The sequence below is a fragment of the Eleginops maclovinus genome, chromosome 5, assembly GCF_036324505.1.
Source record: "Eleginops maclovinus isolate JMC-PN-2008 ecotype Puerto Natales chromosome 5, JC_Emac_rtc_rv5, whole genome shotgun sequence".
Lineage (NCBI taxonomy): Eukaryota > Metazoa > Chordata > Actinopteri > Perciformes > Eleginopidae > Eleginops > Eleginops maclovinus.
The window spans coordinates 9,213,231-9,281,503 of NC_086353.1; the positions used below are offsets into that span (position 1 = coordinate 9,213,231).

General features: G+C 41.5%; 4 protein-coding genes across 4 annotated transcripts; 1 reads left to right on the plus strand and 3 right to left on the minus strand.

Annotated features, from left to right (window-relative positions):
* Positions 1-460: 460 nt before the first annotated feature.
* Positions 461-4,498, minus strand: actb1 (actin, beta 1). The gene is made up of 7 exons (XM_063883850.1): positions 4,385-4,498; positions 2,994-3,119; positions 2,649-2,888; positions 1,870-2,116; positions 1,575-1,766; positions 1,262-1,443; positions 461-1,120 (listed from the first exon to the last, which is right to left on the minus strand). The coding sequence occupies exons 2-7, from the start codon at positions 3,114-3,116 to the stop codon at positions 977-979; spliced, it is 1,128 nt and encodes a 375-aa protein (XP_063739920.1). The 5' UTR covers positions 3,117-3,119; positions 4,385-4,498; the 3' UTR covers positions 461-976.
* A 4,002-nt stretch (positions 4,499-8,500) lies between these two features.
* On the minus strand, positions 8,501-18,783 carry si:ch211-14k19.8 (uncharacterized). The gene is made up of 11 exons (XM_063883849.1): positions 18,562-18,783; positions 17,591-17,953; positions 15,256-17,200; positions 14,583-14,671; positions 14,404-14,462; positions 13,728-13,891; positions 12,591-12,756; positions 12,304-12,495; positions 10,146-10,367; positions 9,103-9,262; positions 8,501-9,010 (listed from the first exon to the last, which is right to left on the minus strand). The coding sequence occupies exons 3-11, from the start codon at positions 16,226-16,228 to the stop codon at positions 8,936-8,938; spliced, it is 2,100 nt and encodes a 699-aa protein (XP_063739919.1). The 5' UTR covers positions 16,229-17,200; positions 17,591-17,953; positions 18,562-18,783; the 3' UTR covers positions 8,501-8,935.
* A 1,090-nt stretch (positions 18,784-19,873) lies between these two features.
* LOC134864062 (PRELI domain-containing protein 1, mitochondrial-like) lies at positions 19,874-31,263 on the plus strand. The gene is made up of 6 exons (XM_063882806.1): positions 19,874-20,069; positions 21,347-21,545; positions 22,605-22,830; positions 24,266-24,379; positions 24,906-24,984; positions 29,910-31,263. The coding sequence occupies exons 2-6, from the start codon at positions 21,454-21,456 to the stop codon at positions 30,029-30,031; spliced, it is 633 nt and encodes a 210-aa protein (XP_063738876.1). The 5' UTR covers positions 19,874-20,069; positions 21,347-21,453; the 3' UTR covers positions 30,032-31,263.
* A 193-nt stretch (positions 31,264-31,456) lies between these two features.
* Positions 31,457-54,716, minus strand: mxd4 (MAX dimerization protein 4). The gene is made up of 6 exons (XM_063882805.1): positions 54,433-54,716; positions 53,696-53,795; positions 50,127-50,156; positions 38,987-39,101; positions 37,545-37,707; positions 31,457-35,844 (listed from the first exon to the last, which is right to left on the minus strand). The coding sequence occupies exons 1-6, from the start codon at positions 54,494-54,496 to the stop codon at positions 35,657-35,659; spliced, it is 660 nt and encodes a 219-aa protein (XP_063738875.1). The 5' UTR covers positions 54,497-54,716; the 3' UTR covers positions 31,457-35,656.
* Between the last annotated feature and the right edge of the window lie 13,557 nt (positions 54,717-68,273).

Genomic DNA, 68,273 nt, shown 5'->3' on the forward strand with positions numbered 1-68,273 from the left:
TTGGAAAATCCACAAATAGGCAAGAATCAAAGTCCTTCTAAAACTACTATTTTCTAGTCAAGTTTGGAAAGACAGTTGCCCTTGTGATAAACAACATTAAGGCATGATTTTCTCTAATACACGATTGAAGTATATATTTTTTGCTTTAATTACTGTTTTTAATTGATAAAAAAAAGGATGCATTGATAAAATGCATCCTTTTGTTGTCATGTTTTTCCGTGTGTAACTCAAGACTGTTACTGCAGTCCTGTGTTGCTAGGAAGAGTAAATTATCCTTGAAGCTACGGTTTTACACACTGGAAACTTTAATAGTGCAAGACAAATACCGTTTGAAGTTTAACGAAACAAAAAAGTAATACAAGAGTGATTGGTTGAAGCAAAAAAATAAATCCTGGCATGATAAAAATGCATTTTCTTCAGCATTTGTGAACCAAGCTGAATAAAAACCAGGTAGACGGACCAGAATTTCAGACATGTGCGCTTTATTTGGTTGTTGTGTACACCAGGGGCTTGAAACCCCATGCACAAACCTTCATACAAGGTAGAAGCTTTGTCTTTTGCATAATGACAAAAACAAACTGGACCAAGTATTGTTTAAGGCTGAAAGTACAAAAACAAAAGATTACATAATTTACATAAGCAATACTACAGGTCTGTTGGGCCGTGAGCCCCACCAGAGAATAAACCTTCATAGAGGCAAATAAGGTGGTGAACAAAGACATCTGGAATGACGTACACAAACACGACAATGGAAATCATGTTCCTCACACAGTCACACCGCCTGGGACGCTCTGTACTTCCTGCAGAGTTTCTCCCCATCAGGGGGCATGGTGCCATAGCCAAAGTGATGAGGGAAAAACTGGAAGAGAGTGTTGTGGGCTCGGCAAACACCAGTGTGTTGGTGCAGAAGTGTATGCAGAGCCAGTAGTTTGGGTTTGTAGCAGTGTGTGTTTTGGGAGGTGACTGACAAGTCTCTTTAGAAGCACTTCCTGTGGACAATGCTGGGGCCGGACTCGTCGTACTCCTGCTTGCTGATCCACATCTGCTGGAAGGTGGACAGGGAGGCCAGGATGGAGCCACCGATCCATACAGAGTACTTCCTCTCTGGGGGAGCAATGATCTGTAGAAAACATGGTGGAAATGTGTTAAAGTATCTATTTTCAAACACTTGAAGTCTACAGTTAAAGACAATTGAGGTTGTTATTTTGTGTGTATTACTTGTGAGAGGATAAGAGGCAAGGGAATTGAGGATGAGTTATACCTTGATCTTCATGGTGGTGGGTGCCAGGGCAGTGATTTCCTTCTGCATACGGTCAGCGATGCCAGGGTACATGGTGGTACCTCCAGACAGCACAGTGTTGGCGTACAGGTCCTTACGGATGTCGACGTCACACTTCATGATGCTGTTGAAGGTAGTTTCGTGGATACCGCAAGACTCCATACCTGTGAGAAGGTGTGAAAGAAGAAAAGTAAGTTTGTGTTCAACATACTTCAACTTAAAGTCAAATTCTTGCTTCTACAAACTGAAGCTCCAAGTATATTTTTTGCAGATTTTTTTATTAAATGCATCTTACCAAGGAAAGAGGGCTGGAAGAGGGCCTCAGGGCAACGGAACCTCTCATTTCCGATGGTGATGACCTGTCCGTCGGGCAGCTCGTAGCTCTTCTCCAGGGAAGAGGAGGAGGCAGCAGTGCCCATTTCTTGCTCAAAGTCCAGTGCAACATAACACAGCTTCTCCTTGATGTCACGCACAATTTCACGTTCAGCTATAAGACAAGAAAAGTAGAACCGCAACATTAGTCAACTAATTTCACAAATAATTGTTTCAGGAAAATGCCTATAATATAAACTTAGTGTTTGTGGTCTAACCTGTGGTGGTGAAGCTGTAGCCCCTCTCAGTCAGGATCTTCATGAGGTAGTCTGTGAGGTCTCTGCCAGCCAGATCCAACCTGAGGATGGCATGGGGCAGGGCGTAGCCTTCATAGATGGGCACTGTGTGGGTCACACCATCACCAGAGTCCATGACGATACCAGTGGTACGACCAGAGGCATACAGGGACAGCACAGCCTGGATGGCCACATACATGGCAGGGGTGTTGAAGGTCTCAAACATGATCTGAAAAAGCAGAGACGAGAGATGAGTCATTGAACCAGTGAGTCATAATAAGTGAATATAAGTAAGCTAGTATGGGTTAGTACAAAGAGGCACTGCACACAGGCCTAGTTTGGTTTTGAGTAGAAACACCATTTTAAAACCAGTCACTTCAATAACCTGTACTTAAGTTTAATCACATTTACTCTTAAAGATGAGTGCAGCAATCTGCGCAAACATAATCTGTTGAATCATGCAGACACCCGTGTAGTTAAAGGCTTGCCATCTACTTTAGAAAGTGTAAAACTAGCCTAACTTAAAAGACCATGCTGCAAAAGAAACATTCCTGAAGCATTACATTGCCAAAGATGAAAACCTGAAGCTTCCACAGAGATGAAAATATCAGCACAGGATAGAAGAAACCTGGAGAATGAAGGAGCAGGAGGAAATTGACAGATTGAGCAGCGGACGGAAACATGTCCCTAATGCAGGGCCCTGTAGGTGAGCAGAGTTTCCCTGAAAGGATTTGTCAGTGTGTGTTCATCCTCCTTCTTACCTGGGTCATCTTTTCCCTGTTGGCCTTGGGGTTCAGGGGAGCCTCTGTGAGCAGGACTGGGTGCTCCTCTGGGGCAACTCTCAGCTCATTGTAGAAGGTGTGATGCCAGATCTTCTCCATGTCATCCCAGTTGGTCACAATACCGTGCTCAATGGGGTACTTCAGGGTCAGGATACCCCTTTTGCTCTGGGCTTCATCACCAACATAGCTGTCTTTCTGGCCCATACCAACCATCACACCCTGGTAAAGAGAACCAAAAAACAAGTTACAAACAGCACAATGAAAGGCACTATTGACAAGATTTCAGAGCTCTTTATGATTAACAAGATTACTCAGAAACTGTACCTGATGTCTGGGACGCCCAACAATAGAGGGGAACACAGCACGGGGAGCATCATCTCCTGCAAAGCCAGCTTTGCACATACCGGAGCCGTTATCAACAACGAGGGCAGCGATTTCGTCTTCCATTTTCTGGAGAGAGGAGGGATGTAAAGGGGAAGAATATTTAATCAATATGGAAACTGCTACTGCATTTAGTATGAAAAGGAATCTTGAATTATAAACAGACATGTGGGATAGTATGTATCCAACAGCAGTCTATTTCTTCCATATAATCACTGAGATTTAATTTGATACATCAAAATTGTGTTTTTTCAAACAGTTGTCCCATGAAAAGGAGCTTTCCTGACTTTGAAATGTCTTCATACGTTTGTCTAACTAACAATAAATTTTAAAAAATCGAAATCGCAATAGCTGGCATTTGGGTTTTAACTGATCATGTGTGAACGACATCTGGCAAACATCAAGGCTGTTTAAAGCCTCGTCATTATGGAGACTGGACACTGGATGTCGCAGTGGCGCACGTCCGAGTCCAGAACCAGGGCTGAGAAACAAAAGGCTGTTTCTCCCTGGGTCTGGCTATGGCCATATAAGGGAAAAGTGAGGACAGTTTAGAGACAGCGGTGGCAGCCTGGTCCGTGAAGTCGACGCCCAGTGTGTGTCGTTAAACCCCAGATGAAACCGACCACTCCCTTACACCGGGATCACAATAGCTAAATTAAACATCCCCACATGTTTTAACTCTAATACATCCGTTTAACTGTCGACGTGAATGAACTTCCGTGTTGTCGGTCATCAGGTTCACCTTTGTGTCGTGACCATCAAAAGATAGTGACAAAAAAAAACTACTGACATACTAGATGTAACGTGATCTTTAACGAAATGTCAAAGCAAAATGGTACCATTCCTACACGCCCATGTGCGATTTCAACTAAATATTTGAGGTTTAATCCGTCTAATCTGCAACCAGACTGTCTGTGTTTGAAATCGGACACGCCAGACGTCGTGCCAAGGCGTGCAGGTAACCGAGGCGATGAAGGCAGCTTGATTTGTTAAACTGATGGCAGTGATGACAGCACGTAGTAACCGGGTAATTTCACATCTTCTGCTGAAGATAAACGACAGCATTGCTAACACATTTCTACAGTTACTGGTGATACCTCCTCTAACTGAACCCGTGTGTAATCAGAAACACAATGAATGAATGGCACCGTGATGCAGCGAATGTCAATTAGAAGCTTCAACGATTGATATTGCTTTAAATTGAGGAAAGTCACACAGATAACCCACACATCATAACTTAACCAGTTACCTAAATTACGTTTGCTGGCTAAAACAAAACGTGAACATAGGTAAAACGCACTCATAATAAGAGAGAAACTTGCATATTGACATACCTGTTTGAGGGAGGGTTATCGGCTTGAGGAAGGCTGTGACTGAGCGCTACACTCCAGTAGGACGTCTGAATTTGACTGCAATAGGGGCCAATGGTGTGCAGGGTTTTATCAGAGCTGGCGCTGCAGCCCCTTTCCATATAAGGACAACTTTCCGCACAGCGCCATCTGATTGGTCTGGCCGCATCCACTGGGTGTGGCGCATGCAGATATCGCTCCTGCGCTTTGACAAGAGAAGATGGGACAAGCAACAGGAACACGAACCTAAATCCTACTATCAATACTATCAATCTGGGGTCGGGCAGTACAGAAAATACGTCTGTATTTCCCCCTGTCATTAAAATGATAACAACAAATGGTATGATGATGAGGCTATGCAATGAAATCACTGCTGTAAACCACAGCAGAGTCCTTGAGTATGAAACAATTGGCTGTAATGTTATTTTCTATTGAACTAATTAGAACACCTTTATATTATTAAGCCTACCCTTTTATAGTTGTAATTCCTGATACATTATCCACATTGGGAACAAGGGGAGATTAATAGACATATCTGAGCCCCTGGGCAGATGACATGCTAAAAGGGCCCACCACCTCTCCTAAAAAGGAGCAATACAGTTAGACTTAGACAAAGTTATTTACCCCTCTTATTGGTCATAACAAATCTCTCCCTAGCCTTTTTTGTCTCATTTTAGTCATTTTGTTTCTCTTTCTGGCAGCATTGTACGTGCCTTATGGAGTAACAATTTGTAGGTGTTGGCCAAGGGAGCCCTGATTTTTGACTTGCAAATGCTCAATACCCTCCACCCAAGCCCAAAGACTAAATGAAACTTAATGTTTGAGGGACTTGCAAAACAATGTCTTGGACCTGTTTTCCTGGTAATTCACCCATGATAGGGAGGGTGCCTAAATATCCTGATTACACAAACTCTCCACCAAATTTTGTATGTACCCATCTCATTGTCTTCTGTTTTAGCACCTTGTGCATTGGAGAAAAAATGCAAATCATCAATGATTCATCTAATTTAATTGAAGCACATAAGGGAATGCAACAGAACGAGACTGCAGCATTTGCATATTCATGGGAGACACTGTGGATAGCAGTGCCAGGACATTACAATCTCAGGGTCACTGACAGCACTGTCAACACCCTGATTAACAAGTCCGCCCTGGCATACCATTGTGTCACACCACACAAAACACACACACACACACACACACACACACACACACACACACACACACACACACACACACACACACACACACACACACACACACACACACACACACACACACACATACACACACACACAGCATAGTGATAGTGATAGTGATACATGTGGTCAAGCACAGCTGAGGCATGTTTACAGCTAACACTCAAAGGCTGTAAATCTCTTATCGCTCATCACTTGTAATGTTAAGTGAGTGGTCGGGGGCAGATTAACCGTGCTTGCATCAATGAGTTGTCATATACAGGTGTGTAATCCCTGTAATTCCTGTACTGGTAAAATTGTTACTAAGGAATGGGACCTACTCTGATATGCATGTTCATATGCACACATCCAAATATGTCCCCAAAGACTTGTGTGTTTCCAACCTGCAATACTTTTTTATATTTATTTTTTGATAACACACTCAAGTTGTCGTGCAAAGAACATTTCATAGATTGACCAGAGACTCAAAGTGGGTGGGTCAGGGTGCTACTTTAACTCAATAAGGGCACCGGACAAGACCCATAAACTTACAAGTAGTAACTTCTCACTGGCTCTATGTGTTCCTAATAAGGATATATAGGAGCCAGTACACCAAAGGAGACAGGAAATAGTTTTCATAGTGTTTTACTTCATGCACATGAGTGCAGGAAGTGACCACACAGACCTACACACACACACAACTGACCTTGTGTAAGATCATCCAAGGATAAGATAGCAGGGCATTGAATGAGCTAATCAGGGAATTGGCTTTATCCTGCTTCAGACAGACAGACACAACACACACGCACGCGCGCACGCACACACACACACACACACACACACACACACACACACACACACACACACACACACACACACACACACACACACACACACACACACACACACACACACACACACACACACACACACACACACACACACACACACACACACACACACACACACACACACACACATTGGGCAGGACAACCATCCCTTTAAGAGTTCCTTTGGATGACATCCATATAAGGAGATATTGGAGATGGTCACATGGGAGGAAGAATGCACTGCTCAGGTCATGTGACCAGGCTGAGGAAATGAATGAAACTCCCTTTTTAAGGATGTATGTGTGAGTGTGTCTGAGTAAATGTTGCTTTAGGTTTAATTTTTGCATCCTTAACTAATTCCCAGAGATTTACATATATGTACAGGTGAATGGTTAATACATTCTTGGTCAGCACTACAAATCATTTGCTGCTGCTGTATATGTTCAGCTTTTTTGTAACATCTTTCTTTATGTCTATATTTTACTTCTGCTTTCTTCTTCGAACAACTGTGTGTCCTTTCTAACTTTCTGCAGTACCTGTTTTTGGATTTTCTTCTGATATGTTTTACAAAGCCTTTTTCCACATCTTGGCCACAGACTAAAGATAAAAAATAGACTCATGGATAATCCTGATTTTAATAGTGTACAATTGCTATAACAAACTCATTTAAAACAACATAAAATGGGAGGTATAACCAACATTTTTTACCTTGTTTTTTGTTTAAATTTTTAAATAAGTGACTTCTCCCTGACAATTATTTGCCAATGTTTCCTCTTATGTCAGTCCTAAAGCAATTTCATAATGATGTGGCGTGCGTGAATCATGCATGCATTATTACAAAACACACACACACACACACACACACACACACACACACACACACACACACACACACACACACACACACACACACACACACACACACACACACACACACACACACTTATGTACACACTCCCTGCATTGCTCACTCACACAGTCAGGGAAATTCACAGGCCTGGCTCTTGACTCTGATTAAGACCGTATATGGAAGAAGCTAGCAGGTAGCTTTTGTCCACTTCTCACTCATCCCTATCTCTGGCGCCCTCTCTCTCCTTTAAACACACATTCACTCTCTTCCTTTATTCACCACATTTGCCCCCTACCCGTTTCAAACATTTCCTTATTTATTTCCCAAGACAAAGCCAATTATAGGAGTGCAATGCAGTGTACATATTTGCCTGTTTCACTCTCTACCAGTATGTCCCGGTCATTTATGGAATCACATTCCAGCTGAGGTTCACACACAGCATCAAGAGGTGTGGCTTGTGTGAGTGTGTGTGTGTGTGTGTGTGTGTGTGTGTGTGTGTGTGTGTGTGTGTGTGTGTGTGTGTGTGTGTGTGTGTGTGTGTGTGTGTGTGTGTGTGTGTGTGTGTGTGCTCAAGTGAGTCAGAGAGAGGAACAAAGGTATGTGTAATATTTTGTCAAGAAGTATAAGAAGATACCAGTGTCTAGGCAGAAATCCCCAAAACTCCAGACAGACAAAGACAAGTGGACACATCACACTAATTCCCCGTTTCTTCATTAGCAGTGTGTCATAAATTGAGTTGAACTTACTACTTCTTTACAGTGGTTTATGCCCACATATACCCCTTAATATCTTTAAACATATAAGATCCTCTTAGGTTTTCTCTTCACCCTTTAGTCCAAACTAATCATGGAGTATCATCATTTATTTATTATGTGCAACATGAAAGTTGAGCCACACTTAGGGCATAAAAACTGGCCATTATGGGCAAAATCTTCTTTCCCATGGGTCATCTATAAAATACAGTATATAAAATAAACATTTTTTTCCATACTCGTTTAAGAATAGATGAAATTAAAATAGTGTCATTTTTTAATTTGTATTTACTCGATCAGAATATTATTCAATTAGCACAATAAATTATCACACTGACTGTGCGCCACACCTTAGTTTCCAGTGTACTTTCACTTTAAAACTTAGTTGTGTATATAAAATGATGTATAAACAACAACCTGGGTTAATAGTAATAGATTAATCCAGTGTTGCCGAGAACCAACTTCTATATATTTTGGAAGGAGTGAAAAGATTTAATTTAAATATTTGTGTCTTTATTTCTGGTTGAATGGTTTATACTTTACTATCTGTAATACCCTCAGAGTAGAAAACTCAGTATGTTTAAATGCAAAATGTAACTGCCAAAAAACAAGCAACACATTTGTTATTGCCCTGAGTAAGATTTTTGTTTATTAAAGCATTGTATAAGACTCTGCACCATAGACATTTAGACGGCCTCTTTGTTTTTCTATCTTTCAGAGCGTGCATATAGGAAACCGCTTGCAGCTTCAAACTGGTAGTAAACATTTAGTAGGGAACAATCTGACAAAAATATACACTTATATACACATATACATTTGTTCTTTTTTCTTAACACAACAACAACCTTTACAACATTTTAGGCATAATATGTAAGAATGAGCTGCAAAATACCAGCCAACATTTGAGTTGTTTCTTCTTTATGCAGTCAAGCAGTCCAGCTCTTCCCCAGGTCCACCAGCTCCATGCCCTCACAGTAGGACCGCGGCCTCGATACTCTCATCTGGCGCACAGGGAAACATCACATACTGAAATATATTGAATATATATATAAATCCTTATCTCTATGTCTCACAAACAACGTGAAACACTCACTGCGGGCGTCCTGTGGGAGGCCAGTTGCTGCAGAAGTGGGAAGGGAGTCCACTGGATGGGCTCAACTGGCCAGCTACAGACAGACAGGTCACTGGCCTTACCCGAGTCCAACACACCATCTCCCATGCTCATCTCACTTCCCCTCCAACCATACTGAGAGCTACAGGGAATACACAGACAAAAATCCTCTGCATGTTGTATGTGTCAATATTTACATCATTGTATTTTATTTTACAATAAGTATTTTTAACTTTAGATGATTGTTTCATATTATCCCTGTGTCCTTGGGCAAGATTGCTGAACAACAAATTGTGTCAAAAGGTGTGTGAGTGTGTGTCAATGTGCATCAGATTAGAGGACGAGCGGTTTGGCATCTGTGGCAGCCCTGCCATCAGTGTATGAATGGGAAAATGTTGGCGTGTAGTGTAAAAACACTTCGGGACGACTAGATAGGTGCAATATAAATAATTCCATTAAAATGGTATCAAAGCTAAATCAATTACTTGTGACTACAACTGTTGTAGGGGTGAAATGCTGCCCTCTATGTCCCTGACTTCCTGATCAGTTTTTCTTTATGTCTAATTTGGGTTTGTAGAAATATATTCTGCATGGTTTCACTAAACACCACAAACTTAACAGACAGATAGGCAGAAACAATTAGGATATATAAAGTGTATTGCAGAAATGTGATTTTACACATGCTTAAAGGGGCAACATCCCATGACAGGCAGTGAAATCAAATGTACCATTACCTTGATTCAAATAACAGGTTTTTAGATATATCATTGAGATCAATTTGAGGAGGACAGACAGACATTTTCTTCCTGCATAATCAATACCTTTGTGATACTGTTAAAGTATATAAACCATTCAAGTGTGATATTTGACTTTGAACGTACGTGTGTGTGTATGTGTGTGTGTGTGTGTGTGTGTGTGTGTGTGTGTGTGTGTGTGTGTGTGTGTGTGTGTGTGTGTGTGTGTGTGTGTGTGTGTGTGTGTGTGTGTGTGTGTGTGTGTATGAATGTGTGTGTATGTGTGTGTACCTGTGCGGGTAAATTGTATTGATGCGCGTCCCGTGGCTGGCAGAGGTGGAGGCCAGGGACAGCGTGTCGTCGTGGTAACAACAGGGGCGGTCGAGCGCCCGCAGGTGCAGCAGCTCATTGGAGCGTGTGAAAGCAGGATTATCCAGTGAGTCTGCTGAACCTGCCCACGAACGCAACCAGAACCGCCCTGACAGTTCGTCAAAATGGTTGAACCTGCGATAGCTGCACACAAAATAAATCATAACGTGAGGACAAATATTTACAGGGTTCACTTACTGTATATATTGTATTCATTTATTGTTTCTGCTTCAATTTGATCTGGGTTTAATTGGTGATGGGGGGGGTGCAAAACCAAATTCTGCTTAGGGCCCCCTAAACGCTCGGCCGGCACTGGCAGTTGAGTACAATTACTCAAGAACTGTACTCAAGTACAATTTTGCTACTTTATACATTTACTCCTTCTGAGGAAATCAAGTTATTTTTCACTCAATTACATTTACTTGATAATAAGATTAAAATAAAGTACATTGAACCCTTTTTAGAATTTAAAAGATACCCAACAGTATATATGTCAAGAATCATCTGTAACATTAAAATGATGAACACATCAATATCATAATTTACCCTGAAACGGTTGTTGTGTGCAGAAAAAATAACTTTTACTACTTTATGTATATTTTAATACCAATACGTTCAATACATTCAATTTGGCGGTTGAATTTTCAAAATGTTAGCCATTTTCCATACGTCTCCATGTGCCGCCCAGTGACACGCATCTAGTTAGAGACAATTGAGGGTCAACAGTCAAGTTAAAGCTCTCTGACTTCAGCTGCTGGATTATGTAAAGCTCTGATCGAAGGGTCACACTTTTTCTGAACAGAAAGCTCTCTCCCTACTGTTAATGAGCTACTCTTGATTTAAGGCTTAACCTCACAGAGTCGAAACCTTCTCCGTCGGTGTCTGTACCCACTATTAGACATTAATCTCAGCAATAGGATTTAGTAAAGTATCACAGTTCAGGTAATCAAATATTTTCTCCCATGCAGCCCCACTATGTTTTATGTTCAAATGTCAACATAAGTGTCTTTACACAAAACAAGGCTGAATCCCTGAAGTCAACTCTTCAAAATGCTTTTAAAGCCTTTCAATACCTACATTTATGAAGTACATACAGGGCTATCAAGCGAAGGGAATCACAATAATGGCCAATTCAGTCAACTACATACAATTTATAAGCCATCATTTTTACATTTTATTTAAATATATTTGATGTAGGCCTTAACAGTTATCAAAACATGATCTAATTGAAATTATCTTTTGCAAATTAATTTATGATACTTGAGGAAACAATTGTTTTTTTCCCCATTATTAGTATTTATTTGCGACTAGGATCTGAACATAACAACGTGGCCCTGCAGCCATCACTTGACGTGATGACAGTGAACGCATCATGGTACTAAGTGAGGGCTGATAGCAGCATTTGGATTAGGTCTGGATGTCTCAACATTTTCCAAAGTCTTCAGCACAGTCTTCATCACAGTTTGTGGTTCTGCAGCCAGACTATGACACCTAGTGGACATTACTGTAGTTACAATTTATGTTGGCGCAGTTATGGCCATAAGTGTCACAACACATGATCTCTCTCCAAAGTGTCTATTGTGGTATCGCAGTCTATGTTTAACCAATGTGTGCGTGTTGTGTTAATTATGTGCTTCCCATATTTATAGACTTGCTTTTATGAATGTGGTGTTTTTATTGCTTTTATTCTTTCTCTTTTTATAGACATGTTTTTTTTGTATTTGTTTTCTTTATACTACGCCTCATTTTGTCTTGTTTTTGTCTGTCCTTACATTGAAAACACATCACAGCATCGGGAAAGTTAAGTTCTGTGGCGGAGCTTCCATAAGATGCCATTGGATGTCTATGGAAAGCTTCAAAGGCTGTCAAGGTGCTTTCCAAACTCTGTTTTTAAAAAGGTGCTTTCCAAATAAATAAAGTAAATATTACCAATAACATTGTTATTGGTAATAATATTATTCTCATCATATATTTATTGATTATTTCCTTTGGTAATTTAAGGACTGTTCACTACACAATGTAACCTCAATAAATGTAAATCTTATCCTAACACAAACAAAGTTGTTTTGTGTGGGCATACCTGCTCCGAGTCTGATCCACTTTGGCCTGGATCAGAATGGCTCTGTAGCGGCGCACTGCAACAAGAGCCAGAATACCAATCACTGTCACCATGATGAGTAAGATGGCAAGACATGCGCCCACGAGACGCGCTCGAGTCATCCTCAGGTCACACCTCTGACCCATGTACCAGAAGTCCACTCCTACAAGGCAGCTGACACAAGGAAAAGGATGATTAAATGCACAATCCTGCTATGGGTGGAAAGATGCAACATGAGTGAGGGTATTAGTGCCTCTGTGTGCTCCTACCGGCAAACTGGAAGTTGTCCTGGGTGGTGAGTACAGATGCCGTGGTGATGGCAGTAGTCAAAGTGGCAGACTGAAGAACAGCTATAGTTTGAGGTGCCAGGCTGAATCACACACTTGTAGCCTGCAGGACACTGCAGTAACCAGTCACACACATCCCCCTGCAGACCTGGAGGGAAGACGTGTTAAAGGCTGGTGTTATAACATTTCCATTATATCTACATCCCTACCCTGTCTGTGGCAGTGTTGATTTCATTAACAAAAAAGGACGATGAAATATATTTACTGACCCCAAATTCCTCCATTAGTTTCAGGTGTTTATTCTTGTGCAATCTCGTGTACATTTTTTCAAAGAAAAGCAATGTCCAAACAGCTTGGCACTCTTGTGAGTTTTTGGTACCTTTTTTGGCCAATGAGCACATTTGCACACATAAAAATAAATGTAAAATGAGTACAGTAAGATGATTACATGCCAAAATAACAAGTTAAATACCAATGAGCCAGACATCTTAATCAGATTTTTGAGAACTGGACTGCAAGCCTAACCAAGTTATGATGTTTACATGTGTCAATAATCAGTAACTGGGGTAATTAAGTAAGTATGTTAAGGATGGCATTTCTTCTCAAATAAATGAAGACACTGTGACCAACAGCTAACCTGGCATTTTAAGCTTCATTAACAGAGCAAAATTATCAAACTTTTTCAAATTTAAAAGGAAACAATTGCTAGTGATGCACAAGGGTACATTTGGGATGTTTATATTTGTATTTTTTGCCTCTACTGTGACATCTGCGAGCTTCAATGTTCAAATAGTGTTCAAAAACTGCAGCACCTCTTATCACCTGTCTGGTCTGAAACCAGAGCCCAGTCTGTGCTGATTGATTAGCTTAGAGATGTCCCGCCCCTTAGCCTATCAGGTACAATGTGTGTGAGGGCCAGCCAATAGTTGTGCGTAAGTTACGTAATTATGCCACTATGTTACAGAAGTAAAACAAAGGAGTCCAATCATGGTGTTTCACACAAGGGGGGAGTGTGTGGGAGAGAAACTCCCTTCACACAACAAGAAAAGGAAAACCCCCCAAAAGCATAAACGTGCCTCTTTCAAGTGTATATATGTAGGCATCTCAACCCAGTTTTACCTCCCAGTGTGATGTTGGTAATCTTGGATGATCTGAAGCTCCTCCCCTCGCTCACAGCTTCAGCTAGTCCTGTTCGTTCTAACATTGATGAGGGTCCTGTCATGCCGAGCCACTGCAGAGCTCCGCTGGTTTCAAACTCCACCACACTCTGCACTGCATGGCCACTAAGACAACAACACACGCATCTTCAGCACCTCTATTTACACAACCTCCTACAACGTCACCACAGTTTGTGCCTCTCACTCGTTTCCACTGTTTCCACTTGGAGTCATCCAATTTTCTCAAAATTAAAAACCTTGCAATATTTGAGAAACCCTGAAGGTTGTTTTTCAACACTAACTGCTGCTCTGAATGTACAGTATGTCTAAACATCAAATAGTTGCCACCTAGCTGATGGACATAGCAACACATTCAGCAGCTAAATATTTCCCTCATTAGGAGTTCACAAGAGAGCTAAAAGAGGAATGAATTTGATTTACAGGAACAAGATAATAAATTAATGAAGTTCCATGTATTCTGGATGTGTAAATAAGCAGCTGGTTTCCATTAACATCTTTAGAGGGTGATAAAATGTCAATGTGTTTCAAACTTGTGACTTAAATACATGTGAGGCACACACTAGGCCTACATTACATGCAGTTCAGTTTAAGTACATCTGCCCTCTATAAATCCTCACCTGCTCCAGACTCCCAGCAGCCTGCTGAACCCCGGGGCTTTCCGTAGGTACAGATCCAACTGAACAAAACAGGGAGAGATAACTTTGTAAAAGCTACTAAAAACAACTCTAAAGCTGTCTTATAGATTGATTTGGTTGTATGCCTGCCGGTGTGTGTGTGTGTGTGAATAATGTCTTACCCAGGCAGCCGTGTCTTCCTCCAAACCAGAAGTAAAATCCGATCTGGAATCTTCTACAAGGATCTGAAGCAGCAGCTCAATTGACTTGACTGGACATAATAAGCAAACAATTAATTACAACAAATATACACACCAAAATGTATCATTTAAAGAGATAGTTTGGATGTTTTGAAGTGGGATTGTATGTGGTATTTACTGATGGTCATTGTATTATCTACAGTTGATGTGGCTTTGGTTAATCTGAACTACAAGGGTTTTGTTTTTTAAATATTTTATATATTTTTTGCCTTCAATGATAATACAGACAGGAAAGGGGGAGAGAGAGGATAACATGCAGCTAAGGGGTAGTTTTCCAACAATAGACACAGTGATAAATTCCCACCCTCATCACTGCTGTTTTTTCAATATCAAAGGTGACATTGAATACTTTGCTCTTGCAACACAAGAGGAGCTTTTTGCTATAGTTTCAAGACATAATCAAAACTCTCATCAAGAAATCCTTCAAAATGTAATAACAATCCATTTCCCGTCTTCTCAAATGTAATCTTTGCTGATAAAAAATTACTTTTTTAATCCATTACTAAACAACATCCACCATGAATTAGTAACTCATTATTCCCCACTTCAAAACATCCTAACTAATCTAGTAATTACACACAAATCTGTATTATACCTCTGATGGCTGCAGCTTGGTCTGGCACAATGTAGAACTTGGGTGTCTGACTGGTTGTGGAGCTTAAATTGGGCACGGAGGTAACAACAGAAGGTGTGAATACCACATGGGTATCGTTGCTGGTGTATGGTGTTGTCAAAGATGGAGCTTCAGTTGTGCGAGTTTGTGTAGTGGTACTGCTGGAAACCCACTGCCAAGATTCATTCTCTACTTCTAACTCTCTATCTCCATCATCTGCTTTAACAGTTGTGAGTGAGACCAGACTAGTTTGGGTAGTAGTAAGGTAGCTGTTCGGCTGTTTATGTGTGATAGGGACACTAGTGGAAGGTGGTAAAGGTAGGTGTTTCTGTGCATGAGTTGTCTGTGAAGCTGTTTGTGAGGGTATAGGTGTGGTTTTGGGGTTGATGAGGAGTGTGTGTGCAGCGGAGTCAGTGGTAATGGAGGACAAAGTCAGTGGTGTGTGTGTTGAATGTGAACTAACAAGAAATGTAGTGTGTGTTTGGACGGTGTTTGAAGGTGTTGATGAGTGTATGGATGTACTGGAGGACAAAACAGGGACGGGAGTCGATGAATTTGTGGGTGGATTGTCATGGAGGAGTGTTTTGGTGGAAGGCAGGGTGTAGGTATCAGTGTCAGTAACTACATCTCCCAACGTCAGAGCTTCTCTGGGCGTAGAAGAAACACTTGTGAAACCCATAGTCCCATCATCAACTTTGGTAAATTCAGGCGATGAGGAGAGAGTTTTAGTAGCCATATCTGTTCCTACAACATTTCTGTATGTGGCTGTTTGTTCTTCTTTAAATGTCTGTGTGAATGGGGAGGATGCATCAGGAGATGGTGAGTGTGTGAAGCTCTCTGTGCTTTGTGGAGTTTTTAATCTCTGTCGAAGAATTAAAAATGTCAAGCATCTCTGTGTTTTCAAATTTATCAGAGGACTCGAGTGCAACAGTTTGACTTGTAACATCCAACGCATCTGATGCAAATGAGTCAGTTATGTTTGGATGAAATGAAGCAGCCTCCACAGAACCAACAGAGGTGTCGGGCTCTGTAGTGTGGGTGGTGGATGAATGACTTCTTCTTGGTTCATGTGAGGTTGCTAATGACGCAGTGGGGTCAGTGTGAGTGTGTGTGCTGCTTGAGTCATCCTGCTGAAAGTTGGTGGATGATGTTAAAGGGTCAGAGGTGACGGTGGAGGTCAGATCAGAGTTAAGTCTGTCTGTGCTTCGGTGGCTCCTCCAGGAACGGGACAGTTTCTGTACAGATGCCCCACTTACAGCTCCACCATGGGGGATTAGGATTGTTCCAATCTCCTGGGTTGTTCTGGAAGGTATCTCAGGGGGGGAGGAGGTGAAAGATGGGCCGCTGGAGCTGACATGATGTTGTGTGGGTGTAGATAGTTTAAATATGGCTGTATATTCATGTTCATCGGTGCCATGGAAATTGTCAGAGTTACCGTCTGTTGCATGTGTCAGTGCCATCTGTGTACGAGGGAGCTCATAGCTTGATTTTCTTTCTGGCGTGTGTGATGCGTGAAACAGTGTATCTGTGCTAAGCGCTTGCTGAAAATAGGGGTGTGTCAGCTCTCTGGCAGACATTTTGCCATCAGCGAGGTGAGCGGCTCCAGATGTATCCGCTTCATTGTTTGGTTCTTCCTCAGGAAGAGGGAGCGTTTCCCTATCGGCTCTTCCAGCCACAGTGAGTCCCTGCAGGGGTGAGGTGGGGCGCAGCAGCCCCTGGTCCTGAGAGGAGGGACTAGACATAGACTGAGGCACATAACTCCGCTCCAGACCTTGGTGGAGACGACCTTTGCCCCCTTCTGTCCTGCTCAACACATCTTGACCAATCGGAGATGTGCTTGTAAAGTTGGTTCCTGACTCAGACAAACTCAAGAGGTCTGAATGTGGGCTGGTGTTGTCCTCCGAGGAATTCCTCCCATTTTCCTGGACTGAATGACCAGGAACAAACACAAAACAAAGAGGGACAGGGTGAGGAGAGACAGAGTGGAAATCACAACAACACAACATATCTCTGTCTTCCACACCAAGCGAGCGTGATAAGAACTTTCCGTAGGACACATTTACAGCTCAAAGCACAATGGGTTTCCATCATTACACATTATACATCCAAAGCATCAAGATAGTATTCTTCTGTAAACAAAAAATACTTTTCCTTTACTCATTTAGACAACAAAATGTCCTTAAAAAAAACCCAGCTCCAAAACAAGTGACCCAAATGTTATTACAACAATTAGATCAAGCTCTCGTGATGAGGGTGCAGGAAAGGGGCCTTTCTGACTCAATCATTCAAACTAGATAATTGAGTAATGGTTTCTCACCGTAATAGGAAAGCTGAAATGCATCTGAGGAGTGTCTTGCTCCTGTCCAACTGAAGTTGGCTTTGTTTCCATCACAGAGAGAGAGTAGAGCTGTCTCCCCACTCTTGAGGACTTTGTCTTCTTTGTTTAAAACACATCGCACTGATACGCTAGAACCACTTTCCAACCATACTAACTTCAATAGTAACGTCACACCCAGAGGAATATCTATCGTCCATGTGCAGTTTGAAGGTGGTAGGGTTTTGTCAGACTGGTTGGTGTCAGAAATAAGTCCAGGTAAAGTGAGGTTGATGTGACCAGCAGGCTCTTTGTCCAGGCTGACATTTCCACCACAGCGTTGGTGCAGCAAGGCCAATGTTTTATCTGAAGAAAGAAAAAGAAAAGATGCTTGTAAAAAAAGAGGTTATAATAACTCTGGCATAAATGTCCTCACTTGTGTGATATTTATAGCGAACAATAATGAAATTACATTTGATTAACCAGAAAAGTAATTTTTCATCTCAAATTTCTCTGATGTTATGTTTTGACATTTTATAGATCAAATATATAGTGAAATAAACAGCTGGCAGACTAATCAATAATGAAAATAATCATTAGTTACTGATGTTATCTCACTAAAATAGTTAGCTGGACATTAAAGTCAAAAGCAACAAAACAAAAAATACTGAATTTTGAGAAAATCTGTGAAAAAATTAAATGTTGACACCATGACCAAGATCTTTCCCCTTTGTTTGTTACTCCTTTATAATGTAATGGCCACTAAGATGTGAGTCTGGGCTTGAAACATACAGGTTTCCTTAAAACAATCTCAGAAACCTATCAACCATTTCTGTCAATAAAGCAACAATATTGTAAAAGTAACTGAAAAACAAACAGTAGTTTTATCTTAAAAGTGTGTCCAATAGAAAGTCCACTGATAACTATTCTAGTCAGGAGCCTCCATAATAAGAATGTCTGGCAGATTTGCTTACCTGTTGTGATAATAAAAAGCAACAGACAGGCGTGGAGCTGCATTTCCAATCCTGAGACATTTCAGTGTCGCAGACCCTATTAATCCCAAATCCATATACAGATTCTTCAGATTTACAGTCTGTGTGCGTTATGATGAGGACGAGCAAACGGCGAAAAGCGAAAAATGATCACCAGTTTTCCTGCGGGCAGTCCCAACAAAACGGAGAGCGTCAGAAACTTTCCTTCTCCATCATTTCCTCCGAAAGGAAACCACTGTGCTGTCAAGGACCAAGCGACGCTGAGTCCCCTAAATTAGAGGCACGTGTGTCAGACGTGTGTGTGTGTGTGTGTGTGTGTGTGAGTGTGTGTGTGTCCAGTACTGACAGAGAGGTTTTATTTGCGCCCCAGGCTGTTCGTGCAGTCTTTGAATCAATCAGCATTTCCAGAGATCAGAAGGAGGAATCCAGTGGTCGCGGCAGGAGCTGGTTTTTACACACATACTTAAACGCAACACAGGAAACCTTTACCACAGGAGGCATGAAGACATGGCAGGCCGGGAGGGGGGTTCATTACGTGCTTTATGCACCCCAATGCGGGTCAGACAGGGGGATGATGGGCATTACTGCTCTTTGAAGAGAGAGAAATGATCTACTTTCTCAAAAGTGTTTAAGTGTAGCCCCTCTCTGTTATTTTTCCTTGTTCCTACAGAATAGATAATGAAAGGATAAGATGTGTCAGTATAGTCCTGTTTCATAAAACCTTCTTATATAAATACTTTATAATCAATAATAAAAAATAGATACAAAATGACAAGTAATATAGTAACATATGATATGGTCAGATAGTCTGACACTTTTAATTCCAATCAAGGCTAAAAAATAATTTGTTGAAACTGGCTTTACTCACTTTAATTGCTCTGTTGACTGTCATTTTCATCTTTGGCACCCCCTCCCTATAACTTTGTCCAGGATAGTTACACAGTCACCCAAATCACACTGCTGTTTGTACAAATCAGGTGGATAAACAATGAACCGAGGAACATTTCACACAACAAGATTTTTAAGAATACATGGTTAAACAAGTAAAAATGATCAAAATAGTCAAAATAATAACACTTTCTTGCAAAAGGCCCTGCATTACACATGACTTAGGCAGGGAAAGACTGGACTTTGTAGGGGATACTAAAAACTGTTAAATAGACACATTTCTCTAAGACCCCTGCTATACACACTCCCCTACGGTAGATGGCAAAATACACTTAAAAGTTGGGTTTGCAATTCACCATTAAACGTCAACAAGTGATTACACACTCCGGTACAGCAGAGGGCGGACTATCCACAGTGTTTGCTGCCCTATTTTAATCGAAGAAGAAGAAGCGCTTATGTACGTAGCTCTTTTTCAGATGAGTCTGATCTGAACTCTCTGTGGGATAATGGATCTAATTAACTATCGCTAGTTATTTTAGTGGACAAAACACCCATGAAGCAGGCACTCTTTGGGCTTCATATTTCACTAGCAGTGAATTCAGGTAAGTCTTCTCTTATTTCCTGACAGCCTGAGAAACTTGACATACTCTTAGCGGTGAGGCTAGCTAACCTCAATTAACCTTATGCTAAGCTAGCTGTCAAATCCTCAACACAGTCATTATTGTGTTGTAAATGAACTATTATAAAGACTATACCTAACGACCGTCAGTTATTCACACACCGTAGGATGCCAAGCTGTAGAAAATTAAGTCAGTTTTAAGGAGCTACCTATCAGTAAGATGTCTTAGGAGCTCTCATGTTGTTAGCTTTACCATTAGCCACCTAGCGAAGAACAACCTCAGCTTACGGTATAGCTCAATGTAAAGCCATAAGTCAAGGTGACATGTGTGCAGATTTCGCAACTTGCAGTAACACTCAGACACTCGGATGTTTAAGTTGTTGTGTAGTAGTTAAAAGATTAATAATTTCATGAAAGTCTCTCACATGATTTGTAAAGAAATGTAGCAAAGGATGCTGCCACTTAACTGTAATTTGGTATTTAAGTAGGTGTCAATTTGTGTTATTGAACCCTGTATCATTATAACCCCTTATTTAAGAAGCTAAAACATTGTCCTCTAAAATTGAAAAATACAAAACAACATTATCTACTTCACCTAGGTATAACACTACATGTATATAGTCAACAATGGACAACAAACACAGCATTTTTAATACAAGCCAATCGACCCTGTCAGCTGTATACTCAAATTGGTGATATACTGTCTACGGTTGGTACATCAGTAAATCTGACTGCATGGGTGTATTGCTGAAATAATAATTGTATTAGTAATGTTATAGCCGAATATATATAGAGGCATTTTTCATACATATGTAATACAATCCTCATTCACCATGTCAATAGATTTATATTGTCATTAGGGCTGTAATGACATGAAATATAAGGATAATTGCCAGTCCATTTCTTATCCAGGAAATTACACGTATAACAATTGAAGGTTGATAATCACATTGAACCAAAAATCATAATAATATTCCAACATTTCCATGAAGCAATCCTGCTCCTTATTATGTAACATTGAATTTCGTGGCCAAATATACCAAGGGATACTGTTAAGATAGCTACATTTCTATTACGTTTGGATACTTCTAATTGTCTATTATTAAACAATATTGCATATCATGAGAAGACAATATCCCTTGATGGTCAAACGTGTGTGTTTTGACCTTGCAACAACATACATTCTTTAGTTACCTTTGTTTATTTCCGGCTTGCTGGAGGTTGATCATTTGGTAAAGCTGTTTCTCTTCCCCTTTGCAGGAGTGTGTCGGGTTTTGGATGGATTCAGCACCTGAGTTATTATTTTATCGTGTAGTCACAACCAGGGACCTCAGGGATCTGAATCCTGTACAACAGCGGGAAAAAAGATGGTGAAGTATTTTTGTAATAGCGCAGACATCAGGAGCGCGTGGGACCATGTTGTCTCTGCTTTCTGGCAGAGGTACCCTAACCCATTCAGGTACTGTTATGATCAGTTTTTCATCAGAAACCAACATTGTAAAGAATGTGATGGGTGTCAAAAGTCAACACCACTTTTTATAGTTTTAGTAGTACAGTGCCTAGAATTAAACCACTAATCTACATAATACTAAATAAATGTTGTTTAGATATGACCGAGCAGAAAAAAATACTATGTTGTGAATTGTTGTTTTTAGCGTCTCTGATGTAAAATTTCCCCAGCGAGAGTAATCTGCCAACAACATCATAATTCATATACATTTCAGATTGGTATTGGTGGATTATAATGAGCATTTTCACTCTGCCTTTCAGGTGATTTATTAACTCCACTTTGAGATGAAATGAATTTACTGGAGAGTTTGTAGACTTTCAGGATTGTTGTTAATGTTAATATAAATGGAGTTGTTAGGATGCAGTTGATGTATGGTTCAGTGTCATTATTCAATTTAGGTGAACCTTACAGTATGTGCATTCCTTTGCTAACTTACAACTCAAAACAGCCCTCCGTGATGATTAAGATGCAGAACTGAGAACACACATCAGAGAAGTAAAACTGAGATTAGCATTTTATAGTTTTATTTGTGTGTGGTCAGTCTGTTTTACGTGATCTTACAAAATCTTTTAAAACATATTTGTTCGACTATATCTAAACATCCCAGTGACATTTTGTGCAAAGACAGCTTTTCCGGAACAGAAAAAAACACACACACGTAAACATTTTGATTGACAGCTTGAAAAAGTAGACCGATGTTTGGAAATGGAACTGAAAATCATTTCAAGCAGATGTGAGACCTGACAGTTAACGGTTAGATAGGTTCACATTGTACATTCACACAGTGTTTGATTGCTATGAGCAATCAAACACTGTGTGATATTCATAGTGGCCTTAAACTCAAAATAAACTTGGCTGATTTTGTCACCCATCACTTACTGTAGATGAAGGAAAGGGATCTCTCAATGGCCCGTATGAAAAAGAGGAATGTTCAGTTTATAAATTCACATGACAATTGTTCTTAAACAGACCTAATGAAACATGACTGTGTGTGTTTGTGTGCATCAGCACCCATGTTCTCACAGAGGACGTTGTGTACCGGGAGGTGACCGCAGACCACCGGCTGCTCTCCAGACGCCTCCTAATGAAGACCAATCGGCTTCCTCGCTGGGCGGAGCGGGTCTTCCCCTCCGGCATGTCTCGCTGTGTGTACATCATCGAGGACTCCATTGTGGATCCGATAAACAGGAAGCTGACCACATACACCTGGAACCTCAACCACACAACGCTCATGGTGAGAGGCCTGATTCTGATTCACAGCCTGATCTATGTGCCTCAGCTTTTTGCAGCTATAAATCTCTCATAAACCAACTGCACACTACATGCTCAGCACCGAATGGCAGACGGACACAGTTAGATACAAGCTGGTGAACAAAGTGAAGCATTTAGCAGCTAAAGAGGCTATCATATATTACCCTCAGGCATTCCTTCATTCCTTTATTTGAGTTGACCAACGTTAAAAAATACAATTTTCCCTAAAGATAGAAGTGAGGTAAGCTTAGGTTTGTTCTGCATGTTATTAAAGGTTGCCGGTGATAACTGAAATTTGCCAAGCTCAGCAAAAATAGTCGGCACCTGTAACGTAATCTTATCATGTGAATGTGTTCGATAAGGTCAATAAAATATGAAGGAATGTAAGTGGGGATGAAAATCAGTAAGAGCCTTTTGGGTTTAAAAAATAAGAAATACCCAGTTGTTTGAGACTAAGCAACGTTTTGCTAATAACAAGTAAGTTATTTCAATTTAAAAGCTGATGATATATCAGTGTTGGGATCTCATCCGCCCCCTAGTGGCCACAATAATTATGTTTAGGGTTATGTTATCACATTGCTTCAGTGTTGTAGGACCATTACAGGCTCAGTATTACATCATTCTTCTCACACTAAACATTCAACAGTTTGTTAACCTCTTGTAAAAACTGATACCTACCAGAATTGAGATCTCTATATATATATATATATATATATATAAGAGCTGAGTGTTGCGGTTTCTCCTTGCTTAATACTGTAAACTCTGTTGGCAGAATAAGAGAAGACTGAATGTCAGTCAGGTGTAGCTGCTAACCCTAAAAGGGAGGAGGAAATATTAATTCAACCAGGCTGATCTTCAAAGGAGGCGAGCGTTTGAACACAGTTCAGAAGTAATAATCTGCCAGGGAAGAAGGGCCTTGACATGGCTTGTACATTATGCAGCCTTCGAAGTGTGCTATATCCACACTCTCCCTGCTGTACACTGTACGCTAAAGCAGGAGGGATTAATGCCACTCGTGTTTTAGATAACTGACTGGATGTGATCAAAGACATTTTCTGATCAAAGCATCCAAATCTTTATGGATGCCCTTACCCATTTGTTATTTCCTGTACTCATTACTTTGATGTATTATTAGCTAAATGTACTCTAGACTGAATTAAAGCTAAGCCTAACAGAGGAGCTTTCAAGTACAGTTAGAGTTGTCCTTAGTAGAGAAAACCGTGCAGGAAAAGTGGATTTATTCATTTTCATTATTTCTTTTTTTTATAATAAATCACATTTTAAGCCGCTGTCTGTTAAAGAAAAACATTTATTAAGTGATTTAACTTTTGTTTCTGAGCTGCGCGATAAATACTAAAACGGTTCCACATCCTTGTCCTTCAAATCATTTGCTGTCATTTTCTTTTCCCCCCTCTCAGTCAGTTGAGGAGCGTTGTATTTTCCAAGACTCCGTGGAGCAACCATCCTCCACCCAGATGAAAAGGGAGGCGTGGATAACATCCAACGTTTATGGCTTCTCCAGACCTATCCAGGTACCTGTACCCACTTTGTGCAGTGGGCAATAATAACCCATGCTTCTATCTACATGGTAAACTATCCTCAGTGAATGGTACATTTCATCAGTTCCTATTTTAAGCACACAGCTGTTATTTTCTAAACCCAAGTTAGAAATGCATTAGCTAGAGAAGCTTTGTAATAGCAGTAAGCTAGTAGCAAAGCCTCTAGATGTATTCACACTGACCTACTATTATCCATACGTTTAAGTATGAGTTAAAAAGGCTTCAGTTTGATTTGTTGGTATGTGTAGTAGTATGAGTAGTAGAGGCGTGGGAGCCTTCATGCAAATGCCAAAAAAAGTGGGAGATTTGAGGGAAGTGAAAATGGTGCCAAAAATATGTCAAGTGAAAATTGTTGTTGTTAGATGTCGAAGATGCCAGGCTTGCTTTAAAATCCCCAGAGACGGAGAGAGAGAGAGAGAGAGAGAGGGCTGTTAGCTAAGTGTTGTTTTTTTAGACGGCTCCCTCATGCAAAGCCATTTCCCGTTCTGTCTTTTCCCAGGAGTTTGGATTGGCCAGATTCAAGAGCAACCAGGTGAAGGCCATGAAAGGGCTGGAGTACGCTCTCTCCAACATACAGGGTACGTAAACGTCAGAAACAGGGAGGGGGGACAAAACAGTTCATTTTTAACTGTTGCTATTTCTGGAGAGGAGAAACTTTCCCTCAAAACATCAGACTGCAGGCCCATTGTACACACTTTATTTATGGTGTCATTTATATGTTTCCTTTACTTGGGTACATGGCTAAACATCCTCAAGGTGTGTTTCCATGAATCCAGCAATAATTGAATTGGCTCGCCTCTGACATTGAAATCCAAATCATTCGCCTCTGGAGTTTGAAGTAAATATTTCTGGAACTGGAAAGATGTCAGCTTTGCCTAGAAATCTACCCCTACATGGTTTTCTTAAAAAAAAACAGGTTAATTTGAGCAGCCTTAAGGTCCCTTTTGCTCAGAAACACCATGTGACTGCAAAGGGATATGAAACCATGGCAACTACAGTGACAAACACGTCTGAATTTAGACTCAGACCAAAACAAATCAGGCTCTCTGTGCTGCATAAACAAAATTCACATGGAGCAGGCAAACTGAAAGGCACAAAAAAGCCTCTCCCTGCAAGAGGGATACGAGAAAGACATCACTGACATGATTAAAGTGACCAAAGTCATGATTATTACCGTGACTCAATCAATTGGTCATTTAATTGTTAACAAACATTCACAGATGATGAAAAAACATCTGCAACATCTGTTCTGCTTCATCTGCAACATTTTGCCAAACCCTTGAGTTACGTAAACAACAAACAAAAATAATTTCAAGTTTTTTTGGCTGCAAAGGATTCAGACACTCTAGCAACCAACACACTTCATAGCCCAACAAAGGCCCCGCCAATAAGAAAACATTCAATTGAATCTTCGGAAGAAAACAACACAATCCACCTGATGCAACATTATCACCATCGGTTTGAAGACTCAGAGAGGTGGATTTAAATCCCGTGAAGCCATCAGGTGATGCGTTGTTTAGCCGCGTGCCCTAACGAGCGAGGTGTGCGCTGTGCTGACTCAGCGTGCTGTTGTCTGAAAGGACGTTCTCCATTGTTGCCCCTCTGCCCCTCTGCCCCTGTGTGGATGGCACTGCAGGGATTGGGATCAGGCTGAGCGGTGTGGTAAGTCTGTTCGCAGTGAAGCATCCATCTGCCACCCGGGGCCTGCCCTGGGTGTCCCATGATGCCCAGCATGCCTCACAGAGTAGAGTGCGTAGCGGAAGTAGTGCCTCGTCCCCCCTCATGTGTGTGCAGTGCACGCAGAGACTCTTTGTCTTAAATAGTCAGAAACTAGCAGAAAAGATGACTCAGCAGTTGATCTAGCGTTGTGTAGAGGTAGATGGTCTATAGTTTAGTAAATCATAATGACCCTTATAATTTGTTAGATATGAAAAGTGAACCCTGTGATATGATTGTGCTGATTGTTATTTTACATGTATATACAGTTTATGCTCTAAAACTTTGACTTTTAAGTTGCAAAGTAGCTAAATTATAAAAAAAGAAGCTTTTGAATAAGTATCTTTCGCCCTACATAGGTTAAAATATCAAAACATGTAGCTACCAGTTGTATGCTACATAACGGTTTGCATCTTTGAATTCATCATTTGGGATTTGTACGCTTTAGATATGTACAAATCTGATGCGATACAGTAAAGACAAACCCTTTTACTTTAGAAACGGTGTCAATTACTGCCTTTAACCATCGTATGGCAGTATAGTCAATCATATGCGGAAGCACAGAGAGGACCTCCAGCGTTCTGATTGGACATTAAGATGTGATAGCACAGTGCATTCATTTGAGAAAAAACACCTGGTGTTGTTTTTATAATTAATGAGATTATTATTGTTCAGAATTCTAAGAATGGTTTTATAGAGATGAATTAATTCTGCTCTTTTTCTAAATGAAGGAGGAACCTTTAAAATGCCACGACAATCTCTCTTTGCTTTGAGTGCTCGATTTCATGGAAGCAAACGTCCCGCCTGTTTTGGTTTCATTTTAGTTCAGGTTTGAGGAATTGAGAGATACTTATATTTTTAATGATCGTAGAAGGTATTTGTTATCATTGTTTGTATTGTCCCAGCACTTTGAATCAAATAGCTCAGGATCAGAGTCACTGTTGGAAGCTTCTCGCAGGATTTTAAGATTTTTTTTTAAAATGTATCAGATAAACTGGGACTGGGATAAAAGCCTCATCTCAAAGATCCACATGTAGCTCCGCTTGTTCTGATGTCCTGCTGTGAATAAAGGCAGAGAATGCTGTTCGTTTGCATTACTGCTCCACTCCACTGCTAGCAAGGCCCCGAGTTCAGGCTGACGCAAAACTGTGGAATCATTTCAATAAAGATTTCCGAGGAACCATTAGTCATAATTCAAACTTCCCACAGTGAATAGTAGACATTTTTCTTGGAATATCTCAATGTAGGAACATGTTTTTAATGAGATTACATTGAGACACTTCCTGGTTGTTTTCAGTTATCGCCCCTTCCCAATCCCGCCCCCAAAAATACAGGTACTGGTCTTTGTATTGCTAATATCAGGTGTGGTTTTGCCCAGCCTGTGACGTTGATCACTGCTGTATCGCTGATCGCCCACAGACGTATTGTCACAGAACGTGTCGACAGCACAAACCTTAACCAGAACTTCAAGTAATCAGGAAGTTGATATGGTAAAGAAGAAATGTGCTTTATATTTCAGCTTAGGGTTTGAGCAGCAGATGAAGAGGGAAACTGAAAATGGTGTGAAAGATGAGAATAGGGCTGAGACGGATAAATAATTGACAAGGTAAGAAGTAAGAAATGTCTGCCACAATAAAAAATGCCAGATTGAGTTCTAACTGATTCTCTTCAGACCCTCAAAGTCCTCTTAGTAATCTCATAAGTTAAAAAGTTCAAGTTAGCTTTACTTACAAGTTATTTCATGTTATTCAACATAGGTTTCTTCAGAATGAGAAGTTTTTATGTGAAAGTAATTTTATCCTTCATGGCCGAGTTCATATACTCATACCAGCTACACTGACTGCCTTCTGGGAAAATAACAGTACACCCATCTGCCTTTTCAATCCAAAACAATCCAGCAGTTCCTACTTTCAAAGCCTATTCACCATTTTAACATTTACTTTATGAAGCTAAGTATAATTCAACAACAGGATTCATTTTTTAATTACAGAGGCCAATGCTAACACCATACATGACTTGGAAACAGCACAATGACCTTAACACCTATTCATAGCATCACGTAACACCAGTACTATTTTTTACTATGCTTTAACACAATGAATCACTTGTATCAACATCACCTGACGGCCCACACAGTACCGCCCCTCCTGTTGGTCCACGATGTCTGTTTTATACCACCCGAGGAAAGTAAACATCTAAATCTGTAATTGCAAATATAGACCGTGGGATCGCTGAGGGCTTTTTTATATTGGGAAAGTGCTTTCATAAAAACATTGAAATCAGTTTTATTTAACTTTGACTGTGACACATCTATGAATCAGACTTACACACATACACAACTTGACTTCAGGGAGGAAAAGGAAATATGTTAAAACAGGTGTGACAGTTACAAGTGGTGCTGCTCGTACGTCACCTCTCAGACGATTTAATTTTAGTATGGCCTGATATCACCTCCCACTCAAACCTGCATGGTGTCCATGAGTTGGATAACGACACAGAGTCATGCAGTGATTCAGATTTGTGTGTTTCTTTTGAAAATTGAAGCCAGTTTGCACCTATTTCAATGTATTTCTGCTTTAAAAGATTATATGATGTTGAAATCTGTGTGGCAGGGTAAGCATTTGGTCGGCTCTGTATCCGCGCGCTGCGGTTGTTGTCAGTCTGGCTCGGCTGCTCTGTCTGGAGGAAGCCGCTCAGCTCGCCTCTCTTTTCATCTTTGTAAGGGAAACCGCTCGGTTGTATTGTGATCCTGTTTGTTTTTCTTACTGAGGTACTTTAGGTTTTAAGGGTTCAGAGTTGGGTAACGCAGCACTGAATCCAGTGTGAGGCAGTTTGCAGCAGGATGTGGCTGTGCTCATTTCAAGACTTTATCAAAAGCATTTTCCCCTTTTTAGAGGTTATCCATAAGCATGTAGGTTTGCATCTTGCATGTCATTATATGAAGCCTCTTTCAGACATCTTGTTACACAGTATGTATGTGCTGTTGGGAGATAAAACCACTTTAGTGAAGGAGATGATTCTATATTTGTTTGAGAGAAGCTTTTTCTGTGAGATCCCTTCATAAAAACATTTTCCCCTCAGTGTGATCGGGACAAATTAGGCTAGAGAAAAACTAGTAAAACCGCAGTATTAATCGGAGCAGTTGTTTCCCTTCTCATATTTTCATTTTTAAATCAGCCTTCAATAGGAAACTACACAAAATGTGTTCATTAGATTTAAAGGGAACCATGTGAAGTTTGAATTATAAATGTCACTACTTGTTGCGTTCCAGATTACAGCCTTAAGCTTATTGGCATCTGTAGTCGCTGGGCATGTCCAAACAAAAACGCACAATAACAAACAGTACAAACACACTGATGTGATAAGCTAGAAAGAAGTCACCAAACACACAAACAAAGCTGCACACAACAGCACATCACAAATGTATGCTTGGCAGTTTAAAGTCATAGTGACCATCAGATAGGATTCAAGGTCCAGAGCATTTAACAGACAGGTGAGTCTGATGTGCTCCTCACATCGTCAGGCAGGGGCCTTCACTGGTTTGTGGCAAAATCAGATTCTTCAAATGCAGTTTGACAAAATGGAATAGAACTATGTTGTAAATAGGATAATATTGAAATATTATTTGAGGATAAAATGAATGTTACTAAAGAAATAGACTCAAAGTCATGTAGTTAAAGTCCTCCCATGTCTCAAAAAGGCATTACAACAGCAAGTATTCAGTAAAGAGTATTCCATCTATGAAGAGAGCTAAATTTCCTTTGTCTTTGCGTCTCTGGTCCCACAGGAGAGACGCCCCAGCGGCTGCTCAGGGACTCGGTGAAGGACGCGTCAGAGAAGGCCAAGGAGGCGGCCAAGAGCCTGGCTTCAGCTGCTTCTGTCCCCCAGAAACCCCCACAGTACGTTTGACAGGATCCAGTGTGGAGCGCTGTGCAGGTGACATGAACTCATCACTACGCCTTTTCATCTCCTCCATCTTCCTCACTGGACTGAGGGTTTCTGGGATCTCGCTGATCGGCGGTTATTTTGTGTTTTGATGATGTATGAAGCAGCTACCGTTAGCTTTATGTCTACGTTGCCTCTCAGGTCCCGAGCCTTCGTCTGAGACATATCGCCTCTGTGGAAAATAGTTCGGATTGTGATCAGCAGCACCCGTTAACGCTGTAACTACGTCACCGTTATAAATGCACATTTTCCTGTCTTGCCATGTATGTAATTTATCTATTTTAATTTATTAAGCTTATGTTCGTCTCAATGATGAAACTCTTCATAAACAGTTGAACACTTTAGACTAATACATTATTATTATAGGTTCATCCTCTGATACTGTGACTGTGTAACTTTAGTTAAGCTTAAGCAGGACAAGGTTAAGGAATTATGGAACACTCAAAGGGTGAAGCAATATCATATTATGGTCGATTTTCTTAATGATTTATTGCTTGTTTAACATTTTCTGGGGTTGAGACTCTTCTTATCACTTTCAAACACATCACACAATGTGTTGTAAGAGTGTCCGCACACAAAGTCCTCTGTGATACTGCACATTAAATAAAACACTTGGTATAAATGCTCCTGGTTAGGAAATGCCAGATGGGCCTGTAACGAAGCTCTGATAATCACAAGAAACCGAAGTGACTTATATATAAAAAGTTCCCCCGTCTCTGTGTTCAGATTCACTTTGCAATGTGATTAGCCTGCCTCTGTTTGACACTAAGGTGCACAAGGGACTTATTTTGTATAATTTCTTGTGTTTATAAAGCTTAAGTAGTGATGAAGATGATATGACATTGTAAAGATTTGATTGCATTCCCTTTTTTAGATGGACATTTCTGGATTTTGCTGCTTCAAGACTTGAAATATTATATAGTTTTAAATAATATATTAGATATACAATCATGTGATGTATTTGAATGCTTATTTACTATTATGCATTTCTAATATGCATATATATATAGAGAGAGAGAGAAAGAGAGGGATATTATAAGTAGGTACTAAGAAATGTAAAAAGAATGCTTTAGATTTTTAATTAAAAATAAATATTTTTTGTTACTCATCAGAAACATTTTAAACCAACTTTAGAGTTTGTTGTCTTGTGTTGTTTCATTATGCTTTATTAAAACGTGATAAGTTATTGATTTAAATTGGCCTCTGTTGATTTTATCTGCTGTAATAAAAAGACAAACCCTGACCTTTAAATCAAGTTCCTATTCCAGAGCGGTTTCACAGCTGCACGAAGCAAACAGGAAGCCCTTCAACATCTGAACTCCTATCTGCATATTCCCGCTGCTTTGTTGTCACAGTGCTTCATAAATCATTCAATGATGAGGCCGCGGCGACTTTATGTATAAAACACTTTAATTATATTACAATGAGAGAATACACAATACCTTCATGTGTTTGCTAAAAAATGTAGCCAGCACCAGGTACGCGTGTACACACACTCACACACAAAAAAAAGAACTTATATATAACATCTTCTGAACGCATATTACACATTCGCTAAAAAGGAACATATTCACAGGTCTCTGGCACAGAACTCTCCCTTCTCTGCACAGTATGTCAGCCCAAAACTAACTCCTCTCACCCTCCTCCACTATAAATCCCAGCTCTAAAGCCTCTGGGTTCAGAAGATGATCAGCCGGTACGTACAGATGAAAAATTAAAAGGAGAAAAGACAAAAAGGCTGGGGGTCTGGATAGCGGGATGCTGACCTAAAGCCTACAAGTAGTTAAAGCTAGTCGCCTGAAATCCCGTTACAAATCATTCTGCATGGAAGGTTTAAAAGTGACTTTATTTTTGGCAGGAATAATATTTTATGGAAGTGTCTGTTTATGTAAGAACTGCTACTCAGCAGGCTCAGCAATAGGATGGTGTCTCCTCTGTTTCTGATTTCATCCCACCACCCACCCTCTCTTTCTCTGCCTGCTGACTTCCCCAAATATCACACTGTGCTTTTGTGCTCTTAGAAAAAACCCAACACGCTGAAGTAAATCTCTGTGCAACAGCAACATGAAAGCCAATGTCAAACCCCGCCTGTGCTCGCTCTGAGGACTCTTAAATTGCGCTATAATCTCAAAAGGAGTTTTAATGAAGAACCCTGTAAATGTTTACCTTTTTTCTGTGAAGAAAGAGGCAGTAACGTCTTCTGTTTCCACTTAAAAGGGCTTAAAACTGACTAAACAGTCTTCATTTATTTGTACAATCTCGGAAAATAACTTTTTCAAGGCACATCATTAAAAGATTTTCCATAAACACTATCCATCTAGCATTCCAACTCAATGTTACCGTGTCCAGTCCGCTGTTCAAAGCCCTTCTGAGTGTGCTATGTACATTTTTCAATAATGCCGTTGAATAGTTGTAATCTCATATCTGGCCCTCGTCCCATTCACTCGTGTCGTTTCTGCTGGGAGGTTCTGTGCAAGAGAATCAATCACTTTATGCATTAATCTGGTTCGCTTCGTTGTTCATATCTGACATTTCTGATACAGTCATGTACAAATCCTTTGACATAAATGTAAACTCTTGATGACAAATAGAAAAAAAAACAGCTTTTCAAAAGGTATTTTTTCTTTTAGACTCTAGTTTTTTTTTTGCCCTCCTGCAGTGTATGGAGAGAGTGCAGATAGGAGGTCATCAAAACAAAATGTAGAGTTGGTCACCATTAAAATGCACCACAGAGTCAAAAGCAAAACCACCTGCTTGTCTTTAAACCCCCCCACCCCCCACCCCCCCCCCACCCTCCCTCAGAAAGCACGAGATGGTAATATTGCTGTGTCTCAAGAGGTCCCCTGATCAACGGGTAACACTTTTACTGGGACGGACCACTGGGAGCGTGGAGGATTACACCTTTAAGCTGCCATCGATTGGATTATTTTATCACTCCTATCCCAGTGACTCCCATTGAACGAACTCAAAATCAACAAAGAACAAAAGTAAAATAACAAAATGAAAACACGCTTCAAGCCCAGAAGTTTGGAGCCCCGTTGGTGATCATTGGGGGCGACTGGAAGCTGCCATGGGAGTTTACCAGTGTGTGGTTTTCAAAACATTTCTGTGACAGAGGCGGCGCTGGCAGACGAGTGGGCGTCAGGGTCGGGGGAGGGGGAGTGCCTAAAACAACAGTACAGAGATGGGCTTTTTCAAATGTATGTATGAGATCTTCTCTTCAAGTGCCCATTGCTCATGGAAGTGTTTTGGCATGGTTAGGGTTGAAATCTCCCGCCGGAGGGAGGGTGAGAAAAAGAGAAGGGGAGTGTGACCTGAGTAGGGAGTGAGGGTGAGGAGGTGGAAGGGAGGAGGACGGGGAGGAGGAGGGAGGTCGAAGGCTCACCAAGGCACAGAATGACAGCAGGAGAGTCACCCAAGGGAGAGGGGCCAGTGTATCAGCTCCCCTGCCCCCAATCTCCCTTCAACAAGCCTGACCTCACGTCCGTCTGTCTCTCATATATATATATATTTTATATTTATATATAGATAGATATACTCGCTCTTTTTTGTCTTTTCATTACAAGAGAACATTTAGGAAAATATAATACAAAATGTAATACAAGAAATATAGACTACACTGGCTAACGTCACTTTGAGTGGCGCGCTACTTCTTTTGCACGTTTTTTGTGTTCTTGAGTCTTTTGTCGTTTTTTTATATTTTTTTGGCAGACCTGCCATGGGGGACTGGCCTTTTTTTTCAAGTGTTTGAATGCCAAGCTCTAAAGACTGCCAGACTGAGGCCTAATGTTTATTAAATGGTCAGAGAGCGACAGAAGCGCCCCTTCCGTCGATAGTGACTATTGTGAATAAGTTACGGACACGATGCCTCGTGCCCAGAAGCTCTGGAGATAAGTAACAGATAGCAGAGAAAAGTAATAATTAGTCTTTGTTAAAATAAACTGAATGTGATTAGTTTTAAGCTATAGCAAACACCTCTACAGAGAGCACATCCTTAGAGCTGGCCCTTTTTTTTGTATCTTTTACATTTTCTTTCTCCAAATGTACAGCTTCGACTTGATAATCAGGAAAACAGACAGACATCCAGACACACATGAATACTGTTTGAAAAAGTAACAAAGCTGTAGAGGAATGGGAATTCTGGGTAAATGGCGTTGTGAGCACAGAGAGGGATCTATTAGTGAACAAGGAAAAAGAAATTTGCTCCTTTATCTGCCGGTCCGCTCTCACTTAGCACCCACTGGCCGTCTGCGGGGTGAACAGGTAAAAGTCTCTGTGACGCCTCATGGTCCTCCAGAATTGTTTAAACACTCAGAGGATCAACCCACCTCTCGTATTTATTGCTACATCAATTCGCTACTGAGAAGGAATCACAAGATTTGAATCAATCTTTAAGAAATAGAGTTTTTAGTAATGAGGCAACTCCTTTTTTCAATTGACTTAGTAGTCCATCCACACCATAGGGTGGTATAGTGTAGTGGTCAGTAGTGTGGAGTAGTGGTGAGGCAACCCAACCAGAGGGAGACTGTAACTGTACAGCTATATACAATATTTCTTCTCTGCTACAGCTCTATGTTTTTCAGTTTGTCTTTGGCCAAATATCAGCCCCGTTTTGAAGATGTAACTGCTGACTGAAAAAGTCTCGTTTTTGTTGACGCGGACGCAGTAATTTGACCTGAAAAAGTGGAACATTAAAGAAATAGTTTGACATTTTGGGTGATAGCTTATTTCCTTACACGCAAGGATGAGAAAATCGATACCATACTCATGTCTGTTTGCTAAATGTGAAGCTACAGCCAGCGGTACCTTAGCTTAGCATACAGGCTGGAATTAAGAGGAAACGGCTCAAAACGAAAGCTAATAAATGCATTTCCCCAAAAAGTCAAACTATTACCCTAACCTTTTCCATTTCTCAGCAGTCAATCGTTTCAAGGAAAGTGCGTCACGCCTGCAATAGCTGCTCCGGTAAATCTCACTGTGTAAAGGGAAGATACTGTGTGATGTAAATACCTTTGCATGTTGCAAATATTGCAGAAAATACAGAAGTGCTTTATCTTTTACATCACAGACACACAGTGCCTGCCTGGGGTTGCTATTGCCTTATGGAGATGCGTGAAGTTTATATTTTGTTTTTGAACTCTCCTTAACTCCCTCGCTTGTTCTTTCTCTCTTGCATATTCACAAACACACACACACACACACACCTGATTAACAAGTCAAAGCTGTCCACCACACCACAGAAGTCCCCAATAAACCCACAAACTCTGCTCTGCTCTCCATGAGCCTGCGGCAACACTAGGTAGGGGGGTGTGAGGGCAGTGGGAGGGCAGGGTGTATGAGGGGGGGCGGGTTCAGGCAGGATACAGTAGGGTGAGGTAGGGTCAGTGGTCAGGGGGGTCAGGAAGGCTTTTGAGTGGCATTTCAGCCCCATGCGCTTCCTGCAGAGCCGGGGCTAGGAAGGGGGGTTCACTGCCGCTGTGGACCGGACTGATGTAGGCAGCGGGCGGCAAATGGTCGGGGAAGGTAGAGGTGAGGGGAGGCAAGCGTGGGAGAGGAAGCTGGTTTGGAGATGGATGTCCGCTTGGCGTCCTAACAGTGGTGCGGCTGCAGTCTGTGGGAATGTGTGGCTGTGTAGCTGGTGTCGCTGGAGCTGCTCTGGAGGCTGTAGTGGTCCTCCTCCTCCTCCTCCTCCTCCTCCTCCTCCTCCTCGCCATCACTGATGCTGTCCACGCTGTCCGCCTCGCCGGGAGTGAACTCCATGCCCTCAATGTCCACGTCTGCACACGAAAAAAGAAAAACACACATGGTTACATTTGGCACTTTTCAGTCACAGAAAAAGTGAGGGGAAACTGTTTATTTCCACCAAACTGTGGGATATTTGTGAAGCCGCCTGCAGCGCCCCGCGGATTAAACCCAGATTTAGGCAGCCATTACCACACAGATCTTTGTGCTCCCACAGCTTATCCCCCTCCATTGATAAACAACCGCATGTGTGTTTACCTCAACCAGGATTAGTAAACACACTGTAACAGTCCAAACTGAGCATTTACGTGACACCAGTGAGCAGCAGATTGCACCTTTGAACTCTGGGTATGCTGGAAAATAACTCAATTATACAACCTGTAGTGCGACTGCATTGAAAGGAAAAAAGTATATATAGCTGTTCTGATACAGAAAGGGGGGGTTAAACACGATTAATGGTTTAAATATGAGATTAACAGTAACACTCTTTAAGACAGACTCTCCTAAAAGCCATTCATAGTTCTTATAAAGTTATAAAAATGGCTGAACACACACCTCCTCAGCGCTTACCTCTTACCTCCACCCCGTTTATTCAATCCAATGCCGTTATTTGTGTAAAGCGTATTTCTATATATTCCTGAGTCCTCAATATGTTAAATATTTGTGTTATATTGTGTATTATTTAGATACTCTCGGATATGTGTCTTTTATTTCTATCTCTCTATCTTATTGTGACGTCAGAAAAGTGTTGGGTATTGAGCTGCCGTTTTTCTATCCAAGAAGTACTTTTAATTCAAATATACTGGCTCCTTTGGTAGAGAGTCGCTGCTGTTTCAGGGTAATAACATTCAGATAGTACCTGAATAATGCCCCTGACCTTGGAGGATGGCAAATGACTGTTTTTTTATTTTGACAGAAGAAATGTAACAAGCACTTTAAGCTGCTCTGATCTGCACTGCTTCACGCACCACCCACATTACATGACATCTCCCACCATGAGTAGCTATAGTAGAAAATAAATATGTCTTTGTCTGCGCTCTGAGGTGTTAACCTTTAACCCCTTGGGCATCACCTGCAAACAAGGCCGGGGCAAATCGTACAGGGGATCACAGTGTGGCTCAGAGTTTATCGGTGGACAGTGAGAGGAATGCAAACAGCTGACTGGGTTTACATGTAAATAATGGCACTAATAGAGCTGTGCTGAGCGGGTATTTAGCTGCAGGATGTAAAGTGTGTGAGCATGTGAACGTCTGAGCCATACCTTGGTGGTAATTCATTTGCATCAAATTTGGAAGGGATCAACATTTAATTTACATTAATGTCATAGTTATATAAAGCTGTGACCACAACAATACCCAGGGCTGTCCACATGATACAATGCAAGCAAAGATATTTCAGAATATGGTACACGCATGTCCTTGTACATGTCTTTGCACGCACATGTCATTCCTGATGGGATAATGGGAGAAACTTTATTTTCAAATTTCAATTGTGTATTTTGTATGGGCATATGATTTTGTCTCCTACCCGTCAAAGGCCACTGAATTGTTCTTAATGGAAATCTTATCGTGGCAGTTTTTGTGATAACAGCAAATATCATTCTGCTCAAAGAATTAACATAATATTGTTTGACGATAAAACTTGTGTTACACCCTGCTATCAACATTTGGGATTAACAAAGTTCTACAGTGTGTAGTGATAGTGCTGCTGGTCGCCTTTTTAAAACTGAGCCTACCTTGCTCAGAGTCGGTGGAGATGGTGGAGCCCATGCTGTCGGTGCGGATGCGCTCCACGGATCCGGACACAGAAAGCTGCTCCAGGCGGCGTTTGAGGTAACGGTGCTCTCTCTGCAGCTGCTCCTTCGTGTTTAAAGCCTTCTTGTCCAGCTCCTCCAGCTTCTGCAGGGACATATGCATGCAAACAACCAATCAGAGTGTTTTTGTGACACAAAAATCACTGTATTTTTACTCCTGAAACCAGCTTTTTCAGTCATCTCCTGCAAAACCTATTAGAGAGAGAATATTTAACAACAATTAGGAAGTGGCTGAATGACTCTGTGGGATATGCAGGTTACAAAGTCAAAATGAGAATGAAATATAAAAATCTGACTCAATGTGGGAATGGATTCTGCACTTATTTGCATGTAAAAGGTTTCAGTGGTTAATGAAAGCGAGGACAAACATGTGGCCCGTTTCGTTATGTGAAGTCACGACACTGACGAGAATAAGCGAAGATTGTCTGAGCAAAGAGGACATGCATGATAAACAGGAAATGAAGGGTTAAAATGCGCCACGTCTGGATTTTCCGACCACAATGTTGCTGCCTGTAAACAGCATGATCAGTGCAGTGTGTCCTTAACTGTTCTGAGATGTAAGTTCATCCTCTGCAGCGATACGGTCCTAATAATATTCTGCAGGCACTACAGTGTTACTTTGTCATAGTTCCTGTTGCATAATTCTTTTAGAGTATCTGTGTGTGTGTGTGTGTGTGTGTGTGTGTGTGTGTGTGTGTGTGTGTGTGTGTGTGTGTGTGTGTGTGTGTGTGAACTGCCTGCCACAGTTAATGAACCATGCAGAAAGAGCAGGCCTTAAACATGTAATTATCTCCTTTCACATATCTAAAGATCAGCCCTTATGTCCTGCTCTTGCCCTTTGTTGACTTCTTTGTTTTCCTTTAGGTCTTGGGGGTATTTATTTCTGACATGCCCTTAACGGCTCTGATTAAAAGATAAGAAAACTGACAAAAAAACAAAAAAAAAACATTAAAAAAAGCAAGGAAGACAAAAAACAAACAGCCCAAATGAGTTTGGACAAACAACACTTTCTAATCTTTCTACACCGGAGCTTCAACTCAAAAATTGTAGGATTTGGGGATTTATTGTTTTTTAGTCCAGAAATAGTAAATCATTTGATTGATATTTCACCAGAACCCACAGACTTTATGTAAGGCTGTTTTTATCTGACCACAGCTCATAAAACCAAACATATTTAATTCAAAATGATTAAAAAACAACAACAAATCCTAAAATGTTTCCAGATGGAGCCAGCAAATGTTTGGCCTTGATGCCCCTTTTTCCCAAACAGTTATCAAAATTGTTGTCAGCTATCTGTCGAACAAAGGTTAACTCATTAAACAGATACAAAATGAAACAATGAGAAAGCGGTGTTCTATTAATACCTTGATGTGCATCTTGGCCCTTTTCAGCAAGCTCAGTGTGGTGTGTCTTGTGCTGTCTGGACCTAAAGGCACCAGCTTCTTCAACTGCTCCAAGTACAGCCGAAGTTTGGCACGTCTGCAAACACACAAGCACAGGGTGAGTCAGCGGACACCCACCAGCAGAAAAGTGAGCAGGCACCTACACAAATACACCGACAGGAGTTTATCCACATTCCGCTGGTTTCACATTTTTATGATTTCCCACAATAAGCCAGAGCTTATTATGGGAAATCAACATTTTACATTGTTCCTCCTCAAAAAGAGCTACCCACATGCAACACATATTCAAAGATCCAACCACCGCCTTAGTTCCGTTTTTATCTAACCTTTCAGAGTTTGGCCTCCCTGTGTGACTACATTTTCACCAATAGCATACTGGCATTGCACAAATGCAGCTCCTCACTGTTAGTAATCTACATGCAGAACACCTCAGTGCGACATGCTGACTTCTTTATGAATGCAAACTGTAGTAATGCATTACACTTTTCAATCTCAGCTGCTTTTATAGCCACCCAAAGGCTGTGCGAGGGACCTTTAACCCGCAGTCACCGGGTGCAAAAATCATTATTGACCAAAATGACAGCCATGAGAAGTTTCTCATCTGTTCTGCTGGTTGAACTCAAGACACAAACTGTGGCCACGGAAAACTCTGCATCCCTGCCAAAGTCCTGCAGGCCAACAACCCTGGATTAAACCCTGGAGTAAACAGCTCTCTGGATGCAGCATCGGGACGTTTAATAGCGACGAAAAGGCAGAGTGAATCTGAGTGCGGACACTGGACGGTATTATAAAAGACTGCTTTTAATCCACTATATTTGTTATCAGTAGATTACCTTCCCTGTCTGTCCTTGGTTCATTCAAATGTGTTCATGAAGGCCTTTCAATCCTCCATTAGTCATGCTAGTCCATGAACCGTTTCTTTGTTCCGAGCTAGCCGTCCCCCTTTTTTCTCCCGTTACTTTGCCTTACTCTGTCTGAACGGTAAACAAACTCCAACAATGCAAGGTCTCCACCGGCCATCGCTGCAACCACAATGAACCAAATCAGAGAAAACACACACGCACACACACACACACACGCACACACGCACACACACACACACACACACACACACACACACACACACACACACACACACACACACACACACACACACACACACACACACACACACACACACACACACACACACACACTTTTCCCTATATTTTCTTTCTTTTTCAGGAAGGGCGTCGCCTGTGTTTTTCAAATAGAGTGAGACCCTCTTACTAGCCTCGTCTGTTTCATTCAGAGGTCATCCAGAGGTGGCCTGTAGGCAATAGGTCTTTAGCGCAACAATCCAAAGTCCTAAATGACAGTTGCATCTTTAATGCTTTATGGATTTAATTGTAAAACTGCACAGGATTTATTACATAACAAAAAGGATTATGAAAAGCGCCCTTTAAACATCTACCTCCCTACAGGTGCACACAGGCGTTCCCAAGAAGGGGCGTGTGAATGTGCTCTCGTTCTTTTATTTCCTCCTCTCCCAGGGGGCAATTCTGTCTCCCCTCCCCATCCGCTGAACCCTTCCACCCCTCTGCTCCACCCTGCCAACACCAACACACCCTCGTCCCAGTGGAAAACAAGTGTCTTCTGAAGACAGGGGTGAGGGCCCACCTCCAACCTGCCCCAGTCCAGCCACATGAAGCACTTGGACTGTGGCCAGGGGGAAGCGGGCAGGAAGGAGCTGGGGGTCTCAGCAGAGGGGGGAAGGGAGTGTTTTTTTGGAAAGGGAGCAGGGTCCGAGCTAGCAGCTTGACTTTCTCTTGGGTTGAAAAAAGGGCTCTTTGAGCGCAGTGTGCTCAGCTGCACCAGGCAGCGTTCCACACACACCATTCACAGGGAAACTTGAGCCAATGGGCTACCATCTTGCACCCCTCTCCCCCTCTCTTGTGATGGAAAACAAAAACAAGGCGTTCCCCCGAATACTCTGCCTAACTTCCCACCTTTCCCCCCAAGAAAAACCTGTTTGTACTGACTTATTCATCGAGGTCTCCACCTGCATGCTCGCCACATATTTTACCTGGCGTGCAGAGGACACAGTTGTGCACAGACGCACTTCACCACCTGAATGTGTGAGGATCGGTCTGGCCTGAGACTGGACTGATTATCGCAGTCCCATCATGTGAGGGTGGAATGAATTTTCTCTTCCTAAGCTCGTCTAAAATGTTAAACTATTCTGTTAAAAGATGGAACAACATCTGACTACTTGTCTTATGTTATTGTGTTTTGGTATGTCACATGACACACGTTTAAAATGTGAAAACCCAACAACAATGCTCCTATCTAAATAGAAATACCACTCTTATCTATACTTCCCAACTGTTGCGTTTGGACGTAAACAGGCTCCCTATGTAATTGCTGATAATGATCCACTTCAACATTTTTGTCACGTCTGGGCTTCTCCTCGCCTTAGCCGTGCATTTGATGCTACATGTATTGTGACTTAAGCCATGAAAATAAGCTTATCATGGAGATCAATAAACCAGGCTTCATGGTTTAACCGGGCAGTGTGTCCCTGATAGCTCCTCCCATGTTCCCCCGACGCGAGACACACTCGCTTCTTTCTCTTTAAGATCACACAGTCTATTCGGAGCAGGGGTAGGACCCTCCTCCACTCACGTTTGTTATTCCTAAGCCGAGTCACGCTATGTTTATCAGACGGCTTCAAACAGCCATGCAAGCCGAGTGTGGCACCAGATGAACATGAATGTTGTGTTCATGAAGGAGCGCAGACAATAATCAAATTTGTCTGGGTAGAAAGTAGGACGATCTTTGATATTCCAGGCAGGAAAAGTGTCACGATGCAGGCCTGTTACTGTGGAGTTATACAACAGTTTCTACTTGTGTGTCAACAAGTTCAAACACAGTGCAAAAGTCTTGGTTTCTATGTTCGATGGACACAATAATCTTGGGATTTGAGTTTAAGACTAAACACTCTCAATTCAAAGTGTCATTGTTTTTTAAAAGCAGGCTTTAAGAGCAGCAATAAAAAAACGAAAACAGCCTGCGATGTGTCTGCAGGAGAGGATTTAATAGTAAATCTCCGATTCGATTTGATCCAAAGTCACGTCTGCAGGGACGTGACCACCTGACTGTTCTCATGTGCAGAGTACCACGGGATGATTTGTGTCTGATCTCTGGCTCCCCCCGCCCCCCGCCCTCATCCTCCCTCTCCATAAGGGGCTCAGTGCCAAAACAAAGCAAAGGCAGAGGAGAGAAAAAAATGGGAACGCTTCACTCAGAAAGTTGCATGTAGACTGCAGAAACTGGAACAAGTTCGTCAAACTGCTGACTTGTGCTCCAAGGTTACTGAGTACAGGACCCTTTTTCACAGATATACTCAGACTGTAGGCCTTTGAAGGAAAGCAACCATGAAATGTTGCCTCTCATGTCACAGGCGAGCTCTGTATCTGCAGCAGTTTTCTGTTGGAGGCATACTGAAGGTTATCTTTGTGTGCTGCAGCAGAGAAAATAGGTTTGTATGGCCAGTGTCCACACACACACTGTCCTGGTGAAAGCAGTGTCCCAGAACAGTGCAGGGTGCAGGGACTGGTGTCCTATGGGTACACACAGAGCTGCAGAGCCTGAGAAGGCACAGCAGTGCAAACAACGGGCCTTCACCCCTCACTCACTCGCTGCACTGTTTAATGAGCTCGCTGCAGCCCAGCGCATTCCTCAGCCCGTACACACAGCACTGAGTGGCTTGTCTGGCAAGGAGCCAAACCCGCTAAAATAAAGGTCAAAGGTCATCAGAAACACCGCTGCAATGTTTCCTCTCACTGCCAGAGCTGACTCGGTTTGTTCCCTGTTGGAGAAGAAAATGCAAAACCAAGCCTCTGGTGTTGTTTTGACTCGAGCCCACAAGACACCAGCATGACGGATTCACTGCCTAGTCAGCGCTAAGCAGACACAACAAGGCATCCCATCACCTCTAAAGGCAATCTTAACATAACTGATAGAAATGATGGCTAAAAAATCTGGAGTTGTAATACTATCCCTTAAAACAATAATTGTATTCTTTTTTGAAGACTAAGTTTATCGTTGTTTTCATTTGGGAAAAGTTCCTTGTTGTTGTTTACATGCCGCTCTGTTATGTGAAGTGAAAGTGGGGCTGTGTTGTGTGTGGATCACCATGTTGAGGTGGTGGAATTTGGGGTTGCCAGCCGAGCGACTCCACATCTGGCTGACAGGTTCCTGGGGAGAACGAGGCCAGATGGAGGGGCTCTTGAGGTGGTGAGGGACCCTACCCAGGGTCCCAGCCGACAAACACACACATACACAAACTGGGCCTTTCAGCAGCCCTTCATCAGTCTCCCTGTCATCCTCTGGCCCTGTCCTCAACATGTTTACATTTAACAGAGATCAGATGTGCCGTCTAAAGCAAGAGAACCAAAGCAGCTCATGTGAAACCTGCAGAGAGGTTTGCCACACTGCCCACGCCCGTGAGACGAGAGACACACGGGGAGACGCTTTCATCACCCTGATATGAAATGTCGTCTGGCTGTATTTGTTTTCCGTCATCAAGGATGCCACACCCACCCGCTGTGTACAGTGACAACTGCAGAGCCAGACAGTCGGATACTAGTCTCCCATAAACATGTTCTCCTGGCGGCAGGAATATGGAGCTCGCTCTCACATGACTCTGCTCTCACACGCAAGCAGCAAACAGAAACTTAAACAGCACAACAGCAGACAGAGGGCGGGCCGTAACTTCACTACTCTACACTAAAGAAGAGTTCAGCATGCTTGACTGCTGATTAAATAACAGGAAACTGCAGGATTAGGCAGTTGTTGTTCACTCGTAGTAGTATTTCTACCAAACAAACTGGAATTTCCACGGGGCGTGCGAGGGAATGCCTAGTAATTACCTTTATTTGAGTTTTTTCATGTGCTGAAAAAAATTCCCTGTGTGAGCATGGATCATCACAAAATCCCGTCCTCAGCACGGCCAGCTTGCGCTGGTGTTCACAGAGATGTCAGAGAGAACTTAAAGAGGCGAGTGTGTTAAACACAGAGGGGAACCTGCTCTCTGCGCATCTCTAGATCATTTCAACACAACCTTAAATGACGGACCTGGACATTACTAATGCCTTCCGCTGCGTGAATCTGCAAATGTTGGATGGACTAGCAGAGACAAGTTCAGCCAGCTCAATAAACACATTCCCCTGACACGGGACACGCTCCATATTATAATGAATCCTCGTCAATGATCAACACATAGGGTAGTGGCGTGAGAGACAGTTCAAGCCTCCGTGTTTACTGTTATAGTGGCGTTTTACTTCTGGAAGGAAGTTTAGGAGTGGGGTGGGGTCCTGTTTGACGTTCTAAAGGTACTTAAGATAAATCTGAGGAGATAATGAAGAGAAAAGAGATATTTGCAATCCACAGAAATGTGCTGAAGACTGAGTTAGTTTGCTTTTTTCTTGCACAATGTAGTATATTAGTACCTTTCAAATAAACAAGAATTAGTCACAACTTGCAACCTGAGACAAGATGTCATTTTGGGGGTCACACGCCATAAATGTTACAAACTGCTGCTTCAGAACAACTCAGCAACAGAGAATAAAGGAAATGCAGATAGATGAACGCCAGCCTGCACCTCTAATCCTCCCTATCAAAGCATTATCAAACAAATATTCGCTTGTGACTCCCTGCCTGCCAAAAAACACAGGCAGCACCCAACGGGGACACGGCTGCAGAGCATTCTAGTAATACTCGGCCTGCGAGTTTTGTGACCCCCATCCTCCCGCTGTCTCCCCCCTAAACAGCCTCTGTTACTTAACTATGCATTCCAGCGTATGTGTGCACACTCTGCTGACCTGAATTTCAGGCTGCCTGCTCCACACACAAAGCAGCCACATCCTACGCTGCCTCCCATTCCTCCCTGCAGCAACACTCAAGAATGTCCTCGCCTCCTCCTCCTCCTCCTCCTCCTGTTCCTCAGGCTGACAAGGGCCTGCGACCAAACCATGAATGGTGAAGGTAGTCAACTCCCTTTCCTCCCCTCTGTCCTCTTTTAAACTTCTTTCTCTAATTGTTCTTTTACTTGCCCTTGATATCCCCAAGGCTAAACTCACACCTTGTTAAAGAGTATCCTACGCTGCTGTTTTTATGAGCATCAGCTGCTGCAGTTAGCAGAGTTTACTGACACAGAAAGGCGGTGTCCCCTGCAGCAGCGACACCTGAGAGGGAGAGGGGACGTTCTCGCTGTCTACGGTGGGCACGTTCACATACTTAAATATCTTTGAGTCAGTGTACTAACAGCCTGCATACATTATCAGCAGGCCTCACATACATGTCCACAGATAGTATACTGTGTGAGTGTGGCCTGGCTTGACCTGACTGAGCGTCACAGCACTTTGTGACCTCAGCGTGGAGAAATTCCCCATGTGACCTCTGCAGTGGACCTCCAGCTGTAGGCTGTTCCTTATTCTTAGCCTACATCCAGCCTGTCAACAACTACAAACAAAATTGTCCTGCAGCTATACCGTCAGTGCATGTACAAGTATGTGGACAATCCCTGTGTGATGCAGAGGTTGGGCGATATGACAATCAGGAAAGGTCGGAAACACATATTTTGCCAGACTTTGAATACCAATAAAGAAATCCCTTTAATGCTTCTGGTTGTTGTTGTCTATAAAAAAGTCTGCTTTATGGCAATTTCAGTATGTACAATTGATTGGATCTCCAAGACCAAGTTATTTATTGATTCCAATTATTTTATTCACTATATAAGCTGGACACAGACTCCTTTTTTAATCTGCAAAAACCGTATCAATAACACAAAACTCAAGGATGACAGGCTTACTAATATAATATTAACCTGTTACAATGTATATCATTATTTAAGTTAGTATTTTCATCAAGTAAATATGCCAAAACAATGTCATATTTGATGGACTTTCAATAAATCTGAGACTTTATCGGCAAAACAATTAATCATTAACTAAAATCAAATGTAATATATAATGATGACATCCTTAGCTGCAGTCCTACTTCTTTAGTATGGGGGGTTTTATCATCATGTGCCTAATGAGTAGAGCATGTACAGTAAAACAGTCATTACTCTGGGTTATTAGCTGCCCGTGCAGACCCAGTAACTCCAGGTCACCACACACAAGAGGAATGTAACTGACAGTGTGACATTTGAGGAAGTGAAGTACAAGAGCCACGTGCAATCATGTGAGCATGTGAATGCCACACTTAAACCCAAACTCAGAGAATAAAGAAGCGTTGCATTTTGTTTATTTAGCTGCCTTTTAACTCTGTGTCATTTTTAAAGGCAGGATGTAGACATTATATAAGTGCAGTGTTGTGTAGTTTACAGTCCCCATTAAAATGCAGATGAGCAGGATTAACAGGCCCACCAAAGCCTGGAGTCTTCCGTATAAACTCCCCGTCACAAAAGAAGAATTATACTTTAAAAGCAAGAAACGGGAACGGATGAGTTTTGGCAGGGGAACCAGTAAAGAGTGATAAAGGCCCTCTGTGGGCAGCGAGTGAGCCCTTCTCCTCCGTGCTGCCTCAGGTTTCTGCTGACTCAGACACTTGTAGGGGGGGAAATGGAGAAAAACGATAACAGAGAAAACAGATGTGGTCTCTGGAGGAAGAAAGAGACAAAAGAGAAGAAGGAAAGGAGGTGAAGAGCAGGGCTGTAGGACACATAACACACAGCCATAACTTAGCTCAGTGTGGTGCTACACACACACACACACACACACACACACACACACACACACACACACACACACACACACACACACACACACACACACACACACACACACACACACACACACACACACACACACACACACACACACACACACACACACACACAGGAGCTTCACTCCAGGGGAAAGAGTTCCTCAAAGCCAAATAAGTCATTCATCACAGCTGGGAGTAGAAGAGAGTAAATTTAATTAGTGAGTGAAGATTAGAGCGTGACAAACTGAGTCCCTGCTCCTGTCCGTGGAGAGCATGTACGTTCAGAGTTAGGTTCAGATTTTGTCACACAGATGTGCACTATATGTAATATGATCTATATTGTAAGAGAATACTGTTTGTTAAGGTATGGAAACTTTGAGCATTGTTCTGACTGATCTCAGAAATGAAACCGAAGGCACCTGATGGCCATGGGCGGTGTATGTGAAGTTATAAATGGAGATGTAAATCCTTTTTTCAATTGAGGGAAGCAGCACACAAATACCAGACATACCACACCGTACTGGCCTCACGTGACTGGATTTCCTGTAAACAGGTGATGTTTGGGAAAACAAAACGTCTGTAGGTTCACTAATGTTTTGAAGCGTTTCTAGAAAAGGAAACGTGTGGCACTGACAGGACGTCATAGACAACATCAAAAGCAGTTGAAGACAGAAAAGTCAGAAAATGGGAAGGAAGCAATGCCAGCAAAGACCAACCACATAAGCAGCAGTGGGTTTCATAGAAACGACAAGCTGACGCCTTGCAACTCTATTCTCAAATGCAATGAGGAGGTCGAGACAGAAAACAGCAGCGTCACCCTCCAGAAGTGCTGTCATGGCTGCAGCAGATAAGCAGGTTGTGTCAGGACAGCAGATCTCGTGGGACGGCGCTGGCACCCACCGAGACGTCTCACTGATAGCAGGACACAAATATATTCAGGGTGCCTCATAAACGCCATTCAGTTTCATGACACCTTCCTTATTAAAGATTATTTAAATTAATAGATCAGTTGAATCTGTAGGTAGGTAGGTAATTAATACAGCAATTCACAAAAAGAGGATTCACCATGAGGCTTTTTAATATTGAATTTCCAGAAAACATGCTATAACTCAATATATCTATCGTTATTGAGATATAAACGGACCTCATGATATCAGGACAGCAGATTTGGTCCCTTTTGAAGCCTAATGACACTGAGATTGGCCTAGGGTTGGGTATCAAACCTTTGAATAAACTTAATATTGTCAGACATTCTGCCCAACACGTGATTGAACAGTACAGGGATGACTCTGTGCTGCCCCGACGTGAACCGAACACACCGACACATGACCAAACAAAGGCCGTGAGTCAGGGCTCAAACTGCAGCACCTCCCTGGAGTGGCATCTGAGGGCGTGAGGGAGGTCGAGCCTCGGAAAGCGATACCGGCGAGCCTGAAGATTAAACAGGTTTGAAGCTCTGATGCTGCGACCTGATCAAACAACCATCAAACTGGTCGAACAGGCCGGCAAAAGACTTTTGTTTCTCTTATGAATCAGAGACAGAAATCAACTAAGGACACTGAACGTGATACATTTGTTTCTTTGAAATGCATACCAGTAGGCCTGGAACTGATGTCACTTACTGAGAGAAAATTAAAGGTCTTCAAAATGCTTGTTTTTGTGGCCAATAGTCCAACACCTAAAGATATTCAATTCATGCGATAACAAAACTGATAAAAATACTTGAATTTAAACAGCTGTAACCTTTTTTTCCATGATGAATAACTTAGACGAAACTGCTAAATGACTGACTGAATACAATTTCATCACTAGTTCACTTAAAAGGCACAACACACATGCACTGTTGATGATCGTGCCAAAGCCTGAAGTCACATTTTGGACCGTTAACACCTGGCATTTGGGGGTAATGGCCGTGTAATTTGAGGATGCATCAGAATGAATTACGTTGGAAAATGTTCACACAGGTACCTCGTCACGACGAGGCCTGTTATTACAAATAAGTAGGTGGAAATGTTTCTGTACAAACAGTACATTTATGGACGAGTAGAAAAGATGAGGGCAGGAAGGTACTTTTAAACACAAATGAATGGTTCATTTGTCACCAAGGACAGTGCAGTGTGACTATTTTGTCTTTGTTTCCTATTTTTAAGCCATTACATCAGGGCCGAAACCCAATGGAAGAAGTAAAGTAAATCACATGTTTAACCATCACAGTCACAATGCTTCACTGGATGTTTAAAACATTTTTAAGAAACTTATGGCAGTTTAGTGACGACAAGGGAAGTGAGTAAACCGATTAAGGAACACTTTACTGGCACTTGTCAGTTTGACTGGACGACACTTCATGGTAACCAACAACGCCCGTCATCGGACATGAGGTAACTGTTGTGAGTCAACGCCTGCATTGCTCTCAGCCGGGGCTTCTCTAAATCTCAGGTCAGGGAGGAATACGTCTGAACAAGTTTCTTTGCACTACACACATCCATTACTCACTCAGACATGTGACTGGCAAACCCCAATCCCTCAACGTTGTTAACATGTAGCCTAACACACCCATCCCTGCCTCTGCTCACACACTGTTGGTCGCATCAGCTGTTGTCTAAATCTGCTCTGGCAGGCAGTTTTCAGAGAATCAGTTTGGGCCTCAGTTAAAAAACAAAAAACCTGCACATAACACAAGAAAATGTTGCTTCTTCCACCAACTATTCTCCCCTTAAGCAGCTCGGCTTTATTGTATCAAAGTGGAGTCTTGCTTCCTGACAAAAAACTCCTTTGGATCTATAGAGGTGCTTCCTCTCATTGAAGTCAAAACAGCGCAAAACAAACGTCTGTGACTTTAATGAGCAAAGAGGAGCGGAATCACTGTGTGTGTGTGTGTGTGTGTGTATGTGTGTGTGTGTGTGTGTGTGTGTGTGTGTGTGTGTGTGTGTGTGTGTGTGTGTGTGTGTGTGTGTGTGTGTGTGTGTGTGTGTGTGTGTGTGTGTTTTGGTGGGCTTCTCAGTTTGGAAAAATGACAGGCGAGAGCCAGATTAAACCCGCCTTCGTTCACAGCGTCAGCCTGGGAAGGATTATCACATTACTGACAGGATTCCCCTTTCCATACAAGGTAACGAGTCTCATCCGTGAAATGGAGACAGATCTAATCAACACGAAGTTGCTCTTTGAAATCAGATTATAATCCTTATTCAAACATGAGGAATTAATTGATTTAAATCTCTTTGAAGATGACCTCTGATATGATCTGGGGTTTTTTGATTGAGAGGAGTTATCTTGATGTCTTCCTTTAGTATGCTAGGAACTCAAAGACGCACATCATACAAAAACCACAGAGTCTCAGATGTCACATTACCTGTGTTTCTCCAACTCGTTGTGCGATGATCTGAAAAGACAAAAGACAAGAAGTCGTGTCAAGGCAGTGAGTGCTGTCAAAATACTACACACACTTCAAATTAAATGAAATGACAGGAAGCTGTGGGAAAAATAATCCAAAAGGTGAGGCTGGTTAGTAAATGTGTTGAAAGTTAAAAGTCTTAATTTTATATTAACTTTTGAGTGTTTAAGAGTTTAAAAGAAAGACATAAAAGTAAGAAGAGAATGCAGATCTGGGAAACAAACATTCATTCAAAGGAAAAATGTGTCTGCAATTCCTGTCTGCTTTTGCCTTACATGTGAAGCTTCAAGGCTTTTAAATGCTTGTGTTGCTTTACTAGTTTGACCCTTAAACACAAGACTACTAAAAAACACTAAAACAGGCTCTAAGTACGCCAGGTAAAGACTTGATCATTCTGTAGATAAAAATAAAACATAACTTAAAAAATCTGCTAGTTTTTAAAATATTTTGCATGTCTGTGTGACATCTGTCCGACAGTGTGCTGCAGAGGGCAAAAATGAGAGCAAGTGAAACAGAGAGAAAGAAGCCTCCCCGCCCGCTCTCACACACATACAAACAGCATGCACACACTGCTGTTGTTGCTGCACGCTGGCTCAAAAGCAGCATGGACATGGGATAAAAACACACTCAGACGTCTGGAGGCCGAGCGGCTGCAGAATTCCTCAGCGTGTGGGCTATTCTGAGCGGGGAGAGCCCCTACCGTGATGTGCAGCAAGGGCACTGCAGTCCATCTGAAAACAGGCCCTCTGTTCATGAGGCCATCATGGATACCACGGCAATAAAAACAAAAACAGCAACAACAAAGGGCCAGACTGACAACAAGCCTTTTCAGATTTTTCCACTGTTTGAGAGCCCCTTGTGCTCGTGAAGCAGTGGTTCCCACAGCTGTGCCCAGGAGGGTCGCTGCACCAAAAAAGGGTTACCGTGCAACTGCGATAATGTGCCATCTGCACAAAGTTATCCCAGAAGTATCACAGGATGTTGCACTGCTGCTAATAACCTGATCCGAAAGGCCAACAAATACATTCATGCCATGATGGAGGAAGTTGTGCAATTCAAATCTGCACAAACTGGGGAATTGCCCAGTAAAAGCGCAAGGCATGACCAGGAAGTCATCAGACCAGTAAAATTACAGCAGGTTAAAACACCTCGACATATTATGTATAATAATGCTGTGCCATGCAAATGGCTCTGTGCTCTCATGTCATAACACGGCCGTGATGATCAAAGGCCTGCATATAAGCCCCATATCAGTGTTTTTTTATGGGAACTGCCAGAGCAGAGCACCTTGTGTATGTTTTTCCCATGGTCGCGCTATTTATATTTTTAATATAGTATGTGTGAAGGTGAAGCAGGAAATCTTTCAACAATACAATTCAATGTCTTTCCTTTTCCTTTTAGAAGCGTTTTGATTTAATAACAGTGTGCATGTAAAGAAAGGAAACTCCACAAGGTTTTTTCTCTCTGCAGAAATAGACTCCCAACTGTTGTTTTCTTCCACATGCCCTGAATATTGCTCTCCTGCAAAACATGTGATCTGTTTAATTTGCAGATTTGGTCATGAAACCAAATGGTATAAAACAGTTGGATCTACAAAGCAAAGCATTGTGCTTTTTAACCAACAGACAGCTTCTGTTTCTCAGAAAATACGGTTTCAGGTCAAACATCAAACATGTTTTTACTTCATACACCCTGCATCCTGTTGATGCTTGAAAAACTGTAGGAGAGCATAAAGGGAATTAGGGAATTTGCCCACAGTGCAGTCACAAGAAGGACGAGGAAGGCATGTCTAGTGCATGAAGTCTGGGGGGCTGGTGTTTGTGTGTAGGTGTCTGTTTGAGGTACCACACCCACCTGCCACATCCCCACAAACACCCTCAGCCACACACACACATGATTGTGTTGCTCTGTCAGACACGGGAATGTGAAAGAGGCTGCCTTCTCATTTTGAGACGTAGAAATGTATTTTTAAATGTCCAAAATCATAAAAAAGAATACAATAGTAACACAAGAATTCAATGTGCTGTACGTGCAATGATGTAACTCTTACTACTGAGGAAACCAGCCTCACGGTGTTTCCCTAATCTAATATTGGCCAACAGGTTCTGTTTTTTCAGAAAATCAGGAACTCATGTGTTAGAGTTCTTGGGAATTAAATTGGACACATCATGCAAATGTTTCTGGACAGTTTAACCTTAAAACACAACAACTACAAATGACAAGTTGTTACCAGGTGAAAGTGTTCAATGTCGTCCACACATGACTAAATAACCCCACAACATTTGGTGTGTCCCTAAATTAGGGTCATAAATTAAGAGAAAAAGCAGTTACTGATGAGGGCGTGTCCCTCATTGATCCAGCCAGTTTAAACACTATTTTAGATGAACATAAAGCTAACAGGTTTGGCATCCATGTTGTTATTGGCCATGTTTCACTATTCTCTGAAATGTTAAAGGCAAAACTATGAATAAATTAAACAAGAAATAATAATACAAAGAATATACAATAACAGCTCTAATTTGCAAATTCAATGGACTTACATTTCTAGTAAGTTATTGCTTTTTAAATTATTATTCTTACTTCACTATAATTTTTATTCATTAGCAACGCCCAATTTCTTGACTCAGTGCAGCACTCCCTATTTCTTTCTTAATTATTATAACATGTTAACATGCTTAGTTTTACATAACATTTAGCCAGCTGTTCTACAGCCTCAGGTCAGGATAGGACCGAAACTGAAACTTTAATCTGTTCGTTTATGCAATGTTATTCCGTGTGATTATTATGGCCTTGCAGCAGAATCGTTATTGGTTGCAAACTGTCACGGGATGCAAATGGGGTCAAACGGGGGATGAACACGTGTTAATTACAGTTTGATGAGCAGATAATGAAAAGCAATCGATAATCTGTTCAGAAACATCGATCTACTCATGACCTGTGTGTGGGGGAGACAGTGGAACTACATGGGACCCCTTGGTGGTAAAACACATCTAACATCACACACACACACACACACACACCCACCACACACACACACACACACACACACACACACACACACACACACACACACACACACACACACACACTAACCAGATGAAGAATAAAAATACACAGGTGGAGGCATGTGTGAGACAGGCAGGGTGCAGAAACGAAAGGTTATGTGCATGTTTTCTCTGAGCATGGGGAGGGTTTTAAGTGTGTGTGTGTGTATGTGTTTGTGTGTGTCTGCGTGTGCGTGCGTGCGTGCGCGCGTGTGTATGTGTGTGTGTGTGTGTGTGTGTGTGTGTGTGTGTGTGTGCGTGTGTGTGTGAGTGTTTGAGAGAAACACGGGAGTTGGAGCAGCAGAGTTGACAGTGTACGCGTGGCAGTGTTTATTGGAGAGACCAAAACAGAGACCCAGCCCAGTCACAGCAGCAGAGAGGGAGAGATGGCAGTGTGCAATGAAAACAGATCCCTGTGTGTGTGCATGTTTTTTATAAGCTTGCATTTACACAAACAAACAAAAAAGCAAGACTTGTATTTACCTATTGTTCTGAGTTTTTCGGGAAATTGGCGAAGCTTTCGTTTTCTTACTGGAAAAGTCGCTCCTGTACGGTAAAACAGACGCATAACCGTGTTCTGCCTCTATAGACAGAAACAAAACAAAACGTTAATTTATTCTGGTGTTTGCTGCAAGAGTAAAAAAATGTGAGCGGTCCATCAGTCATTCGGAGAAATGGTGAAACATGAGATAGCTTTATAGAGGCTATGTCATTTCAAGAGGAACAAAACGTGATCGATCATCAGAGTTATCGCTTGCAATATATCAATATAGCAGTGCATAGCCTTCAGCAAGGTCTAATAGTGTAAAACAATCAGTGTATATGCATTGGTGTGTATCTGTCATTATGATACTGGCTCAAATTTTCAATGTCACTCTTGTTTACTCATTTCCGAAGAGCTAACACGAATACACACCGCAGTTATGAGCATACACAACACATGAGCTGTATTGGAAAGATTGAAATCGCAGTCTATAAACACGTGACATACTTTAAATAATAAAGTAGAGCTATTGTTTTATAGAAATACAGGCTGCTAGGTCCACTTTGCACCCATCGCCCTATTGTCTGTAAAGTGACATCATACCTGCACTAAGGCAGGGCACGGTAAAACTTTACATAAGATACAAGATGAAGCTAGCTGCCGTCTTAGCAATGCCCAGTTCACAAATTAGTAATCACTATAAATGCTGTCAACTTGTCAGTTTAGCTGGAAATACCTCTGTCTCTTCTTTCCAAGTACTCTGCAGCCTCCAGCAGAATAAGAAGAGAATTAAGTTCCATCTCGTCGTTGTGTCGATATAAAAAAAATAGAAAATATCTATTTACACAAATATACAAGTCATGGGATTATGTAATTTAAATTTTAAAACTGTTTCAGAGCGATGAACGTGTGCTGCTATATTCAGTTCTGAGTCTTGGTGACTCCAAACTAGAGTATCAACAGCACCTAACTAAAACTCAGAGAAGTGAGTGATGGCTCGTCTGCCCAATGGGAACCGCCTGTAAGAGGGTTCTCCGAGTATGTAGCTGGCTGAAAAAACGGTGAGGTGTGATCTGATTGGCTTTCGTGCAAAAGGCATACCCTAGCAACAGCCTTAGTTGCCCTGCCCACTTCCCAGCTGATTGGTGTGACATGAAAACAAGCGACCTCGGATAGGCTGAGAAGAATTCTGGGCGTGTCGTCGTAGTTGATTTTGGGCTGTTGTTTGGGTAGACAGTAAACTTGATAACTTAAAAGTATGGTCTTGTGGACAGTGAAGTAAACTGCAACGTAACATTCAGTAAACAAAGCTGTGTTGCAAACTATATTTTCCACAAGAATGTGTGACATTGCAGAAATACCCATAGTGTGTGTGCGTGTGTGTGTGTGGGTTATTCATTTCCTGTCCTTGTCATTATGAAAGTCCTGTATGAGGCTGCAGAAATTGATTTGGTTTATGAGTGCTGAAGAAATAAAGCATGTTTTTTAAGACGAATACACCAAACATATTAGGATACTTTTAGTTATTGATTATTTGCAAATGTTATTTTAAAAATAAAAATGTAAAACAAAAACAAAAAAAATCTAATTACAGATTCTGAATAAATATTGTCGGTATGACAATACCATGTTAATAACTCAACAAATTGTAATGACTTTGTTTAAATTTTAAACCAAACCAAAATTAAAGATGAATAATATTCAGCCCGATGCCATTGACCTAAGGAAAGTCTTTACATCTGAATTTGATTATCTGTTGTCTGTCTGCCTGTTTACGTTGCCAGATAATTTATTTCCCTTATGCTGATTTAGTATCTATTGTCAGGCTAATTACAACAGATAACTCATGACAAAATATGTAACGTTTAGTTTACGGTCCTGTGGAGGATGTAAAACAATCCAACATCATTGGTATACATGTAGGAGTCAACATTTAATTTTGTCTAATCAAGCCTGATATAACCACAGTCATGACTGACTACTTTTGGCTCCAGATCAAGTACTAATCATTCATTTCAGAGGGGAAACTCCTAACAGAACAGAGCTTTCAGTTACTTAGTTTTCAAACAAAATTTGCAGCTGAAATGTAGGCATGAGCAAAGTGTCACTTTGCAGGAGCAATGGAAGAGTTATGCATATCTCAGCAGGAATTCCTGCAGAGTACAAAAGTGGGTATCTCTGCATGGCAGGCAGTTTATATTGCTTGCAGCCAGATGTTTGTGCCTCAAATCGAGTACATACGTACTGAAGAAATCACAGAGGCTTTATGAAGAAATAAGAAACCTTTTAGTGTGAATGATGAGGAAAAGGCCTGTGAGGACCCGAACCACAAACTTTGTTTTTGTTGAAGTTTCTTGGAAACAAGTGTCATGAAAGATCCTCATGGGGCATGTAATGCAGAGAGTAAATCATGGATTGCAAGATTTCAGACGACACAAATTACTGGTTAAATGTGTTGCTGTCAGCTTCTACATGTGAACAAATGTGCAAACAATCCTAGAATGTGTTAAGCTGTGTATGATTGCCACTAAAAGCCACACAAATAAAAATACATTTGAGGTGCTAAAAATGTATCTTGTGTACAACCTATAAGGAAAAGAGTGCTGTACACTTGCCAGTTTATACGTGAAGACAACATGACTGAGTTATACTTATAGGAGTTACTAATATTTTGTATAGCAATAATTTGGCTGGATATATTATAAGAAAAATCTCCTACCATTAACACCACCATAATAATTTACACCTTTAACGGCATCCTCCAAAATAACCATACGTTTGAATGAAATACCTCTTTAAACCTGAACATTAGAAATGTCATAACAGTATGATTTATTGTAGGGCTATTGTATTAATGCATTCGTTTTACCAATAGGCATAGTCATTTACTGCCAGGTTGGTGTACATGTTACCATGTTAAATGATTTTAAACGGCGTTTGGAATGCAGGGTGATTGTGGATGACCTACAGACATTTTTATTGTATTTGGTGCAGCCAGCTTAAACCATGCAGAAACCACATCCAGCTGCAAATGAAACTGTATGAATATATTTATTAAGGCTGCATCAAGAACTCTTATTTCCTGTTTGGCCTGCCTTAGTTTTGCTTGACTTCATTTCAGTGTCATCTGAATGGAGTGGTAACACCTGTTTATTTTTCTATTTCACAAATGCATTGTCGCCCTCGTGCAGAAGATGATCATGTGGAGGGCTTCTATGTTGTGTTAGCTGTCGTTGTCCTTTTTAAAACCCACTTCAGGTGCAAGGCTGCTTTCAGTGATATGATTTATGATCCCTCCTCCCATTTCATTTTAATGTGCTGTACACAGATCATAACAGGGGAGATATTTATTGTTCTTTTGAATGTCTCTCACCTTTTAGGCTCTTTGAAAACATTTTATTGTGAGGAAGGAAAACAAAGGAGCTGATTGTGGACTACAGGAAGAGGCAGAGAGAGGCACACACACCCATCACCATCGACGGGACTCCTGTGGGGAGAGTCAGCAGCATCAGGTTCCTCGGGGTAAACATCAGTGAGGACCTGACATGGACACATCACACCAGGGTCATATCCAAGACGGCTCGACAGCGGCTCTTCTTCCTCCACAGGCTGCGGAAGTTCAACATGGACTCCAGGATACTCTGCAACTTCTACAGGTGCACCATCGAGAGTATCCTGACTGGCTGCATCACCGCCTGGTGTGGCAGTTGCACCGCCCTCAACCGTAAGACTCTACAGAGGGTGGTGAAAACTGCTCAGCACATCACCAGGACGGAGCTGCCATCCATGGAGGACCTCTACACCCAGCGGTGTAGGAAGAAGGCCGGTAGGATATTAAAGGACCCCCATCACCCCAGCAACAATCTGATCTGTCTGCTGCCGTCTAGCATCCGGACCAAGACCACCAGACTCAGGGACAGTTTTATACCACAGGCTATAAGACTGCTGAACTCCTGAGCTCTGTGAATGTCTACTCACATCTGTTTATAGTACATACATACATATATATATATATACATATATATATTATACACATTTGCCATACATATCTGTTTATAGTACACATATCTATATATTATACATATCTGCCATATACATCTGTTTATACGTAATATATGCATCTGTCCATACCTCCTCATTCAACAGTGTAAAGTATTTAAATACTCTCAATGTATTCCACATATGTATATATTTCACATCCTTAAATCTTTATTGTTATTGTAAATATTCTTCTCTCTTTTTGCACTATTTTATTTATCTTATTTGCACCATGTATGTTGAGTTGTTGGAGGAGCATGGGACATAAGATTTTCATTGCCAACATATACGTTGTATATGCTGTGCATTTGACAAATAAAACCTTGAAACCTTGAAAGTTTGGTTGCTTGCATGTTCTTCACAGAAACAAGAGAGCGGATCCGCCATTTTACACCTAACCTTTTTTAAACAGCCGTTGTACAGTCATAATGAAAACATAACGCATACAGTGCAGCTAAGCTATTGCACGCTCTGCTCAACCCTGATAGAGTGTTTGGGCTACACCTCATGTCTATTTCTGGGTTAATTAAAGAGACGTTATGCAACTTGTACACTTCTTATCATATGCCCACATATGCAGTGACGTCGATTCTCTCTGCCACTGAACTTTGTTCATCTGCAGCTGATTTCAGATTGCACGGAGTCCACAGGTTTATCGAGTCACATGGGGTGTTTGTCTCTTCAGATTTTTTTAGTGCGTACATTTGTTTGGCCTTACTTGAGGTCAATACTATCAAGCAAATACCCAGGGGAAACTTGACCTTGACCCTTTTATGTAAGCAGGCATTCATCATTTTGTGAATATGATTATTTGTGAGGAGTTGGCATTTATTCAGCCTCAGTCCTGTTTACTCTCTTACTCAACTGAACATTTAGAAAGATGTGGTTTTGTGTTGTTATTATTCAGGGACATGATTTGACATCTCAGTTACAGTGATGAGTTAAACCAAGAATCTTTATAAAAAAAGGGTTAAATATTGTTAAAGTATTGTAATTATCAGACATGAAGGAACAACTCAGACCTCATGTTCATTGAGAATGCAAAAGACTTGCAAAATAACATCTGCCTTATTTAAAGTCACACTAATCTATTGGTAATGTGTGCAAGTATTTGTCCTCATCTTTTGCAAATGCACAAGCATTTTCACAGCCATAAAGAAGCCTGGTCATTGACCTGAAGATAATATCAGCTGACTCTTATGTGTTTCCATGGTTTTGCAATCCATATAGTGTTTGCAATTTGTATTAATAATATGTTTTTATTAATTAATTTAATACTGTCAAAATAAGAAATGAATAGAGAACATTTGTCTCCTCACCTAAATTGGTAAATTGTATTTTTCAGTCCAACCTTCTGATGTTTAAATGTAATATGATCAGAATAATCATCATTCTCGTGTGTGTTTTGGGTCATTGAGCCAAAAGGAGTACACCAAATGATAACAGGTCATGTTCTAAAGTGCTCATTACAGTACAGACATCCAACCATCCTTTTGCATCATATGAAAGGAAATAGCCTTTGTGCCTCCCGCTGCATGTTTCTATTTATAGACTTATCATCTGCATGCTCTCTGATCATAGTGGCTCAGGCCTTGCTTGCTTACGCCTTGGGCCAGTCAGCCAAACAACTACTCTCTCCACTCTTTCTTTGTTTTGTTCCATCCATCGCTTCATCTGAGCCCAACATCTTTATCCTGCCCATCCTACCGGCAACCAGCTGGCCTCAACAACAACATTTGTGCTGAAAAAGGCCAAATCTGGGCAGTAAATGAGAGCAATATGAGCCTTTTTGTATTTGAGGTAAAGCTTTTGATAATTATTTGATTTTAATATTCAGGGTTTTTGTTTTGAAGTTTGGTTATGTACTATAGTTTTTTATTAAGGTAAGCATACCTCCCTAAATTCCACTTTCATATATTACTATTTGTTTCATTCTCAACATAAATATATTTGTTATATTTAAAAACTGCCAGCTTTGCTGACTGTGGATAGAATTATTTTAGAAACAACTGAAACTGCAGGCTTCTTCATTGAGGTGTTTTTAGCTGCTCTCATTTCCTTTTTCCCTTGTTTACTTGAACATTATTGGCCTAAATGCATGAAGTAAAATTTAATAAACACCACACCGAGGCCTGTGCTGCAGCTCTGCAGAAGCCTTCAACATGCAATCACTGAGAACGGACTTTATTTATGAATGCTCTTTTGCTAAGAATTAAAGATAACAACTTGTATATTCTTGTGGTGCAGTTCAAAATGAAATGAAAATGTTTTAATTCAAGTTTTAAAATGACTGTTTTCAGTCTGTTTCCTCTTGTAGTAATGATTGAACAACAAATTATCAACAACATATGGTTTCTGCTTCCTGAGCCACAGACTCAAAGTGATAATCCCCCAATCAAAGTGATGCTCCCAGGAAATAACTAAATGCTTTCAATATGTGAGTGGAGGGCGGTTCCTTTTATTTTACACAAGGCTGCTGTCAGTCTCATTTACAGTCATACTTAAGGCTCATAAAACCTCCAACAGTGAATAGTGGAGAGTTTTAATCCTAAAAGACAAGATTGAATAGCGTGGGGTTGGGACATACAAGCCCGTCCAGTTGTGTCACATATGTGTTTATTTTCATAGTCCTCTTTAACCAGGATGGTCTCTTAAGGTCCAAATCTAATCACCGCCATCTCAAGAAAAAACAATTAACTTTAATTTGCATAGTATGAGTTAAATTTAACCCATTTAGTTTAATTCTGGTTTAGGTCCATGTTTCGGACAGAAGAGTATAGGGTAGAGGGTTTCCAGAGTTGGGGAGTTGTTTATGTTGTTTACATTAATTGTTTACCGGCTACCTTACCTCCATTTTCAAGCACCCTCCACTCCATCCTTTAGGCCGAAACGGCAGAGAAACTGTAGGCTTATTTCAATTATCCTGTTTGCATATTTAATTATGATTAACCTGTTAACAGTATGCTACAGGACAAAAGTCCACAGACTAATTTTCTACCAACAAGCTCTGGATCAGATTGTTGTTAAAGGATTCAAAGCTTTTATTTAATACAAATCAAGCCAAATGGATCTTTTGGACGTTGAAATAGATGCTAATGCCCTGAGCTGATAGAGTTAAAGCCCATTACAAGGCTCAGATCAGGAATCCAGTGTCCATGGCCATACTGAACAAAGGTCACATCGCATTAGCGTGACTACTTTCCGACTGACATGAAACACATCATGTTCGTCGTAATACTGATGTCTCAAGACAAAAAGGTGCTCTGCTTTTGTGACACCTGCTTTAGCCTGATGAAATACACCACATGGTTTGCGTACAGACATTGACACAAAGAGAAATTACAGGTTCTTTCACATCCCTCCCCCGGTGCATTTCAGGAGCATCCTGTGTGTCATAGCTGGTGACGGTAAATACTGAGTTAACTGTCTGGAAATGTTACTAAAGGGTGAGGTGGGGCGTGTATGCATGTATTCACAAATGCAACAAAACGTCCAATTGCGTTATCCAACGTTTGTTGATTATCTGACTTACATGGTTGAATGAAATTAATCAAATTATAAGAAGTAATTAAAACAAGTGTTTCTGCACCTACAAGCACAACAAGAGTATAGTGCATTTACAGAAGTGTATTGCATCATGTTATAATGTGTTTAAGGCAGGGTGCTCTCATGGTATAACTTGCAGCTTGCGTCACATAACAAAATCGCTGTAAGACATCTCAACCCTGGGTTGAAACCTTTTATGTTGTAGCACTTCACACCTCAGTCCAGGGGTTTATATGTCTTTCTCTCAGTCAGAATATCTTACATATAGGACAATCACTCCAATGCACACACATAACACATATTCACGTATCCTGGCTAGACCTTTTCCTTTAACAATCATCATGCTCGTACTTTGTGTTTATGTTTTGCTATTTTAGAAATGTTTTGGGAGGACTTTTTATTATATTCCCCCTCTCAGCTTTCAAAGTGCATCTTCAACGTGCTGACTGTCACATCTATTTGAATCATATCTAATACAGCCATGCTTACCTCATCATGTGTGATGAGCATGATATTCTTAGGTTCCTCTTTGGTTTTTTTAACGGCATACAAGGATACACGAATAATGTTAATATTTAGTTCTGTATTTATCAGAAGAAGAAGAAGAAGAAGAAGACATACTTTTATTAATCCCTTACAGGGAAATTGCTTTCTCTACTCTGTTGTGTTGACACACATTAAACACACAGAGGAAACACATGCATACACAACCACATGCAGAGGAGAGGTGGCAGAGCAGAGAGGCAGCCAGGTACCCGGCAAGGGAGCAGATAGAGGTTAGGTGCCTTGCTCAAGGGAACCTCGGCAGTGGCCTAGGAGGAGAACTGGCACCTCTCCAGCTACCAGCTCACTATTATTCACATATTTTTTTTGGTCCGATCGGGACGTGAACCGGCGACCCTTCGGTCCCAAGACCAAGTCCCTACTGACTGAGACACTGCCGCCTCCAAACGATGACAATGAATGAATGATGACAATCTGCTTAGATAGTCTTCAGCAGTCTTCATGTGCAACTTAAAAGTAAAACTTTAGTAACAACTAAAACAACAACTAATGACTAAACGATTAATAGGTAACATAGTCTCAGTTATTAAATCTGTTAATCTTATACATTTGAGGTAGCCAAGTCACTAATGCGAAACTGTTACTATCAGCAGTATATGTGTGAAACCATTATATCATTGGCTAACATTCCCTGCTCTGCTTTCTCTTTTACTTGAAGTTTTCTCACACATGCACTCACAATTTGCATAAAGCTGATTTAGCATTTGTGAGTAATTTACTTGTCAACCAAGCAGCAGTGTGTTCTGGGTCCATACATGTGCAATAAGCTCATCCAAATGACTATTTCCTCCCATTCCACCCATGTCCTCACCCATCTGTGTCCCCCCCCTCTGTCCGGCTTTCTCTATTTGTCTGCCCACAGAGCTGGCGTCTGGTCACACAGCAAGAGGCTGAAAGGTTGCAAACTATTTGTCTATCCTAAGCCGCTTCAGTCTCGTTCTCCTCAATTTATTTTGGTGGCTCTATTGGAAGCACCCGGACGTTATCTGTGTCGCGTGAAATCTCCTCAGGTTCCTGGGCTCCTCAGTTCCTCTGCCTTGCTGGCATGGCTGCTGTGGTTAGTCCTTCCCCTCTTGTGCCCGATGACACATGACAACACCATGTTGTTGTGGCATATGTCCTCTGTGGGACCAGGAACTCATGTGTTAAAGCATGAGTGAACAGGGCTGCTGCCTTTAGATATGTAGTGGAGAATCTTGGTAAATGTGTCAAAAGAAAATCTGTGACACAAATAAATACATATTTACCATCATTACTTTTCACTTCATTCAGTCTAATGTTAGGATAGATTAAAATGTGAGTATCACCAGGCTGACACACAGACACCATTGGCGAGTAAGACAGCAATGGTGGGGCGGGGGGCAGGGATGTGTGCATGTGGGGTTGAATGGGCTCAAATAAAACAACCATATCCGTGACCAAGGCAACCGGCAAACTTCAGCTAATTCATACACTGAAACAGCGGGTCTCTAACAACAAACATCCTCTCTATAAATATGCAAACCAGGCCTATCTCCTCTGGTGGGCGGGCAGACAGGCCACCCACCGATGGATCTGATTCACTTCTGATAATGGATGAATATTGGAAAATCATTAAACAGGAAGCACAAACGAAGGACCGGTCCTGGTTTTGGATTTGAGTCTGATTTGCCACTGAGAATACGTGTCCGGATGTCTGGACTAACAAATCCCCGGTGTGTCATTGTCTATAACCTTTGTAATTTGTTTACCATGCATTTCCCTGCATTCAGGTCAGTTGATACTCCACCCAAAGTCTATCTTTTGAGTAATTACCCCCTGTAGGCATGAAAGGTGACTTTAAAGGTTTGCAGGTCTTTTGCTAGAAAACAGTCACAGTGGTCACCTTGGATGTTGAGTATTCCATTGCTTAAGCCTACTTCATTTACACCAGAAAAAAGATAAAAATAATAGTTTGAAATGTTGTGATTATGAGTTAGAGATCAATATGACTCTCTAGTTCTTAGCCACACAGTGAAAATGACCGACTAGGAAACAATTCAAAAAAGTTTTCTAACCACTTCTGCATAATCCAATTTTGAACTGTAAATCGGTTTCTGTATCTTCTCGCCAAAAAGTGGCTCAATATTCTACATGAGAGAACTGAGATCACTTTAATGATATAAAACATACCAACCACACAGTTCAGTCACACCAAGCAGTCATCACATAAAAACAGTAGTTAAACATTCCCACTGAATCCCATATTTTTAAGAAACTTTACTTGGAGTATGATTCAATTTCTGAGCTAGCAGTATCCATATGCTTTGGAAAAACATACATGCACACGCGCCCCACCAGTAATTAGTTGCATGTGTGAGGGAATACCTGCGTTGCTGGAATGTGTCGCTTAAGCTTTTCATCAGCTAACTCAAAAGTAGCCAAAGGGCGTGGCAGGGACAAATGTCAGAGACAGCAGGCCGCCGTAATTACCATGCTAACAGGGTCATACATACAGGGAAGCATTTGTTTTCGAGACTGATTACATGGGAACCTTGTTTATGCTCTTTCTATGCTTGCACGCACACTTACATTGTGAGTGTGCTATATGTGGATGTGTGTGTTTGGGTGTCTGCGTGCATTATTTTGCCCATCTGGCATTTTAGGCCCACAGCTGCAAGTTACAGTGTTTGGCTCATATCTGCTGCTGAGCTGGCAGTGGAGGGAGGGGTGTGAAAGGGTCCGGACTGTGAGGAGTCATTGCAGCTCTCTTCCTGCAGTACTCTTCCACTGCTTCACTTTCCTCAAACTGAACTTCAGCGGGGTGTTTTCTTGCTTTTGTGGTGTTCTCTCTTTTGCTTTGGGGAGGGGTCGTTGTGAGTAGTTGTGTAACTGATTCTGAAGTTGTATATGGCATGCACTCTTCTCTACAAAAATAAGACATGTTTCTTCTCTCCATACATGTGCTAAGGCCCCTGACAGGTGGGATCCCCATGGGCCATGACAGGTAATTACCCCCAGGTGCTATGTGTGTATAAATATAAATATAGGAACCATCACAGGCAATGAGGGCAGGGCCGAAAGGGCATAGAGGGCTAATCCACACATGCTAGTAAGTGTCACCTTCAGGACCACCGCCGCTTTCTCTCTGCTCAGGCGCTCGCTGGTTAATTCATGTTACACATTTGCTTTTGTCCAGAGCAGCAGGAGGCCAACAAATTCTGCAGTTGAGCAATGTTTTCATCAGAAAACTATAGGCAGAATCACAGATATGCCCAGCTGTAATCAAGTGCTCAGAGAAAAGGAGGGCAATGAACCTCCAGGGGTGTTTTTATGAGAGAACAAGAGAGGACACATGCATGTTGGGAAAGACACAAAACATGCTAATAGTTGTTTTGTATTGAAATCAGTCGGACAGCAATGAGGGCCAGGTTTCACAACATTTGTTTGCATTTAAATCACAAGTTCAGAAGAGCTGACCAAAACCCGAAGAGCTCATACAATTCCCTTATGCATCGTTTTTAGGAGAGGAAAGCAAGAAGTGAAATAGTTTCAGAGCGGGGGGGGGGGGGGGGGGGCTTTTGAAAAGTAAAGATGTAACTCAGTGTGTCTCTGCGATGGCTGCTGGCCGTCAGCAGACAGAGAGAATGGCCCACAAACGTACAGCTGTTTCTAATCGGTAACTCAGCACCAATGGCTGACCTACATTCTGGCGCTTGCACGTCTTTGAACCCGTGGCCCCTGCCAGCCATGGGGGAAGGTAGAGGGACAGAGGGAGAAAAACAAGAGGCAGGAGTGGCTGGAGTCAAGAGGGTAAAAGAAATAGTAGAGAGAGATAGAGAGAGGAGGAAAAAAAAGGCTTTCCTGGCTTTGTTTTGATGTTAGATTGGATTATGCAGGTATAAGTTTAACACAGATTGTATGGCGTGCTTACATGTTTAATGACAGAGTATGTCAGAGAGCCAGAGCCTTGTGCGTGCCTGCAAATGTTTCCACAGCACCAGAGTGCAGCTGTGCACACCTAAAAAAGAGAAAAGGGGAAAAAAGAGCTCATAAAAACATCCTGCCCGTCAATTTTCTGGTCCTCTGGATGGACACGTTTACGCTTGGAAAATCCTCATTTTGCAAAATTGCTTTTCTTTGTCAACACCCTGCTGTCTGTCAAACTTTCATAAAGTTCTACTCTCTGCATCTGAATAAGTGCCCCCTTTCATTAAGGCTGGAGTGCATCTAGCTAACATTCCTTGCATGCAGAGGAGGGGTACAGCTGAGTGCCAGGGGTCCCCTGGTAATGACTCATGGCAAAGATCCCTATTCACAACTTGCAAACAGGACGCTTCCCTGGGTCATGCAGACAGAGCGAGTGGGTGTGTTGCATTGGAGAAAAAGAGGGAGAGGGATTGAAGCAAAAATGCTGCTAAAACAACGGTTAGCTTTAACTTTTACGCACACTTTGCTTCAAAGAGAGGAAGGAACTGGAAGTGGGTCAATGTGTCTCGGTACTCCAGAAAAAAACACAGAGCAGCAGAGCGGTGGAGAAGGGAAAACTGAGAGAGAGTCAGTAGTGGACTGAGGCCAGCAAGCACTGGACTGAACTGTGCTGAAACAAATCTGCAAGGCAGGGAGAAAAGGCCAGCCAAACTAAGAGGCCAGATTACTTGAGAGAAAATAAAACATTAGTGGTGTTTGCAAAAGCATTACTCCTCCCATGCCTGCTTTCATCTTGTGTCACCGAAAGCAGGTGTGACACAGAAAAGTGCAAGCTTTAAAAGCTGTTTGCAATTTAGAGCATAGGAGGCATGTTTCAATATCAGTCAGTCCCCCTTTATAGAAACCATATTGAGATTTCCCTACCACACACTGGTAAAAACAGAACAGTTACTCAGATCTTGAGTAAAAGTACCAGTGTAAGAATACTCTGTTCAAATCTGCTTAGTAACCAAAGGCATGAAATAATTGTAGTGGAATAAATGTACACCATTTACCTCCCCATTGCAGTGGAGTAGAAGTACAAAGTAACGAAACATTTGAATACTCAAGTAAAGTACAAGCACCTCTAAAGTGTACTTTGGTACTGTACTTGAGTAAATGTATTAAGGTACTTTAGACCACTGGCTGCAGTGCTGTGTTATTTCAGAATAGGGCTGCAGCAGTAACACTTTCCTTTGAAACACTCATTCAACTGAAATAAGACTTGCACAGGGAACCAGTTTTTCTGCTTGTGCCGGAGTTTCCTCTGTTGACTAGCTTGCAGTCATTGGTGACCTCAGCTTGGTGCACTTTTTGAACTGCTCGTGCATCTCTGTTCCTCTCTGGGCTCTGCTGGTCCTCTGGGTTCCTCTTGTTTGTATGCCGGGCTGAAACAAAAGCCTAATGTCAGCAGCAGCAAACACTAAAGAAAGACATCAAGGTCCTGTCGAGGGAGTGGACTCAACAATAGGGAAAAGAGAAGAAACTGCACTGATATGGAGGCCCACTTTTTAACTTATTCATGATTTTTCCTTCTCTGTTTTTCATATGCGCTTCTCAAAATACCCTTCCTCAATTCTTTACCCCTCAGGGTTGTCCGATACTTTAGTTATTCTATGCCAAAGTTTTGTCTCAGGTTTCTATGGATAATTCATTTGGAATGGGTGGAAACCTTGAATGTGACTTTGAATGAGATCTCAATTGTGCTCTCCTTTGTCTTTGATATATTCCCCTTTTTTCAGGCACTCATCATTGCAAATCACAATGTTTGTCCCTCTGCTGTGTGCATATTTCAACAAGCGTGTCAGAAATAGACTGAAGGGCTGGTTTCCAAAAGCAGCATATGTGACACCTTTAGCATTCATTAATTACATTAGAGAGTCACGCAAATGATTTCTCTTTATTTAAGCGCGTGTTGCTTCCTAACAAACATGTACATGTTTAGTCATTACTCAAAACTCTTATTATTTTCTCCTTTTTAAAAATGATTTTAAAAATAATCTTTCTGACGTCTGTGTCCTTTGTTCATTATTGTTATTAAAATACAGGTGCTCATTGGAGGATGCACATGGCTCAGTAGCTAATGCCTTTGAACCTTCAGGTAAACAGAAATATCAAAGCTTTATTCTCTGGATTATCATACACAACATTTTGTTTGTGTTCTGTGGTCTGATGTGAAGTTTTGCATTTCAGGCAGCAGTAAGAGTAACCTGACGCAAGTCGTCTCATATTATATTTTGGTTGTTTCACTCCACAGCATGATAATCATGTTTGATAGCATGCAGTAGTGTGTGTGTGTGTGTGTGTGTGTGTGTGTGTGTGTGTGTGTGTGTGTGTGTGTGTGTGTGTGTGTGTGTGTGTGTGTGTGTGTGACAAGGTCTTCACTACCCTCATTAAGTTAACTACGGATGGCTTGCCAAGACTTGTCATGGACCTCTGTTTGGCCTGTGGTTCCAGACTGTGTGTGTGTGTGTGTGTGTGTGTGTGTGTGTGTGTGTGTGT

Coding starts and splice junctions, on each gene's coding strand:
- actb1 (XM_063883850.1), bottom strand. CDS start 3,116: ATGGAAGACGAAATCGCTGCCCTCGTTGTTGATAACGGCTCCGGTATG. Junction 2,889..2,993: donor TTGGGCGTCCCAGACATCAG/GTACAGTTTCTG, acceptor TCTCTTTACCAG/GGTGTGATGGTTGGTATGGG. Junction 2,117..2,648: donor ACAGGGAAAAGATGACCCAG/GTAAGAAGGAGG, acceptor CTGCTTTTTCAG/ATCATGTTTGAGACCTTCAA.
- si:ch211-14k19.8 (XM_063883849.1), bottom strand. CDS start 16,228: ATGCGTTGGATGTTACAAGTCAAACTGTTGCACTCGAGTCCTCTGATA. Junction 12,757..13,727: donor TACCAACATCACACTGGGAG/GTAAAACTGGGT, acceptor TCTTCCCTCCAG/GTCTGCAGGGGGATGTGTGT. Junction 12,496..12,590: donor GGACAACTTCCAGTTTGCCG/GTAGGAGCACAC, acceptor TCCTTGTGTCAG/CTGCCTTGTAGGAGTGGACT.
- LOC134864062 (XM_063882806.1), top strand. CDS start 21,454: ATGGTGAAGTATTTTTGTAATAGCGCAGACATCAGGAGCGCGTGGGAC. Junction 24,380..24,905: donor GCTTCTCCAGACCTATCCAG/GTACCTGTACCC, acceptor GTCTTTTCCCAG/GAGTTTGGATTGGCCAGATT. Junction 24,985..29,909: donor CGCTCTCTCCAACATACAGG/GTACGTAAACGT, acceptor CTGGTCCCACAG/GAGAGACGCCCCAGCGGCTG.
- mxd4 (XM_063882805.1), bottom strand. CDS start 54,496: ATGGAACTTAATTCTCTTCTTATTCTGCTGGAGGCTGCAGAGTACTTG. Junction 50,157..53,695: donor CGAAAAACTCAGAACAATAG/GTAAATACAAGT, acceptor TTGTCTTTTCAG/ATCATCGCACAACGAGTTGG. Junction 37,708..38,986: donor GGGCCAAGATGCACATCAAG/GTATTAATAGAA, acceptor ATGTCCCTGCAG/AAGCTGGAGGAGCTGGACAA.